The sequence below is a fragment of the Equus quagga genome, chromosome 8 (assembly GCF_021613505.1).
Source record: "Equus quagga isolate Etosha38 chromosome 8, UCLA_HA_Equagga_1.0, whole genome shotgun sequence".
Taxonomy (NCBI): Eukaryota; Metazoa; Chordata; class Mammalia; order Perissodactyla; family Equidae; genus Equus; species Equus quagga.
The window spans coordinates 4433795-4505883 of NC_060274.1; positions in this window are offsets into that span (position 1 = coordinate 4433795).

Here is a 72089-nt window from a genome sequence, read left to right on the forward strand (position 1 = left end):
AGTGGTTAAGTTCGGCATACCATGCTTTGCTAGCCCAGGTTTGTGGGTTTGGATCCCTGGCATGGACCTACATCACTTGTCAGCCATGCTGTGGTGGTGACCCACATATAAAGAGGTGGGAGATTGGCACAGATGTTAGCTCAGGGCAAATCTTCCTCAGCAGAAAAAAAATATGAAGTGTTGACATAGAGTAATCAAGACAATAAAATTTAAAGAAACCCAAATGTTAGAGCCATCAGACAGGAACTTTGAAATAATTATGTTTATTATGTTAAAAGACAAAGTGGAAAGTATATAGTTCAACACATATGTATAGATGGGGAATTTCAATTTTATGACATTTTAGAAATGAAGAAACTAGGTAATAATTCAAGAATAAAATTCTAGCTATTAGATCTTTTAAGTGCACTCTGAATTAACTGACCACTCTTGGAAATGCAGAACAACTTTAAAAATGCATTGCTGTATGTATTGGGTTTGGCCTTTCATGACCAATTCAGTATATGATGTGTTTTCTTTTTTGTCTCAGAACGTTTATTTGGATTTACTTTTTCCTCAACACTCTAAGCCTCTAAGACCTGTAAATTGAGTTACCTGCTTTTGCTTTTATCAAATGTCCAGATCACATTCTAAAAATACGGGTAAGGAGTCCCATTTGGTAGGGCATGACCAGTCCCAGATCAGATTAACGTTGAATTGTCCGGACTATATACTGCTGTTTCATTTCAGGACGTAAATTATCACTAATGTCAGAAAGCCCATTGAAACCACCCTGGAAACAATTCAGAGAAGAGAGAGTTTCACAGTTTTTGCTTTTGGAGATTGAAATTAACCCTTTCTCTATCATCATAAGTGGACCAAATTTTCACTTCCTTGGGCTGGGGTATAATAGCAGGTTCCTTCTCTCATGAAGCCGCTCATGAAAGCAATAAAATTCTATATGCCCATGATTCTTATGTCTCTCTTAAAACATCAACAGATTCTATATTTCACATTGAAAAGGTAATAAAACATGAGGACCAGGTTTGTTTTACTGATGAGAGGAGATACTTTATAATATTAACAGTAGAGAATAGCACTGATTATGGAGAACAGAGTCTGGAAATCATCTCACCAAAACATACAGTTGTCTCTAGAGTTAAAACTTTGCAATCTGCCCTCAGGAGGTGAGCATAACTCCTCACTCCATTATTGCAGGCCATTCATGGTGATTTCCTTCTAAACAGTGGGTGGAGTAGAAAAAGGGGAAAAAAAGAGCAACACTCCAGTGGAGAAACCCAACAAACACTATATTACCTGGGTGATCAAGGTCAACAAAAGGGCTAAGTCACATTGAGAGTTTGTACCCTTGATATGATGTGATGAGGATGGCCTTGATCTCTGTGATCCTCCCCCTCCAAACCCATAACACCAGTGTAACGCTGAGAAACACTTCAGAGGAGTCTCAACTCTGGGACCTTCCACAAAATATTTGAGCAGTACTCCTCAAGACTGTCAAGAACATCAAAAACAAGGGAAATCAGAGAAACTGCCATAACCAAGAGAGCCTAAAGAGGCACAATGACTAAATGTAATATGGTATTCTGGATGAGATCCTGGCGGGGCAAGGAAATTAAATAAAACTAAGGAAATCTGAATAAGTATGGATTTTAATAAGAATACATCCATATTGGTTCATTAATTGTGACAAACGTGGGACATTAATGTAAGATGCTAATAATAGGAGAAACTGGGTGTGGGTTATATGGAAAATCTCTGTATATTTTCATAATTTTCTGTAAAGCTAAAACTGTTCTAAAATATAAATTTTATTTGTAAAAACCTTGGAGGGTGCAGTCGTGAAGTGCATCACTCTTTCATTCTATTTCACTAAATGTTTGTTCTGTTTGAGCATTCAGTGACATCATTCATTAAATGGAGAATTTTATTCTTGTATGTTTTTAATCTCACTTGATGTTCTCTGCATTGTCTTACTTTTACCTGCAGACGCTCATGTTTCCCATCAGTTATTGGCAGAGACTGTGCTCTCATCATTCTCACCAATGCCGTATTTTCAGCACAATATTTAGCATGAGGCATGAGTACCATTAAGTGCTTTTATTAGTTAATTTGACCTATTTAGAATCATGGCTAGAGCCAAATGAGTCTTAAAGAAGATGGAGTAAAATTCCTTGTCACAGCAAGTCAGTGACAGATCCAGGAATAGAACCTCTGCTGGCTGTGATTCTAATTTATTGAACTTTTCATTACAGTCTAACTCAGTAAGCAATAACCCTGCTGGGTCACACAGAGTAGTATACAGATTATAAGGAATTCAATTACTTGAGATAACATCAGTTTGTTTCCCTATTGATATTACCTTTATCCGCTAGTTTCCAAAATGGGGTTCAGACTTCAAAACGAACCAGGAGCCACCAATGGAATATTGTTCTTGCTTTACTGAACACCATTTTTATAAGCAAATTCTTTCACATAAAGATTCTTGCAGATTGAGAAATCATGTCATTGTCTGAAACAGCTTTGCGCTTGTTTTACTTTTTAATATGGAATACCTCTTACCAAGCTTAAAATAACTTTCGTGGTTATAGATTCAGTGTAAAGTTGAACATTTGTTGATAATAATTGACGTGCAGAAATTATTTAGAGCAGAAAACCACTGGCTTGTTCTTCCAAGCAAGAATCTCTTGCTTCCTGTTTTGGGATAAATTCCTCTGTCTTGGCCTTCAGGGTGCCATTTGGTGCACTGGGGCATTATTTTAACATATGGTGCCCAAATTCCTTGAAGGAATAAACTCAATATAAAAAAGGAACAATTTCCTCTTTAGGCAATGATCCAAATAAGGTCAGAAATTTTCTATTATTATTAGCTATAAACAGTGATCAAATGAGGAGTTGTTAAACAGTATGGTACCAAACATCACAAAATGAGTTTTGCTCTTTGTTGAATCTGTAGGGTAGCTATAGCTTTTACACAACCCAAAATTTTAAATTATTATTTTCTTCCATTTCTAGACAAAATTTATAAGAAAAATATTTTGGTGACATCTTAGTGGACTTGTATTTGATATTTGCAAGTAAATGTATTTGCAAATATGCAACTCCAGTGGGAGCAAACGCCAATGACGTTCGCTAGGAGGAGAGTCTTTGTTGAGTGTTACTAGCGAGAACATTGCTCTCACTCATACAACAATAAAAATAGCTGGACATCTTCAAATTAAGAACTTTTCTTGAATTCATTAGAGATCTGAAATCACAGAGAAAACAACTAACTTCAAACCTGGCAAGAGACAAGTGCCCACAAGGAGAAACAGACCTCAAGTATTTGCTTACCTGGGAAAGATGTCACTGAAATAAGTTGGTCAAACATTTTTCATGAATTGCCAAAGCTGAGTGTGGGCTAGCCTGAGAATGTGAAGACCCTGCAGATCACAGACATGGAGAGTTTGCACACTTTTGCAGGTTTCTCCTCAGAAATCTCACCAAATACTCACAGGGGGCATCATGGAGAATCCTGAGAAAGTTCTCACCTGGTACTGATGGGGAAAGGGCATGGCAGCCACCACAGAAATTCCACCCAGACCCTCCCCACTTTATCTTAAGGAGCAAAAGCTTTTATCTGCAGTGGGAAAGGCCATGAAACTGTGGACTGAGAGCTCAGGGGGAAATCCCACAGATGCTGGGGGAAAGAGAAGAGGGAAACAATAAGCGCTACACCTGGTGATGGGCGCTGTTCTTCGTAGGTCCACCATTAAACCTGGAGGCCATTGTACTTGTAAAGACCACATCCTCACAGCCAGAATTGCAGCAGCTGCCTAAGAGTGAGGCTTAATTAGAGCATCAGAAAATGCCCTTTTCACATCCCCCCCACACCATGCTAACAAGTGTGGAGGACAAATCCATTCACATACAGTTGGGAGAGATGTAGCAAGTCTCCTTGGGGAGCAGTGTAAAGGGACAGCTCAGCGCTGAGCAGGGAGACCCAAACCGTGCAGACAGCAAACTTTCATCTCAAGCCAATTCTTAACTACATTTGCACAGACTCCTACCCTAAAAGCCACGCGTGAGGAAAGGTGAGCTCATGTTCAAGCACACGCGCAAAATAAAGCCTCAGGGGCTGTTGTCCTTAACAACATATCTAGTGTGCAACCAAAAATTATGAGGTGTAACAAAAGGCAAGAAAATACCCAATCTGAAGAGACAAAGCGATCATTGGGATTATCAGAACCAGCCCCAGATGTAAGATAAATGGAAATACCAAATGTCAAATTTAAAATAACTATTATTAAAGTGTTATAGCCTATGATGGAAAAGATAGACAATATGTAAGATCAGACAGATAATTTCAGCAGAGAATGGAAACTATAAGAAATAAAAGCATGGAAATGCTATAAGTGAGAAAAAAAACAGATGAAGAATGCTTTTGTCAGACTCAAAAGCAGATTCTACAAATCTGAATAAAAAACAACGAATTTAAAGATAGGTCAATAGAAATTACATAATGTAAAACATATGGAGAAAAAAAGAATAAAAGAACAGAGTAGCGAGTCTCAGATCTGTGAGAAATTTTCAAGTGGTCTAATATACGTGTAACTGGAATCCCAGAAGAGTGAGCAGGCCTGAATGAATATTTGAAGAAATCACAGGCAGGAACTTTCTGAAATTATTTACAGATACCAAATCCAAGAAGACCAGCTGGAAAAATATCCCACAAACAACAAAACAGAACAAAAACAAAAAACTTAGCAACAAAAAGAGCTAGAGCAGCTATATTAATTTAAAATAAAATTGCCTACAGAATGACGAATATTTTCAGGGATAATGACAGATATTGCATAATGATAAAGAGGTCAACTGTCCAAGAAACCATGACAATTAAAGAACAAATCCTTGAACTACCCTGAGGGCAAATGGTGAAGTTTGCCTGCTCTGCTTTGGCGGCCCAGGGTTTGCCAGGTCGGAACCTGGGCGTGGACCTACACACCACTCATTAAGCCATGCTGTGGCAGCATCCCATATAGAAGAACTAGAACAACTTACAGCTAAGATATACAACTACATAATGGGACTTTGGAAAGAAAAAAAAGAATACAAAGAGGAAGATTGGTGACAGATGTTAGCTCAAGGCCAATCTTACTCACCAAAAAAAAAAAAAAAACTTATATTGGTACTTTGGACATTTTTATGTATTGCTTGTGTAGAATACATGTTTTGAGTGTACATTTTGATACTCTAGCATTTTCTCAGCTTTGTGTGTTCCTCAATGTTTCTATCACTATTGCCATCATGTTGCTGTTATCTACATCAGATTGTTATGAAAATATTGTCACTTTTATTAATTAGTAAGCTACAAATTTTATTTAGTAACTTATTCATGCTTAGTTTCCATATATTCCACAACATCTTCCATTTCTTCTATGGGTATTTCCTCCATGAGTGTTTTTATAGAGGATATTTTTATTTCATGCTAACATTTAAATGATATTTAACTGGATATAAATTTCTAGTTTCCTGCATATGATATGTTTCTTTCATCTCTTTGAAAGTATCATTTAATTATCTTCCTTCAACTACTGTTTCTGTTGGGAAGCCCAATAAGTCTTCTTTTCTTGGTGATGCATTTTCTCTTGAAACCCTTGAAATTCTCCTGTTGTCTTTGATGTTCTTAAATTTCATTCTAATATGTCAAGTGTGGATTTTTAAGATCTATGTATCCTTTATAGCACTCTATACCCTCCTGTAATCTGTGGGCTTTCATCTCTCTTTCATCAGGATTTGGTACACTTCCTCATTTATCATTTATGTTCGTTTTCTTTCTTATTTATTTTTGTGTGTATTTATTTATTTTTTGAGGAAGATTAGCCCTGAGCTAACATCTGCTGCCAACCCTCCTCTTTTTGCTGAGGAAGACTGGCCTGAGCTAACATCTGTGCCCATCTTTCTCTACTTTATATGTGAGATGCCTACCACAGCATGGCTTGCCAAGTGGTGCCATACCTGAACCCAGAATCTGAACCAGCGAACCCCGGGCTGCCGAAGTGGAATGTGTGAACTTAACTGCTGCGCCACTGGGCTGGCACCTGCATTAGTTTTATATTGCTGCTGTAACACATAACCATAAATGTAGTGGCTTAAAACACACACACACATTTATGCTCTTGCAGTTCTGGAGGTCAGACTCTAAAATCAAGGTGTTGGCAGGGCTGTGTTTCTTCTGGAGGCTTCAGGGCTGGTCCAGCTTCTGGAGACTGTCTTCATTCCTTGGCTTGTGGCCCCTTACTCACAGAACTCCAAACTCCAGGTTCCATCATCACATCTGCTCTTCTCTACCCAAATCTCCACTGCCTCCCTCTTATAAGGACACGTGATTACATTCAGGGTACACCTGAATAATGCAGGGTAATGAGCCCATCTCCAGATCCCTAGTTGAATCACATCTGTAAGTCCTTTTTGCCACGTAGGGTCACATTCTCAGGTTCTGGGGACTATCGCAAGGACATCTTTTGGGGGCCTGTTGTTAGGCTCAACATCTTTGCTTCAAATAGTTGCTCCTCTCCATTTGGTTTTTATTTGCTTATCTTTTCTCTACTTCTATAACACCTTTTGCTAACACTTCTCTTTTTATCCAATGCTTTAACCCCAAAGCATTGCCATTCAAGAACTGCTAGGCTTCTCCAGCATCCTATTCTCCCAGACTCAGGAAAATTTCTTATTTTCTCCTCCTCCTGCTTTCTAAGGAGTTCCTGACCCCTTCTCTTGAGGATATAGTGAATCAGCTTTTTAAGGGATCTGGGCTTTTACAAAAAACCCCAACGAAATAAAGAAAAGAAGGAAGGAAGGAGGGGAAGAAGGAAGAAAGCCTTGGTCCTAAGCACTTGTTTTTCTTGCCTGCTATAAACATTCTCTGAGACAAAAGAGCATATTGTCTGACCATCTGCTTGGAATGGGAGGGAGGGAAAAATAGGGAGAAAAGACACAAACAACCCAGTGTCTTGGAAGTAGCAGCTCTGCGTTTAAATCTAGGTTCTGCCCTGAGTGACTGGTTTGGGCCTTTATGTGTAAAACAAACCTGTGAAAAAATGATCAATGAACTTGAAAGGCTCTTGCAAATATAAGCTATTGTTGTGTTTATACAGTTGGGAACAAAACAACCATTCAGTTCCTCACTCATTTCTGTTGTCTTTTATTTTTTTTCTGATTGTTTTGACTTGTGAGATAGACAACTGTGACTGACTAAGTAGGAAATATATTATTTTCTCTTTTAAAATGGAGGGGAGCACACAGCTCCAAAGCCATTTTTTAATTTTCATGAAATAGCAGTGGATTGACCTCTCCTCGATTATTTTGCTGCAAAGCTATGTGAAACTAACCTCAAGGAGGCAATTGATTTTTTCATAGTTCCTTATGAAACCCGTTAGGCAGGTTTCACTGTGGAGTCCATTACTGCAAGGAGAGCCATTGGTCCTTTTTATGACCGGCAATATAAAAGGTTCATTAGCTCCCAGCACCTACACAATACAGAGAGCCGCGGCTGAGGGGCCAGGGTGGGGGCTGGGCAGCGGCTTTTTTCTTTCAGCTGATTAGCACCTTTTAATGGACAGTATATCTGCCCCTTCACTTGTCTGCTGTGGAATATTTTCCCAAGGAACAAACACACACACAGAGGGCGTTGGGGACCCGCTCTTTCCCTCCTTGGTGTGGTTATTAAAAGTCCACAGTGGGAAGGCAAGAAATGTTTAGAGAGTTGTGGAGAAGGCCAGCTAGGTTTGGATTTTCACAGCCACTGCCTTCCCTCCTCCGCGGCATGGACCTATAACATGAACTGGTCAGGGAATTTTCGCTCATTGATTTAGTGTAAATATTTTCCAGCTTAAGCGCACATGTTTCTTATATTTTAAACTAGATTTTCCTAAATAAAAGATAACTGGGGAGACATTTAAATTTGGAAGCATTAGTAGAAAGAAAAACTTAAAAATCGAAAGACCATTTTTCTTCTTTCTCAAAATTTTGAGGAAGTGCAACTAAAATTCACGGGTGACATGGGAGTTCTGGTCTTCCTAAATAGGTGAGTTCACAAAATGCTTGGATGGGTTTCAGATGACATAATCTCCTAGGGAGTCTGATCCCTTAACTTCTGTCTTACAAATGAACATTTCGTTCACTTTTAAGCTTTACTCATTTCTTGATTATATAAGTAATGCATCTTATTTGGAAAATTAAGATATGCAGAAAAATAAGAAACTATAAAATTCTCTAATCTGTACTGTATAGAATTTCAAATATTCCTGTGCATATATTTGCCTATATATAATATTTTTTTTTCATGGGACAGTGTTCCTGATTATTGAATCTAATCATCATTCCTAATGGACACGTATCAAAAAATTGTTTGGATTCACTATGAAATCTTCACTAAATGTCCCGTTACCTCCAGCTTTACTTTTTCCTTCTCCTCCTCCTCTGTCTTCCTTTTTCTTTTGCTGTTTAAATGTAAGAACAGTAAACGTCCATAAAAAAGGCACTCTGGTGTAGTATTCAGGCACACAGTTTCTGTGGACTCTGGGTGTGCATCTCCGCTTCATTCTGTAGAAAGCTATGAGAACTTGCACATGTTTCAAAACTGCTCTGAGCCTTTAGCTTCTTCGCATGCAATGGGGATAATAGTCATAGGGTTTTGAGACAATGAACTTTAAATACTGTTTGTGAAGCATTCAGCACTGTTTGTGGAATGCAGTCAATATCTAGTAAATGGTAGCCATTACGCATCAATTCAATACATAATTGTGCATTTGTCTAACTCTTTCTTTGGGATAAATCCTTAGAAATAGAACTGCTGCTTTCCAAGAAAGATTCCTACCTTTGAAAGCCATTTGATGCACACTACGAAATTGTCCTCCAGAAAACCTGTGCCAATTTGCATCTTAAACAATGTGCTTAGGTGCAAATTTTTACTTATTCTCACAAATATTAGATGTTTTCACTGATAAAAAATTTGAGTAAAAGATTGCCTCATTATTAATTTCCACTCCTGTAGTTACTAATGAGATTGCACTTTTTGCAACACCTATGCATTTACTCAGCACGTGTATCTCTTCTTTTATTTATTTATTTATTTATTTATTTATTTATTCTCAGTGAGGAAGATTGGTCCTGATCTAACATCTGTGGCCAATCTTCCTCTTTTTGCTTGAGGAAGATTGTCCCTGACTAACATCTGTGACAATCTTTCTCTATTTTATATGGGGACACCACCACAGCATAGTTTGATGAGCGATGCCTGGATCCATGCGGGGGATCTGAACCTGCAAACCCTGGGCCACTGAAGTGGAGCAAGCAAACTTAATCACTAGACCACCAGGCTGGCCCTTGTATTTCTTCTTTAGTGGCTTGTTTATTCATGCCTCAGTTTATCTTTCTGTTGATATCACCTTCCATAACTAGTCCGAATTTTACCATTTTTTGTAACATAAATTGCAGATTTCTTTTCCAGATTTTTATTTACTTTTCATCCTTGCTCATGTTTGCTTTTACACTGCTATGAGATTTTTAAATTATTATGTTATCAAATCTACTAGTCTTTTTCTCTAAGATTTCTGCCTTTCGGGGTCAAAGTTGGAAAGTATTTCTCCATCCTCTAGCAGAAACGAGAATGCACACAGATTTGCTGATTTGTTGTTGGATATTTATTTAGAATTGCCAAGGAGCATCTGCTTCTGTGAGAAGATTCCCAAAATATTATAATACCAGATATCCATGCAAAATATCGTGCTTGTAACTTTACCCTGAGACTAACTGCCTCCACTATGGAGCACAGTAACTCAAACATTTCCTGGGATCTGGTAGCATCCATTCCATAGTAGATTTTATATAGATGTTAGTAGAGTAAAAAGCAGCAGACATTTATATAACCCCAAGATTATGTAAATATTAATCTACGTTTTTCCAAAATGTTGGTTTTAGTATAAAATTTAATTGTTAATCATGTAAATATTATATTGATGAAGTTAACAGGAAAATTTATAATCTTACACTTTTTTAGTTGGCTAATTGGCTCAAAAACCATTTTTCAAATAGCATCCATTTATCATGGATTTCAGATGACATCTATTCTCACTTTTGTTCAATATTAAATTCTACTTTTGGACTTGGATTCAGGGTTATTAATTAGGTATTATTTTTAATTAGGTGATCTTTAAATGAAGGAAAATACAATCTTTTCCTTAGGTCAATACTTTCTAACTTAAGCTCTTCAACACATTCCAACATTTTCCTTTTTCCTACAAAATGGGTTAAAGGATATCTTAAATGGTAAAATGTTTCACCTTTTAAAATTTTAAATTTTATGATATTAGAGTTTGTCCACAAGACATTTTTTTGGGGGAAAAAGAGTTTATTATATGAAGCTATGGATTTATGAGACTCCATGACTCCAGGAAAAAAAAATTGTATTTCAACCAAAGTAGCTCACCAAGTAATATTAAAACACTAGCACAAATAGCCAAAAGGCACATTAAATGATGATTGTGTTAATGACAGTGCGTTCATCTCTCTCTCTCTTTATATGGAACTGATACAATTATAGCAGGGGACACTGTAACTGCATATTCACAGTTATTTCCAGCTACCTTTCCTCAGTCTCTATAGTGTTATCGTTGTCATGCCTGGGGCCACCATGCATGATCTATATTTATGAGATGAGTCTTACCTCCATTTCAAGGGTTAATTTTAACATTATGTGGAAGACATTTTTTGTATCTAACCCAACAGCTTGCAATTTACTTTAACTGGCTCTACATCTATTTATCCAATTCTGAGAATTTTGCTAAAATCCAAATCACTGACATTACCAAATGCTAGTGAAGATGAACAGGAACTCGCATTCATCGCTGGTGGGAATGCAAACTTGTACAGCCGCATTACAAGCCAGTTTGACATTTCTACATCGCCACATGAAGTTGTATCATACAACCCAACTTTCACACTCCCAGTTATTTAACCAACAGATTTGTAAATTTATCTCCACACTAAAACCTGCTCATGAATGTTTATATCAGCTTTATTCACAATCGCCCAAAACAGGAAGCAGCCAAGATGCCCTTCAATAGATGAGTCCATAAACAAACTGTGGTGCATCCACACCACAGAATATTATTAAGTAATAAAACTGAATAAGCTATCAAGCCATAAATAGACATGGATGAACCTTAAATGTATATTTCTAGGTGGAAAAAGCGTCTGACAAGTCTACACACTATGTGATTCCAATTATACGAAATTTTCAAAAGGACAAAACAATAACAATGGTAAAACAATCAATGGTTGCCAGGGACTAGGCAGGGAAAGGAGGCAGGACAGTGGAAGGGTGTTAAAATGATGAAGCACAGGGGACTTCTGCATGATGCTACAGTGGTGAACACATGTCACTACAAAATCCCGAACGTTACAGCAAAATGAGGGAACTTTATGTATGCAAATTTTTAAAGAAGCATTTAGGAGGTGAATGGAATGCAGAATGTGACAAAATGATTTAACTGTATCATAAATGTACCAAATAACACCTCTGAAGGGGTGAGTGAAAGGGTGCCCACCTAAGTAGGTTTAGAAACAAGTGGAGTCCATAAGACTAAAGTCAAAAGCAACTGCACGTGAGCACTGTGGTCCAGTTGATAAAGTCATTCCCACAGGTTAACAGCTCTGACACTGTTGTACAGGTGTCCTGAAGTGGACAATAGGTAACTGGATGGCAGATAGTGGGAGCCAAGCTTCTCGCTCTTAGGGTAGGAGGTTAGAGAGAAACAAGGTGTGCAGGCTAGAAAGAGCAGTGCAGTTATGTAATAGAATTGGAGATGTCAGTATGAACTCAATTGTAGCTTAGTATGGATACAGATGGTTACACGTAAAAATATTTATAGATATGTGCATATGCACAGGTTGGTATACACAGGTGTATTTCAATGATTTCTCAGCTGAGATGGCCTAAAATAAGACACTCCAGTATAAATACATACTCCTAGCACCCAGATCTTAGTTTTTTTAAAAAAATTTATTTTAATTGAGTTCATAATAGTTTACATCAATGTGAGATTTCAGTCGTACATTATTTCTTGACTGTCACCACATAAGTGCTCCCCTTCACCCCCTGTGTCCACTGGCTACCTCTCTTCCCCTGGTAACCACTGAACTGTTTGCCTTTTTCATGTGCTATTATATTCCACATATGTGTGAAACCATCTGTTGTTTGTCTTTCTCAGTCTGGCTTATTTCACTTAGCATAATTCCCTCCAGTTTCTTCCATGTTGTTGCAAATAGGATGAATTTGTCGTTTTTTATGACTGAGTAGTATTCCATTGTATATATATATACCACATCTTCTTTGTCCAATCATTAGTCAATGTGCACTTTGATTGTTTCCCTGTATTGGCTATTGCGAATAGTGCTGCAACAAACATAGGGGCACATATATTACTTTGGATTGTTGATTTCAAGTTGTTTGGATAGATACCCAGTAGTGGGATAGCTGGGTCATATGGTATTTCTATTTTTAGTTCTTTGAGGAATCTGCATACTATTTTCCATAGGGGCTGCACCAGTTTGTATTCCCACCAGCCAAGTATAAGGGTTCCCTTTCCTCCACACCCTCTCCCACATTTGTTATGTTTAGTCTTAGTGATTATAGTCATTTTAACAGGCATAAGCTGGTATCTTAGTGTAATTTTGATTTGCATTTCTCTGATGATTAGTGATGTTGAACATCTTTTCATGTGCTTATCGGCCTTCTTATATTCTTATATTGCATTTCCTAATTGAGTCGGATATTTCTCCGAGACTTTCTTCATTTCTTTTTAGTCTTAGTTCTCTCTCCTCCTCTGTTTGGAGCATTTCAACACGTCTATCTTTGATTGTGCTGATACACTGCTCTAAGATGTCCACTCGAGCATTCAGGGAATCTGTATTTTGTTTTATCTCTTCCGTTGTGTCTTTCATCTCTAATATTTCTGATTGATTCTTCTTTATAGTTTCAATCTCTTTTGTGAAGCAGCTCTTAAACTCATTGAATTGTTTCTCTATGCTCTCCTTTACCTCATTGAGTTTTTTGATGATAACTATTTTGAATTCATTGTCATTTAGATTACATATATCTGTGTCCTCAGGACTGAACTCTGGGTGATTGTTGTTTTCTCTCTGGTCTGAGATTTGATGTAGCGTGTGATATTGTTAGAGGAGGTGGGTCAGGTCTTTCCCACTCTATTATTTGGTTGCTGTTACCACCTATTGCCACTGGGTGGGGGTCGAGAGTCCCATATTCTCAGCCCTGTGCTTTGAGTGGAGATCCCAGGCAGCAGAGCAGGTGTGGGGCGCTGGGAAGAGGGGGACTTTCTCCTGCGTGCTCTTGGGGTTTTCTTGCTCTTGCTATCTGGTCTCCTGGGGTGTTGGCTTGATGAGGTCAACCCCTGCAAAAGCTTTCACCCCGCTAGAGGGCTTCCTTCTAGGCTGCAAGAGCCCTAGGAAGTCCTTGGTGATCCCGCAAATGCGCGACCCCTCCCCTGTTCCTTCCCTCATGGAACCTCCTGTGTTTGTGGATCACAATCTTTAGGGGAGGGAGCGAAGTTCTGTCTTACCCCATTCCAGTTCCTCCAAGGGGGGCTACAGCCTCTCCAGCCTCCGTTGTATGGCTGTGTGTCTCTCCAACATTTTCTGTGTTGGGTTAGGATGTCTTTCGTTGGAGTATGGATGCTCCTATTCATTGTATGTTGGAGGGAGAGAGTCCCGGGAGCGTTCACTATGCCGTGATGCTCCAGATCTTAGTTTTTAATATCATTCTCCAAGGAAAGGAACCAGGACTCCTTGGAGAAATGGTTGATTCTAGAACTGGGGCAGAAATAATACAAGATGAGCATGGAACATCTTGCAGTGCCGGGATTAAGGATGTGTTCAGAAAAATCCATCAAAACTAGCGTGATGGCAGTCTGTCAAAGGAACACAGAAGCCAACTGGAAGAGCTCCCAAGCCAAGGTTAGAAGTGAGCAAAAAAAAAAAAAGAAAGAAGTAGAATTGGATTATAATCCAAATTCAAGATAAACATTCATGATCTATACTAGTATGAATAAATTATTGGATAAATAAGTAAATGTGGAATAATAGACTGATCTGTCATACAGAAGTCCAAATAATTTATGTAGATAAGCTGCACTCAAAGTGTAACTGAATATACTCTAAATTTAAACTATTGACCAGCTAGCACACTAGAGAAGAATTTGATTCACGCTTCTCAGTTAATAACAATCTTATATGATGATATAAATTAAATTCCTTCCTTTCTTGGGTGCCTCATTCCCACTGTTCCAGCCTTGGGAAATAAAGACCAACATTTCACCAACCTTAACCTCCCTCCTTTCTTGTCTTCTAGGGGCATTTTTTATTGTGTCCTCTTGCTTCTCTAATTAGTCCTGTTCTATTGCTTATCTTACTCAGACTGCCCTATAAACCAATTGTACAGCACATGTATGTTGAACCATTGCAATGTCTCAGACACAGCTCTCAGTGTGTAGGATTAAAGAGACGAACTCGTTATGACCATCCCCTCAAACTCAATATTCTCTTTCATCTGAATTCTGCAATAACCTCGTCACTCTGCCTCTCCTTCCATTTTGCCCCTCCAGAATCCACCCTTAAACAGAAGCCAGATTGAATTTTATTTCTTTATTTATTTTATCGAGGTCATATTAGCTTATAACATTGTATAAATTTCAAGTGTACATTATCACATATCAGTTTCTGTATAGATTGCATCATGTTCATGACCAATAGTCTAGTTTTTATCTGCCACCATACATATGTGCCCCTTTACCCCTTTCGCTCTCCCCACACCTCTTCCCCTCTGGTAACCACTGATGCGTTCTCCTTATCCATGTGTTTGTCTTTTTAAATAATTTATCTTATTAGGCAACTCTGGCTCAGAAACTTATGCTTAAAATCAACCTTTTTAAATAACTGCAGGAATCTGCAAAATGTGATTGCCTTTAATCCTTCCAAACTCAAATATGATTCTTTTTGACCTTCTAGCTCCCTTTGCTCCTCATAATCATGGCTTCTGAATCTGCTCCAGAAAAGTGATCCCTTTATGCTTCAGGAATTTGTGTTGCCCCTAAAACATTCTCCTCCCTGCTCTTTACATAACTGTCTTGCTTCTTTCGGGTCTTCATATAAATTTCACCTCTTTGGCTTGACTTCCTGCATAGTCCTTATCCTCATTATTCTCTATCTCTGAAATTAATTTATTTTAGCAAAATACTTTTAATAATACTTATTTTTATCTGTTTGCTTGCTTAATATCTGATTTATCTAGTAAAAAATTTCTTGAGGATTCGGGTTATCTTCTTATTTTTAATAGTTTTATAGTCAGCCTTTCGAAGAATGCCTACACAGAGTAGATTCTCAGTAAATATTTATAAATATAAAATGATCTTTGGACCTCTTATTGCTTGCCATTACTATAATTTTAAATAATAGCACTCAATCATTTTTAGAGATTTAGAGTTCGAGACTTACAACGTTGATGTAGAGTTTGAGACCTCATGAATTGTGTGAGCTCCTTATATATTTAATAGGGTCACTTTAGAGATGGGTACATTCACTTGTTTGGAGCTAACACCTGAAAAAAAGGGCAACTTTAAAAGTTGTAGCATGCAAAGGATTTTTTTCCATTGATTTATTTAAGTCTGAGCATTTGATTTCCTTGCAGAATGATGTCAAAAATGACAACACTTTGATTGAGATGTTGGATTGCTTGTGTAATTGAAGGCGTTAAAACATTCTTTAAAAAGTTAAAATTTTTGTTGTTTTCTTTTATAATGTGAAGATCTTCCATTTTCTCCATCTCAAAAGTGGATTACTGTTCAGATGAAATGGTTTTGTACAGCAATGGATAGTATTACCTGGAATCAATGTGTTTCATTACAGAATTGTAGCACCTTGTATGTGAAATGAAGATTTGAATGTACACACGTATAAACCATTTATGGACAAATTTCTTCTCTGTGGGAAAATACCACATATCCTTTCCTTCACGGTTGCTGATTCATGTATCTCTCAGTATGGCACCATTGCAATAGTTAAAATGTGCATTCACAGATGTGCCCAATAAGAGAGGCTGTGATCCACAGGCTCTTTATAAAGTTAGTAACAGAAGCAATGGGGAGTAGCTACTATGTAGCATACGAAGCAGCAGGTTTTGATTTTCTGCTAAACTGCTGTCTTCTTTTCTAGGATTTTCTCTTCCTTTTCCTCCTGTGATTCAATTACTCTTTTCATCTGTGTTGCACACAATATGATTGCATCTTTAGGAGATGGAATGGGTTGTGTGGTGCCATTTTGAGCCCACACTGGATTTACCTTGCTGGCTTATTTGAAAATTGCGGCTGCGTGACATTTATGTTCCTTCTATGGAATTGTGAGTCCTCCAAGCTCAGGTTCCTGGGGCTGTAGATCGCTGCTACTGGGTGTGCTTGCATATCGAAAAGACAAATGCTTGTGAAGTGAAAAACTCTTTGTTCAGGAATGCTTTCCCCAGTACGTTTCTGATTAACAAAATCTTGTGGAATGTTCATGGAAGTTCATGCTCCTTTCCAAAGCTCTCTGGCAAATCAACAAAGCTACTTAACAGTTTGCTTTTGAGACTTGAAAGGAATGAGTGATTCTCTTACTTCTTCCTCTCCAATATCTCTAATGTCAATTCTGTTTTTTGGGGGAACACGGGGAGTAAGTTTTAGTTTCTCCTGCTTACTCTTCTTTCTCTGAATCCACAAATGCACACACATACATACACACACAGAAGTTCAGGCACATAAACATGCACACATGTACACATTATTTCTGAGGCTATATGATATATGAATGTGTATATGTGATTTTTGGGGTAGAGAAAAGGGGCCACAGCCTTCGCATAACATAAAGTCTGGATATAGGCTGTCCAAGGCTGCTGGGAGGTCCATGGTATAACCTATGTACCAGATGGCTACATTACTGCTTCTCCATTCTTAGTACTTGTTTCCATCCTCTCGGTCATCTTGTGGTTCACAAGATAAATGTTAGAACTCTCAACAGATGGAGTCATGCAGAAGGGGGAAAAAGAGGATAAAATAGTGCCTGTCAGTTCAGTAAGGCAACCTAAAGAGCTTTCCCAGAGACCTCCCTCTACAGCTAAAACATATTTTATTGGCAATTCTGATACAAAAGATCTGGGAAATAATATTTTAGTTGATAAAATTGCTATTGTTATCAATACGGAGATTCTGTTAGTGAAGAAAAAGGGAAAAATGAGTATTGGGTAGCAACGAGGAGTTTGTCCACTACCCATACATGCCTGTTGAATTTTGTACCATATGTGTATCACTTATTTTAAAACAATAATTAAAAAAAATACTGAGGCTGGCCCCTTGGCCAAGTGGTTAAGTTTGCACACTCAGCTTTGGCGGCGTGGAGTTCGCCAGTTCAGATCCTGCGTGCGGACATACACATCGCTCACCAAGCCATGCTGTTGCGGTATCCCACATACAACAGGTAGAATGACCTACAACTAGGATCTACAAATATGTGCTAGGGCTTTGGGAAGAAAAGAAGAAAAAGCTACTGTCACTGATAGTAGAATAAATGAAAATAGAAAATGATGATAGAATAAATAAAAGAATCAATGCAATAATCAAACTCAAACCCAGCATATTTGACTGAGCTGCAGCCACAAGGTTGGGGAAGGATAGGATTTTTTGGTTTGATGGGAATACCAGGTCTAGGAAGCCAGGTACTTCTGTCTGAGGCTGTTGGAAAATTTTCTGCTGTTTTTGGGCATGTAATGCATAAGGGGCCTCTTATCTGAAAACACATGGTCTATAATGTATTAACACTTCTCATACTGCGTGGTACATGCCTCTTTTCTTAGACAAGGAGCTGTTTACCAGGTGTACATGTTGTCACTCCTATGTTTGCTAGGACCACTGTCTAAGTCTTATAAAGGACCTTAAAAAAATTTCATTAATGAAGAAAACTGATACAAAGGATTCCTTAACTTTAAGATATGTTGATTTAATAAATGCTACACTACTTTTAGCCTAAAATTTGTTGTCTAGATTTGACATAAGAAATGTCATAACATTCGCACTGATATTTTTTAGCTATGGCATTTAAAATCTTATGAATATGTTGAAAGAGAAAGAAATCCACAGAAGAAAAAAAAATGGTACTTAATGCTATACCTATGAACAATTAAAAATAGTTAAATAAAAGCCATACAGGTGTAAAGTAAGAAAGGTAGAAGTGTCAAACAACAAAAGTCCCATTTCCTATTGTAGTCTCTCTCTCCAAGGACAGTTGTTGACTTTCATGTATTTTCTTCCTTCAACATTATACCAGCATATCTATCTATCTACCATCGCTGATCTATTTCTATCATCTGCCTGTCTCTATCATCTATATATCCTTTTAAATTTACACAAAAGATTTACTTTTTTAATTTACTATATTTGGAAGACTTTTCTATTTCAGCACAAGCAGAGGCATTTTATTCTTTTTAAACATATACATACACACACAATGTGTTAGCATGATATATATGGGTAAAAAATAAAAGCAACACAAAAATGTGAAATAATACACAAATTTGAGCATGGGCTTCACTAATTTTCCCTGTGTGGCTCCAATTTCAGTGGCCCAGGTCACATATTATTGAGTAGTCTCTTTCTGAGGAACACTTGATGGTTTTTAATTGTGTTGCTATTATAAACTGTGATATCAATAAATTGATATTTATATACTACACCAAACGTTTAGAATTTTATCAATAGGAAACATTTACAATGGAATTCCTGCACCAAAACGTACAGGTAATTGATACTTTGGTTGATATTGACAAATTGTGCTCTCTAAAGTTTGGCCTAATTTACTCTCTCACCCACCCATTTATAGGAGAGTTCACCTGGCAATTTTACACATCCAGATTATCCCTGGGCAAGTTAAAAAATAAACTAGTCATATTTACTTGAGTTTTCACTGACTGTATACATTTAAAGGTGAATAAACAGTTACCACATTAAATCTACTTATTTGAGATTTTTTCCGTTTATTTCAATGCCATCTTTTGGATTTTAATAAATCTAACTGGTTATAGCTGGTATATAGAAAAATAATAATTGTAATATAATTTTAGAACTTGACCTTTTTTAGTTTCTCTAATTTTTATAATAGGTTTCTGTGTATGTGTATATATATATATACCACGCCAGAGTTTATATATAATTATTATTTTAAGATATTAAGCTTACATATTAATATACTTTATTCATATTGTATTGATTTTAGATATACAATGCAAATTTTGCTTTCTTCCATCTGTTATGTATATATTTTAAATTTTCTATCTGTTGCTAATTTTATTGGTTAGTGCAACCAGAACTAAGTTAAATAACATGGTAATTATGGATACTCTTGGATTGATTCAAATATCATTGGGAAGTCTTCCATTGTTTTGATGTTAAAGATATCGGTAAATGTAAATGTGTTTAAGTGTATGCATGTGTGCGTGTGTGTGTGTGTGCGTATGCGTGTGTGTGTGTATTAGAAAGAGAGGGAAAGATATTATGGAACCATTGATCTATTTTAATTTGTTTGTTTTTTCTTGTAGTCATTGATGTGTGATGTGTTCAAGAATTTTTTAAAATACCTTTACAGCATTTGTTATTATCGTATTGCATTTCTTTTTCAACCTAATAATAAAAATATCCTATTAATCCATTTCATAAAAATAAAGCATCATTGAATTTCAGGAATCTAGCTCACTTGGTCACAGTGAATTAATTTTAAAATTATTCTCAATTTCATATTTTATTCATGTTTTTTCTTAAGTAGTCCTAAATGAGATTGATTCTGGTATTCTATTGATGTGCAATTTTCTGGGATAGATGGTAGATGGCTTCTTTACTTAAAAAACTGTCAAAAGTTTTCTGTTTTCCTATGGCATGAAATAGTCAAATTAGTATTGAAGTGATTTATTGTTGAAAGTTTGAAATAATTTTTGATACAAAACAATTTGGATCTTGCTCTTTGAAGAAGATGTGAAACTGAACACTTTTTCACTGGCTTCTATTATTTTGCTTTGTTTTGTATTGGGCTTCTACTTTCTCTAGGAGCAATTTTGATAAAATATTTCCCCATAAGTTGATTGTTTCATGGAGATTTTTAATTATTTTTTAAAGACATGCACCTAATTTAAGATTTGCTTTGTAGCTATAATTATATTCCCTTTTACTGTTATCTTTTTGTATTTGTACTTTCTCCTGTTTTAAAACAAATAATTATTCCCAGCAGGCAGGTTGTCCATTTATTGCATTTCTTTTGCTCTCTTTTTTTTGGTGGTTTTCTCAATTATTCTTATTTTCTTGCTTTAATGTTGTTGCTCTTTAAAAAAAAACTTCTTGCTACATGGTAAACACAGTTAAAAAATTCTTTGCTATTTATTTGTATAATTATTTAAGACTATGAATTTTCCTGTGAATATTGTTTTAGCTGTACTCAATAAACTTCTTCTATAAATATTTTTATTATCAAGTAATAATGATTTGTGTATCTTCTTTAGTCTAAGTGTTGCTTATTAGAGTTTTAAAACTTCCAGATAACTATTTTTATTTTTCCTCTATTTTTACTGTCATTTTACAATTTTATTCTGTATGGTCGTAAAACACTATTTATATTCTTTTTACAGTTTGGAATTTACTTGGCTTCTCTTTATGATTATACATGCTTACCATTTTGATTAAAAGTTTTGTAAAACTTGAAATATATTTCAATCAAGGAATCTTTCATTAAATATCTATTAATAATAAATTATATAATTATATATAATATAATTATAATAATAAATTATATAATAAATAATAATAAATTTATATCTATTAATCATAAAGTATGTTATTTTGATTCCTTACAAATTTTCTTAGTTTTGTGTCCTTGTTTTCCTTGGGAAAACAGAATTGTAACTTGGCACAATTCCCGAAATGTGTGGTTTGTAAGTTAGATTGCTGCTATCTGCTACATAAATATTTATGCATAAAACTTCACTGACTACTGTGCCCTTTGTTATTATACAATGCTTCACTTGATCTCATTTCACACGTTCTGTCTGTGGAAAACCCACTCAGCTTTCTTTTTCTGAACAGTTTTCCTGGGGATTTTCTGCCCTCTTTTTGATGAGAAGAAGATTCAACATTTTTTCTTTACAAAAAAGTACAATATTTCATTTCTTAACTCAGTCTTTGAGTCGACTTTATTTAAATAAATGAGTTTATTCTATAGTTATTTAACAATATAGAATAGATATTTGAACTTAATTCTGAAATCTTGAATTTATTGCGTTTTTCATTACCTTACATTTAATTAGATTATATATTTAATAAGTCTCAACACTCTCCATGAAAGGTAACTGGTTTTGCACATTAGGTCCTGCAACATTAGAAACATTAAAATGCTAGCATTTGAAAAACTGATTCCATGTTTGCCTGTAGTAGGACCTGTGTTATGCATCTAGTAGGCTTGGAAATTTGAGAGGCCATAATTAAACTCCCTAAAATACATGTAGTAACTGGCCTTATTAAATAAGCATTGCCTGTGTTTGTTTTTCTTATTAGATCCTTATCCATTGAATTTAATATTTGGGAAGAAAAAGAAGTCAGTTGAAGTGCTTGACAATTCTTTCTACATCAAAGCATGTTACTAGGTCTGTATTAAAAGTGGAAAATCACATTCTGAAATCAATGTCCACGATCATTAATGTTATATGCTACTGCTCATGCTGTACAAGCCAAAGAAAAAGTTATGAATGATGGCCAAAAAGTAGTACTGAGAGTAGCAACAGAAATGAAAAAACAAGCAGTCTGTTTTCCCATAAGTAATTGGTGGTGCTTTTGGCAACTGAAAGAAATTTCTTGTTATTAGCACTAATTAATTTGTCAGCTAGTTTACTTTATGGACTTGCTGGATGTTCTTTTTTCTCATAAATATTTTATTACTTTGGTTAAGTAATTAAAGTTTTCTAAATAGCTTGTGTTTTGCTGCGTAGCTTATCTATGAATTTCAATGAACTTGGTGTGAGTCTGTCAGGGAAGCTATTTCTGAAAACCACATGCTGATCTCGGGAGATGGCTTAGATGTTGTCTCCAAACCCTGTTACCTCCATCACCCCAGCACCTGCCGGTGGAGCCTGAAGCCAGGCTGCATGCTGGTGCAGCTGGACCAAGCTGCCTTCCGACTGCTTCCGGAGTGCTAGTGATCTGACAGAATGACCCTGGAAACTGTCGCTTGCTACAGACAGAGCCTTTAGTAAGGTCTGGGCATGGAAACAGAATGTGGGTGATCGCTTCTGTTGCCAGGGAGCTGCATGGTGCATCATTCCGTGTCACAGGGATATGAGCGCGTGACACATGCCCCATCAAAGTTCACTCTTGATTAAGCTGATGTTCTCTGATTTGTATTTGGTAACTGCATTTGAGAGAATTAAAAGGCGTTCTATAGGTAAATAGCATTGCTGGAACAGAATATGTGGAGGAAAAAGACCTCATTTTACTGAAAAGACATGTTTAAGATGGTGAAAATGCTAGGTCTGACCGTGAGGAGGAAAACCTTCTTACAGTAGATTGTGGTGTCCTGTAACTGGAAAAACAAACAGGGAAGAAGCTCCTACCATAAACTAAAGTCTTTGTCCCTCAGTAACTGATACCAAACCTGAAGTGAGTTCACTCACCCGTTGCACAGCAAGCCAATCTCTGATACCAGGTATAGTGGAAGAAAGTAGGAATTTTGTTATTGCACAGTGCTGAGCAAGGAGAGAGGGCAGCTAACTGTGAAATCACAAACTCCCTGAAAAGCTACTTGGGGTTTTAGGTAGGGGAGGGGGAGCATATGTCCTTGCTGGTTGGAGCTTTCCCACCAGCCTGTATCTCTTTGTGGGGAGCAGATAATGAATCCAGGTGCTTGTCCTTGGAGGTGTCTGTCTCCATGGAGGATAGTGAATTCTGGAGCCAGGAAGCCAGGGAGTAAGCAGGGAATGAGTGCTTTGGTTTTAACCTCATATATGCTGGGTTTAATGTAGGGAAAATGATATCAGGGCTGGTATCTTAACCAAAGAAGCTTCTTCACATTGTTCCCCACCCACAGCCTCTCTCCCTGTCAATGAACAGAAAAACATTGTCTCCCATAATTTAACAGTCTTTTTTGTCTCTTCTCTGTTGAGAAAATGGCGGCCTCCTTTGTCTTTGGGATTCTATTCAAACTTCATTCATAATTACCCTTCTTTCTCCTCCACTACTTGGTCCTCTACTATCAAGACATCCCACTGACTCTTAGGATAAGTTTGCTTTGCTCTCATTTTGAAGTTTTATTTGTATTTGTGTGTTTGTTTGTTTTGACTTTTGTTTATCCCATTCAGAGTGGCTTCATGTTCTTCCAAAATACCTCTCGATAACTTACAACATTTATAGTGCCATTATACGTGCTTCATCATCCTCTTAACTCCAGGTTCCAGCCAAAATCTATTCAAGGTCATATCATTTGTAATCAAGTTGGTGGAGTGGTATTTTGTTGTTATTGTTTTCAATTTGAGATTAGAATTAAAACTCTACATCTTGTTTTAGTAACGCCAGCTTTATTGAATAGCATACACTTGAATTTTAAGTAGCAAGGGTATCTGAACTGTTAACTTTTCACGTGTGTCTTTCGTTGAATGTTTGGTTTCAAGAAAGAATGTTTAAAGCTTTTTAGACTTTAGTTCTTGATTCAACTGTACCCTTCTTCAGGGAAAACTGTAAGCAACCTGGTGGGAGCAGATTCCCTGGTGGTATTTCCCACCACTTGCAGGTGGCTGCTTTACAATGTTAATGACTTGAATGTAGGACTCCCGTGTTCTTGGATATATTACATGGGCAGCATTTTCTAGAGCATTCTACAGCAACAACTAGTAAAGACAGTACATTTCCCCAGTGTTTGTCTGCTAATATCACTTCTGTATTATTGTTAAAGGTTTTTTATGATGTATGAAACATGTTTTTTGTAAATAAATGAGTACAATTATATAAGGGTTGTGGTATTGCCTGTTTTTGTTTGTAAATAGTTAAGTATGCACATGAGGCAACACTTCTGATTTATTGCAGTGTTTGGTCTTAGTTTTTACTTTTATTCTTAAAGCATTAGGATTTGCTTTCAATTTTATGGACTTTAGCTCTGAGTGAGATTTGCAGAGGTGTACAGATAGTTTATCTTTATGTATTGCAATTAGTCATGTGATTCTGCATTGATGTCATATTGTATTATGTAAATGATAAAAGCTTTGTACAGACAGGAAAAAAAACAGTGAACATGGATTGTCCCTCCCATTACTGAGTCATGTCATGCTGGTTTCTTCCCTTCCTCTGGATTTATTTCCTTGTCTATAAAATAGCGGCATCTCAGTAGATGTTTTCTCAGCTTTGGGTAATAGTTATCTGTATCCTTTATTTTTGTGACTAGAGGTCCATTTCATTATTTTTAGATTTGTTAGATTAGACATCTAACAAGTATGAAATTGTAAAATACTAAAATATACTTAACACTGCAATGACATTAAACGTATTTTAGAATTTGTTTCAAAATTTGAATAAAGGGGCCACCATAGGCAATAGGAATCCAATAACTGAAGTTGATAAATTTATGGAAGATTATCCCCAGTGAAAATTCACAAGTTGAACATGTGTATTAATAGAACTAACCTATTTATATAGACACACTTATATCTTTATTAATATATGTGAATATTTGAAGTGAAAGAATGTTCCACATTTGGAATGAGATTCTTTTAAACGTCATTGTTTTTAATCATGGCCAATTGGAAAACTCATTTCTGTGAATAATTGTAAACCTTACATATGTGTTTATCCTGAGATTATTTTTATTTTCTCTCTCATTATCCCTTTGTTAAATTTCTGGCAGTAACTTTTTAATTGAATTATAAGAAAGATAGTGGCACTCTTCTAGAGTTAATATTTAGCCATGAAGTTTCAAACAGCTGGGCAGTGAGTAGCTATTTATTTGTTTTCTAGTTATTCTTCATAAATATTCAACAAATAAAATAATAAAGAGCAATTTTGTTTGCCAGCTATGGAACTATTCTACAGCAACATTTTTCTTTGGTGTTTATCTAATTTATTTCTTGTAAAAATCTGACTTCTGACCTTTATTGGCAATCTATTTTTCAGAATCATTTAGTAAAACCTGAAATTCCCTTAAAAGCCCAGTTTTCTAATCCAGAAAGAACTAATGAATTCCCAGGTGAACTGATATCCTGTTGCCTCAGCTTTTTTTTTTTTAAAGAAACAGTTTTTTAAGTGAAATGAGATATTATATATTCAAATAATTGTTACCCTCCACACACAAAATTGCTATTTAAAGATGCTATCTGTAACCACTAACCTTGTTGCCGTCATTCAGAGCATATTTATAACTCCTTCAAAATTATCTTCCCAGCCTGGAACATAGCTGTCTGAATGTTACAAGTGGTATTAAACTTTTGTCTCGTATGTGTGTGTGTGTGTGTGTGTTCATGTGTGTTAACAATCTATTATTAGAGAAAAAAGTGGTTGGTGGTCAACTTGTATCCTACTGTTTGGGATCAGTTATGAGAAGTGTTTATAAAATAGTGAAATTCATTTCATCTGTGTCTTATAAACTGTTCCTGAAGGCACTTCCCTCAGAAACATGATAAAACCACTTTGAACAATGGCAGCTTCATTGTAACAAGTGCATAACCTTTTGTAGTGAATAGTTTAATTGGAGTTGTAAATGATAGAACATCAATTAGGGTTGGCTTAAGTGAAAACATGACCTATTAGATCAAATGGCCGAAGAGGCTGGCTCCAGGCATGGCTTGATCCAGGGATTCAAATGTTACCTGCTCTTGTTTCTACTTCCAGCCTACCTTCAACTCTGATTTCATTTAAGGCCCACAACCAAAAATTCAAGTCTGACTGAGAAGAGTTTGCCTCTACTTGATTGCTTCAGAAAAATCCTGGGATTCACTCTTACAGGAAGATTGATCCAAGGGAATGAAATGGCAGTATTTGACAGATTTATCCATCTGTCATGTATCTATGATATGCATCTATCAGTAAGTCAGTTGGGCAAGGGGAGTTTAATGTGCCATTGGCCAGACTTGTGCCACATTCTCCATCCCTAGACTGGTATTGGAGCCCCAGCCCAATACCTACAGCAGAGGAACGGGACACTTACTTGGTCCCTCCAAGCAAAATTACAATTAACTTAGTAAAGGAAGAGGGATGTTGGCTTGGGTAGCACAACCAAATAGCCTACAAACCAATGCATTTGAAGCCCAGGTGTTTTGGCTTTTATTGCTAAAGAATCTCTGTAGCCGCCCCTGACACAGGAAGGGTTAATAATCACTGGAAAAAGCTTGCCAACAAACTGTGACCCGGAGGTGAGAAGGCCGGTTAGCCAATGACGGGTAAGACCCCCTGGGGGGGCAACCTAAGCCAGGTGGTGGCCGCCCGGGGGCACAGATGGAGAAACGATATCGATATCGGGAGCAGGAGGGACCGTTGCCTAAGAGACCTTGCCTGTTCCAAGATAAAAATATAGGAGCACAGCAATAACATGATAATATCAAAACAGAGGCCAAGGGAGGGCTCCTTGAGAAATCACTAAGAATTCTTGGCATTCGCTAATTACTTCATCCAGAACACCTGTTTATGTTTAACAGCTGTAAGCTATGTATCTATTGAAACGCTGGTTATAATAAACTCAGAGTGGCCATCAGCCCTCTCCGCATCTATCCTGATGTGTACATTGGATTGCGACACGGACAATCTCTTCCCATTACTCTATAGTAGCCTATAATATGAAAATTTGCATAGGAAGTTCTGTAAGAAAAAGTTAGTTTTAAAACTTGTTTTATTAGAATTATTAAAGAAATATGTGGATTCACATTCATATTAAAATCTATTATTTCTCTCCAGTTATCACGTACAGTAGAAAAACTGTAGCTAAAGAGCTGGCCGCCTCCTCCTCATTATTATTATTATTATTATTATTTACTTATTTTTGGGAAAACTATACTTACCGACTGTGGCATAGCTCAATGTTTAGAGATTTTCCTAGTAGGATTTAAAAATTAAATTGTCTGATTTTTTTCATTATTGTTAACTCAGTTAAAGTCTGTAGGATATGCATATATGTCCATGCATTTGTCTTAGAGGTTTCACTGTTTGGGGTTTTACTTTCTTTTATAATCAACTTGTTCTTGTTTTTTTATCTGATAAGATCTAGGATAATACCTGGAGAATTTATCATTATATAAGTGACAACTTAACATCCATTTTGTTTTTCCACATTGTACATTTGGATTATTTCCCAAAGCATCCTTTATCTTAAGGAAGCCACTAGACTTACTCACTAAATCTTTCCTTGCATTATAAAGTAATACAGTGCCATTTATTTTCTAATTTCTTATTTTAGTAAACTATTCAACCCATTATCTCATGAAGGTTATGAGAGGATATGTAAGAGAAAAGAGCAGTAGATCTAAAAGAGGAAAATCTGGCCTTTACCAATGAAGCAAGAGTAAGATTTTGGGGAACCAGTTGGTCAAACTTTGCAATATCAGTCCTTGTTTTATATAGTAAGTGGAATTACATTGAATGCTCAGACACGAATTATTTTTCTATAGATTTGTAATATTAATGTATAAAAAAGCTTTTAAATCTAATAAACGTCATCTTCTTGATATAAAATACATTATTTCATCTTCCTCTAATAGACTTTGAAAAAATCTAGACTGCTGAATATAAAATAAAAAGCATACTTTTTACTTTGTTTTTGTTATTGCATTCGTTTTTTTAGTCTTTCATGCTGTTTGCATACTTTATTTTAAATCCTATTTAAATGTTTTTAGAAAGGATGAAAATTGAGAAAACAGAAGTTATTATCATTGTATACAATTCATTTTAACTACTTTAACAGTTGAATATGAAAAACACATCCATTAGCTAACTGCTAATGTATAAAATCAGAAAATTTTCTACGTCTATAATGGAAAGCTTTAAGGATATTTTTTCTCAGGTAGGGAGAGAGGAAATGTTTATATAATAAAATGCCATAATTAATGCCTTTCACTACCTACTTTAAAAAATAACCAATCACCGGGGCTGGCCCTGGGGCCCAGTGGTTAAGTTCCTGTGCTTTGCTGCAGGCGGCGCAGTGTTTCGTCGATTTGAATCCTGGGCTCGGACATGGCTCCGCTCATCGAGCCGCGCTGAGGCGGCGTCCCACATGCCACAACTGGAAGGACCCACAACTAAGAAGATACAACTATGTACCAGGGGGCTTTGGGGAGAAAAAGGAAAAAAAAAATCTTAAAAAAAAATAACCAATCACCAATTGTGGGAGGGATAGTAAATTCTCGCCCAAAATCCATGTGCTCCTGTTTCTTTTCCAGGTTCTTCTGTGGAACCTTATGAGTAGCTCTGGCCAAAGGACTATGAGCTGTCCAAGATGGTGAAGACCAGAGTGCCCTCTAACTCTCTTACTCCATAGTTCTCTTCCTTGCCCACAGAGATCTCAGAAGACACATGTGCCATATGACACAGCCACAGATGGAGGACAGCTGGTCTACCTGATTTGGACTTTGCATGAGTTTCACTCATGCAATTATATTTTGTTAAACTACTGATGCATTGAGATTTGAGCACCTGGGCGGGTAAAATTAATCCAGATTCATACATTAAATTTTACTTAAAATATTTGTCTTAGCTTCAGTTTTAAATGTACTATGTAATTCTTGTAAAAAAAAAAATAAATAAACATGTAAGGAGGCAAACTCCTTATGTCATCCAAAGTTAGTTCTATTATTCTTTTGGTGCTACAACAGCATTTCCCATTTATATCCCCAGAGATTCCCAGGATATGCCAGTTTTTTCTCCAGGTAGCCACACCAGCTCTATTATTATTTCCAAGTCTTTGTCAGTATTCAAAGTGTAAATGTTCCCTGACATTGCTTTATTTGCACTAATAGTGATCAAAATTTTGTCTTGGGTTCATGAGTGCATACTTACTCTTCTAAAAATAGGTAACAATTACTGTTCTAACAGTCAAGATTTAATTTTATAAACCATTCACTGCATAAATCTTAGCTACAACCTATGCTATATTTCAGATGCTTCAATGTGTCAGGCAATATGGCTGAATACTGCAATTTAAAAATTTTTAATTTTTGAAAACCGAAATATGATACATGGATCTGAATCTGCTGGGTATCTTTTTTACAATCTTCGAAAGTTCTGCAGAGACTTTCCAAGTATTTTTGTAAGAGGCCCAAATGAAATATAGGAAATTCAGATAAAAAAATTAAAATCAGAAAGTGACACCAAAATAGATTTTAATAAAACAAAACAAAAACTAATATGAAGAACAACATATATTTTTAAAAGAAGCTAGGGAGAAGCAATTTTGTAAAGCAGAATGAAGACCTCCAAAAATCCACACTTCCCTAAAAGCAGAAAGAACACTTGTAAAAATCAACTTGGTCAATCTTCACTTGGTAGAATTGAAAGTTCAAGGTCTTCATTCCATTAGAACAACATGATATTGGAATGTGTTGATAGATTTCTAAAGGAATTCTAGGATCTGGAATCATTGATATTTGCAGATGAGCAATTTTTCAAAGAAGCAGTTCTTCTTTCATAACTTATAAGAAGAGCCCCCCTTACAGAACCTGTTCTTGACAAATTTTCACTTCTGCTATATGAGTCACAGCTCTGTGTTCTAATCTGAACGTGGTTTGCCTGTCTTAAGTCTTTCAGGAAATGAGTCTACATTTACCTAATCAGCTCAAGGAATTTGCAAACCGGAATATAAGTTGTGAAATGTGGGAAACCAATATTTATTAAACATTATTACGTGTCACATACTGCCTTTGGTACTTTACATAAGTATTCCAACTCATCCTTAGCAGAAGTCCTTAGGCAAGTAAAATTCTTCATTTTACAGAGAGAAAAAAAATTGAGGCTTTAAAAAAAGTGAAGTGACTCATTCAAGGGCACACTATTGGCAAGTGGTTGACCCTATAACTGAAATCGTTTCTACTATAACACACTTTTCTACTATAATATACTTTGTCCTCTTCACTCTCAAGCTGAAAAGGGAAAGATTGAAGTAATAGCCTCTCAAAGTGGACTGGAAAATTGCCCAAAAGTATTCTGATATATCTCATTGATAAACACGAGTCAATTCTATTAAATTTGGAATAGTACACTATCTCAAGTTATCAACCCCTGTCCTATATCTACACAGAGTCACTGAACACATAGGAAAGACACTGAGATATTTTGTACATGCTTTCTCTATACTTACTCTGCCTACAGGTTAATTGTTACAAAGCACTGTGAGGATCATTCCATTATCACTGAAGTCACAGAACCAATGTCAACAAAGGTCCAGAGAGATGTTCTCCTGTGGCATGGAACATTAATCTACTGGAAGGCTGTTTCTCCTAGGGCTACTTGGCAAAAGACAGAATCATTGGAAACATTTGCTCTTCGATAATTTGACTTTGAATTTTTATTACACACCTGGAGTTTCATTAATAATATACGGGATGATAAGTAACAATCCCTCTCTATTTTTATAGTGGAGCCACCTATTATTCTCATCCTCAGTAGGACCCAAAGGCAATTCTGTTGGAAGATACACAATGGTGGTTGAAATAGCTGTTAGAGAAGAAGACAAGCATATTACGTCTGCCAAAGGTGACTGTAGTTCAGTCTTCTTTGTGGCCTTGGTTCATTCCTGTAGTTTGCATTCCACAGTAATTTTTGCAATAGTATTTTTCACATCAATAAAGCACTCTTTCATTGAAGATTTTATCATCCTTTGATAATTTTACTGTTAAGCAATAAAATCTGATTTTTAATAATTAAGGTTAATGGATTTGTCAGAAATGAAATTTTGAATTGAGTATTCTGTTCCATGAGGCTGATCGCTGGGTACCCGTTTACCAAAGTCAGAATGTAACGGGGCAGCCCTTTGAAACAGGTGATAGAAACAGAGCTTTGCTTCTTAGTTTTAACGTTGGAGGAGAACTTCACCCAGAATACATACCAACCTAAACATAGCACAGGCAGACAGCCCACTGTCTGCAAAGAACAGCTGAGGCTGCGTGGCTTCATTCCCCAGGGATGGCAAGCTGATACCTCAGTTACTCCTTCTTTTCTGTTGTAATTCAGTAACTGAAAATCAATTCATCCATGAGGAAATGGAATTGATGGAACGTTACCTTTTAGATCCAAATGATCTTCCTGTATTCATCCTTTAAAGATAATCCCTATCATCATTGCATATCCTTGCCAAGTATGTTCAAAGTGAGAGATAGTACCGGATAATCTGGGCAATTTGTGGTTGGATTATCATATGTTTGACAGAGAGTGCAGCAGCACAAAACAGTTTCACTGGGCTTGATTGTGTTATATGGAGTTAGACAACTTCATTTTTCATTAGTTTCCGTAGGAAAGCCAGAATTTGGGTGGTTGAAAAGGAAAGAGTCTATAAGCTCATCCGCCTCTCTTTCTTCCGAGTGTCAGGTGACCTTTCAAGAAATTAGGAAATAGACTATCTCCTTTCTTCACTCTATAGAAACTTTGTCTCAGGAAAGACTTGTATATTAATTAATGGAGAGGTATGAATGACTGATAATTGTATTACATCTCCTAGAATTGTTTTCCTTTAGATAGGTGATGTAAGTTTAAAAAAAGGATGTCCTAAAGACTTTTAGAGAAAACCTGTCCAGTCAAGGACATAGTTTAGCAAATAAATAGCTGCCTGTCTTGCCCACTTAAAAGAAAGTTACATTCCTAACATACACTCATTCTGGTGTTGGTCTTTGCAGAGTAATCTCTTGAAATGCTTTCGAATTCTTCATTGGATTTGTGATTTCCTTTTCACCTTGGTTTAACTCTAGGAAAATACAGACATCTTCTATTAATTTATATGCATTCCATCATATATTTTCTCTCTGGTGCCTCATGCCTCATGAGGATTTCTACATAATAGAATGCAGATACAATCACATTTTGGATAAGTGATATTTATGCTACCTTTTGTCTTTAAAAATACTTAATAGCTATTCTAGTTCTACAAAAATGATAATTCTAGGTTGTGAGTCACTAATTTTGGTCATTTGGTAAGAAAAATCATATCAAATGATTATCAAATAAAAACACAAATGTTTGGTTCTTGCTCTTATTGTATTAGTTTTTTATATATTGCTAATTTAATGATTGACGTTGACTTACCAGTATTGATTTAACAAGCCTCAGATTTAAATTATGTGATTGCAAAGGCAGCCTCCAAATAAGAGACTTATTTCCTTTGCCATGTGATAGAGATTAAATATTATGATATTGGAGACATAGAGAAAGCTGTACACATTTACCTTTACCTGTTTCCTTGTGTCACTTAAATGACCTCAAAAGATCTTTGATCATTTTGAACTTGAAACAATGATTGGCCCTTTGCCCTCGTGACTCCTCTTAAAATGTACTTCCTTTTTCTTGGCTTGACAAGATTCTCAATTGTCCTTCTGGTCTTGATTAAAATATCATTCTCTCCCCAGTAGAGTCATTTTTCATAATATTTTTCTGTTTTTAATTTCTTTATACCAATATGTTCTTATCTGAATTTATCTTGTTATTATTCTTTTCTTGTCTATTGTCTAACACCATTAAAATGCAAATTCTATGAGAATGAAGTTCTCCGGTGTCTTATTCACTGCTGTGTTCACAGAGTCTAGATGAGTATGGGCACATAGTTGGCGCTCAATACTATATGGATGGATGGACGAGTAGCTGGGTTCCTATTAGCTTAACCTGCATGAATTTTTTCTTTTTTTTTGGTGAGGAAGATTATTAATGAGCTAACATCTGTGCCAATCTTCCTCTATTTTGCATGTGGGATGCCACCACAGCAAGTGTGCAGGTCAGTGTGGAATCTGAACCTGTGAATCCCAGCCAGTGAAGTGGAGCATGCGAACTTAACCACTATGCCAACAGGCCAACCCCATTAACCTGCATGAATTTTTTTTTTTGAGGAAGATTAGCCCTGAGCTAACATCGGCCACCCATTCTCCTCTTTTTGCTGAGGAAGACTGACCCTGAGCTAACATCCGTGCCCATCTTCCTGTAGTTTATATGTGGGATGCTGCCACAGCATGGCTTGCCAAGTGGTACCATGTCCGCACCCGAGATCAGAACTGGTGAACCCTCGGCTGTTGAAGCTGAACGTGTGAATTTCACTGCTGTACCACTAGGCTGGCCCCTCCATGAATTTTGAAAAATTAATAGACTTTATTTTTTAGAAAAGTTTCAGGTTTACAGAAAATTGAGCAGAAAGTACAGAGAGTTCCCATATACTCCCTCTGCCCATGCCCTCGGGTTTCCTATTATTAACATCCTGCATTGGTGAGGCACATTTGTTACACTTGATGAGTTAATATTGATACATTGTCATTAACTAAAGTCCATAGTTTACATTAGGGGTCACTCTTTGTGTTGCACAGGTCTATGGGTTTTACCAAATGAATAATGTCATGTATCCACCATTACAGTATCATACAGAATAGTTTCACTACCCTAAAATGTCCCTGAGCTCCACCTGTTCATCCTACCCTGCCCTCTGTCAACTCCTGGCAACCACTGATCTTTCTACTGTCTCCATAGTTTTACCTTCCAGGATGTCGTATAGTTGGAATCATATAGTTATATAGCATTTTCAGACTGATTTCTTTCACTTAGCAATGTGAATTTAAGCTTCCTCTGTGTCCTTCTTCTGACTTGATCTCTCATTTCTTTTTGTCACTGAATAACACCCCATTGTATGTTTGTACCAGTTTGATTAACTACTCCATTAACCTACTGAAAGGCATCTTGGTTGCTTCCAAGTTCTGGCCATTATGAATAAAGCTTCTATAAATAGTCATGTGCAGGTTTTTGTGTGACCATAAGTTTTCATTTGGATACCTAGGAGAGTGATTGCTGAATTATAGGATAAGACTAAGTTTGGCTTTGTAAGAAATTGCCAGACTGTCTTCCAAGAGACTGTTCCATTTTGCATTCCCACCAGCAACGAATGAAAGTGCTTGTTGCTCCACACCCTTGCTGGCATTTGGGTCAGTGTTCTGGATTTCAGCTGTTCTAATGCGTGTGTCGTGGTATCGCATTGTTGTTTTAATTTGCAATTACATAATGGCATTAGATATTGAGCATTTGTCATAGACTTATTTGCTATCTGTATATCTTTTTTTTGGTGAAGTGTCTGGTCAAATCTTTTGCCCACTTTTTAATTGGGTTATTTGTTTTCTTACTGTTGAGTTTCAAGAGTTCTTCGTGTATTTTGGATTCAGATTCTTTATTAGATGTGTGTTTTGTTAATATTTTTTTCTAATCTATGGCTTTCCTTTTCACTCTCTTAGCAGTATCTTTTGCAGAACAGAAATTTTTAATTTTAACGAGGTCCAACTTATCAATATTTCTTTTATACATTGTGCTTTTGGTATTGTGCTTAAAAGCTCATTGTCAAACCCAAGATCATCTATATTTTTCTCCTATGTTATATTATAGGAGTTTTATAGTTTTACATTTAGATCTGTGATCCATTTTGAGTTAATTTTTGTGAAAAGTGTAAAGTCAGTATCTAGATTCACTTCTTCCCATGTGGATGCCCAGTTGGCTCAGCGCAATTTGCTCTCCATTGAATTGCCATTGTTCCTTTGTCAAAGATCAGTTGATTATATTTGTGTGGGACTATTTTTGGGCTCTCTATTCTGTTCCATTGATCTCTTTGTCTATTATTTTACCAGCACCACTCTATCTTGATTATTGAGACATGAAATTTAGTAAGACGTGAAGCCAGATAGTGTCAGTTCTCTGATTGTTTTCTCCTTCAGTATTTGTGTTGCCGGTTCTGTCTTTTGTTCTCAGTATGAACATCAGAGTCAGTTTGTTGATATTCACAAAGTAACTTGCTGGGATTTGATCGAGATTCTATTGACTATTGATCAAATTGGGAAGAACTGACAGCTTAACAATATTGTCTTCCTATTCATGAACATGAAATATCTTTCCATTTATTTAGATCTTATGTATTTGGATATTATGTGTTTATTTCTATCTTTCTAAGATGGGAGCTTAGAAAATTTAGTTGATATTGTTCTTTTTCCAGTATATGCATTCAATGCTATAAATTTCCCTCTAAGCACTCCTTTTGCTGCACTTCACAAATTTTGATCAGTTGAACTTTTAGTTTCATTTAGTTCAAAATATTTTTAAATTACCTTTGAGACTTCTTTTTTGACTCATGTGTTTTTTAGAAGTGTGTTGTTAATCTCCAAATATGTTATATTTTCCAAGCATCTTTCTATTATTGATTTCTTGTTTAACTGCATTGTTGTCTGAAAGCATACTTCGTCTGATGTCTACGCTTTTAAATTTGTTAAAGTATCTTTTATTACCCCAAAAGTGTCCTATTTTGGTGAATGTTCTCTGTGTGCTTGAGAAGAATATATGTTCCACTGTTGTTGGACGAAGTAATCTATAAATGTCAACTAGATCCCGTTGATTGGTGGTGCTGTTCAGTTTAATTATATCCTTACTGATTTTCTGCCTATTGGATCTGTCCATTACTAATACGGGAGTGTTGAAATCTCCAACTGTAATAATGGATTAATTTATTTCTCTTTGCAACCTTTTCAGTTTTTGACTCACTTATTTTGATGCTCTGTTGTTAGGAGCATACACATTAAGGATTGTTATGTCTTCTTGGAGAACTGATTCCTTCATCGTTATGTGATGCTCCTCTTTGTCTCTGATAACTTTTCTTTCTCTGAAGTTTGCTTTGTCTGAAATTAATATAACTTTTCCAGATTCCTTTTAAGTGTTTCATGGTATAGACTTCTCCATCCCTTTGCTTTTAATCTATCTGGATCTTTATATTTAAGTGAGTTCCTTGTAGACAATATATAGTTGGTTCCAGTTTTTTGTATCCACTCTGAAAGTCTGTGTGTTTTAATTGATGGATTTATACCATTCACATTTAAAAGTGATTATTGATATTTGATATATATGGATTAACACCTACCATAATTGCAATTGCTTTTATTCTTTGTTTCTTTTTTGTGGCTTCCACTTTTCTGCTTTCTCTGGTTTTAATTGAATATTTTATATGATTCCATTTTCTGTATTCTCTTAGCATGCTGATTACACATTTTAAAAATTTTTTCTTAATAGTCACCCTAGTGTTTGCAATATACATTTAGAACTAATCTGAGTCACTTTCAAATAATACTAGTTGCTTCATGGTTAGAGCAAATACTCTATAATAGAGCAATCCCAATTTTTCCCTCCCACTTCTTAGAACATCGCTGGTATTCATTTCACTTATCCATAAACTATAATCACTGAATACATTGTTGCTATTATTATTTTGAACAAATCATTATCTGTTCAATTAATTAAGAAGAAAAATGTAAAAGATATTATCTTATCTTCATTTATTCCTTATCTAATGCTCTTCCTATCTTTTCATAGATCTGAGTGTAACCTACATCATTTTCTTTCTCTCTAAAAAGACTACTTTTAATTTTTCTTGCAAGGCAGGTCTACAGAAAACATATTTACTCAATTTTTGTTTTTCTGAGGAAGTTCTTATTTCTTCCTCACTTTTAAATTATGAATTAATTGGATACAGAGGGTTGGTGTTTCTCTTTCAACATTTTAATTATTCCACTCAACTCTGTTCTTCCTTGCATGGGTTCTGAAGAGAAGTCCAACATAATCCTTATCCTTGTTCCTCTGTAGGTAAAGTGTTTTTTCCTCTAGCTTCTTTCAAGATTTTCTCTTTGCCTTACTTCTGTAGTTTGAGTATGATATGACTAGGTGTCGATTTCTGGCATTCATCTTGCTTGGTATTTTCTGAGATTCCTAGATCTGTGGTTTGGTGTCTGTCATTAATTTTCCCAAATTCTTCACCATTTTTACGTTATTTTTTTCTTCCTTTCCTTTCTTTCCTTCTTCTTCTAGCACTCCAATTATGTGTGTCTTACGCCTTTTGCAATTCGCCCACAGTTTTCGGATATTTTGTTCTATATTTTTCTTTCTTTTATCTCTTTGCATCTCTGTTTGGGAAGTTTCTATCGACATATCTTCAAGGTGATTGATTCTTTCTTTGACCATGTTCAGTCTATTGATGAGAGCATCAAAGGTATTCTTCATTTCTGTTGCCATGCTTTTGATTTCTAGCATTTTCTTTTGATTTTTACCTAGAGTTTCCATCTCCTTGCTTACATCACCCATATGTTATTGCGTATTCTTAACTTTTTGATTAGGGGCTTTAGCATATCAATCATAGTTATTTTGAATTCCTTGTCTGATAATTCCAAAATCTTTGCCATATCTGAGTCTAGTTTTGATTCTTTGTTTGTTTCTTTAGACTGTGTTTTTGCTTTTTAGCATGGCTTGTGTTTTTTTCTTGTTGAAAGCCAGACTTGATCTATTAAATAAAAAGAACCAAGGAAGACAATCCTCTGGTGTGATTTTTTATGTTTATCTGGCAGTTAGGCTGTGTGTAGTTTATGTTTATCTGGGAGTTAGGCTGTGTTTTCTGTTGCTGTAGCTGTGGTGTCTGTCCAATGCTAACATTTCCTTTAGTGTCCTTGTTTTTGTCTCCCTGCTTGCTTTGGGTGTCCCTAGAAACTCCTGAAATGAGGTTTGAGGCTTGCAGCTCTTCTAGCTGCAATCTCCTGTTACTGTGGTGGAGCCCTCTTGATGTGGACATAAAGGGTAGGAGAAGAAAGCATTCAGTAGTCCTGAGATTAAGTCCTAGTCTCTTGGTGAGCTTGAGTTGGGGATTTCCCTTCCCCTAGATCAGTTAGGTTTTGACACAGTCCCAGCAGGTTAGGCTATGGTGAAATCATCTCCCTTGGAGGCAGATCTTGTGTAGGACAGCAGAGAGCTCTGGGCTTATTTCAAAATGGTCACTTTTCCCCACCCTCTGTGAGAAGCCCTAGGGACTTTTTCTCAGATCTTCACTCTGAGAACATGGGAAGCTCCTGGAGGTAACATTTAGGAATGTGTGGGGTCCCCCAGACTCAAGTTTTTGACTCTCAGGTTTGTTTACACTGAGCCCCCAGCATTTCATCAGTTGCCGTTTTAAGTGTTCTTCTTCTGAACTTTTTAAGTGGCTTCAGCTGCAGGCTTCTGGTCTGGGGCTTCTGCTCAGGAAAGCTGTGATTCTGTGTATTGCCTGTGTGTCTCTCCAGCTTTCCAGGTAGAAGTTTTCCCTATGATCTCAATTATCTGAAGGATATAAAGAAAGTCATTAATTTCCTTTTTTCCCAGCTTCTTTCTTGTTATGGGAATGGCAGTGATGACTTCCTAGTCTAAACATGTCAGGCCAGAAACTGCTCAAACACGTCTCATGGTTTTTGATGAGAATTATTAAGAACCATAAATAATTGTCTTCTTTTCATTTTATTATTGTGGATAGAGTGGTGGGATCAGGGTGAGCGTAGAGCTAGTATCTATGTCTGGAACTGAAACTATTCCTCACATTTCCCTTTGACATGTTTAACTTGTGCTGAAAATCATGGAATGCACATCTGGATATAGTGCTGTTTAATTTTTAATTACATGTGAATTAACTGAATTAATTTATGAATTAAAATTAGATCATACATATTTATATATGTGTTTTATAAACATATGTTATATTAATATATTAATATATGTTTTATATATTTGTGTGTATATTTTAAATAATATTTATATATAGTTATTTCATGTAAATTTATACATACAGAATATTTACCACATTCTATAAAAGGAAAAGGAAGAGCTATGAGTCCAGAAGCCAATTAAATATATGGAGTTGAGCAAAACAAGTCTTGAGCCCAATTTAAGCCCTTTCAGCCTAACATCTCCATTAGCTAATGACGGTTTCATAGAAGTGGCCTAATGTGATGGATAAGAGCACACGTTTTGGATTCAGACAACCTGGGAGCAAGTTTCACATCTACCGCTTGTCCTTTGGGCAATCGCTTTGAGCCTCAGTTCCTCATTTGTTCAATAGTAATAGCACTTACTGTGCATGATGCGTTATTGTGAATAAATGCATATGGGTGGCCTGGAGCCTACTATGTTCTGAATATGTGTTGTTATTATTGATGTTTTCATCTCAATGACATCAGCCTTTACCATCTATATTATTTTTTACTACTCCTTTGTATTTTCTGTCATTTTTTGTTCAGCCTTAGAGGAATTGAAGATGACAGCTGAGCACATAATCTGGGTATGCTGCTCAGCAGCTCCCGGCTCCACCTTGCCTCTGTTTCCTGACAACTCTAAGATCAATGTCTCCAGCCCAGAACTTTCTTCCAGGCTCTGCAGTCATATCCCCAACTTTCTATTCTTCTCTGTCCTGGAGAGTAGAGAAATCAAATTCAATAGCCCATATTTCCTCATAAATCATTTTTAGCCTAATTAAATAAGCAAAGATTTACAATATAGTGAAAGTTGATAAAGTACAATGAGTTAGTACTTTTTATATACCGCTTATGAGAGTTCAAATTCATTTATTAAAGTACTTTGATTATATGTATCAAAATCATTTACACATTCTCAGCATTTATGCCACTATTTCTATTCCAGGGAACATAGCTTAGGAAAAAAAAACAGATATGTGGACAAATATTGATGTAAAATTCCATTTATTATACCTCTATTTATAACAGAAAATAATTGAAAAGAAATCTGTAGGTCCAATTATTGGGTAATGGTTATATATATTTTCATAATAGAGGAGATGCCAGCTATGTAATATTAAGTAAAAAAAAATAGTGAACGCAATCCAACTATATTAATGTCTCGTACTCAACATGTATGTATGCACACTCAACATACTCAAGGGGGAAAAAACTAAGATGATAAAACCGAAATTGTTAACTACGTTATGCCCGGAAATGAGGATATTGTCAATTGTCATTTTCTTCTTTATGCATTTCTCTAATTCCACATTTTATAATTCTGATACATTAAATGTCATTAAAATGCTATAGAAAAGAGGCAGTCTCACAGTTTGGAAGCACTTTGTGTTTTATAAAGACCATCTGCTTTCTTATACTTTTGTTCAGACTTGAACAGCTGGAGATTCAAGCAGTATACCCAGTGATTGGTTTGCGGTATATTTTTAGGGTCAGTATTTTAATGCATATTTACCATCCCCCATATATCAGACAAAATAGAACACATTATATTTCTCACTTCTGGTGAGGAAAGTGAAAAATCTTCTGAGAAAAATGAAAGGGAACAGAAGACAGTACATGCTGAGCTCCTTGAATGGCCATCCCAATATTCTTGGTGGCTTCTTCAGGGTTCTTAAAACACGTTTTAGATTGTGCATGGAGATGGCCATCCTGCCTCTCCGTGTAGCTTGTCTTACAAAAGCCAGAAGGAGCAGAGCAGGATGGTCCGGTAGGGAGCAGGATATAAGTGATGCTGCCAGGAGCCCATGAAAGGAGAGAAATGGCAGAGAGGACCAAGACCAGCATTTTATTTGCATTGTTCTCACTGGATCACCACATTCTCCCAGAAAGCTAGATATGTCACTGTTTTACTTTTACCAATGAGGAAAAGAGACCCTGAGAAGCTGAGTAACTTTCTCCACATTACATGGCTAGTAGATGGCAAGGATGTGAATCTCAGAAGTGTAACTAAGATCCCACGCTCTTGTCACTGTTCCTTGCAGCTTTGTTGGGGATAAAGTAAGGAATATTATCTCCATTTCATTCTACTCTCATAGGAATGAGTGTGGTCAGCACCCAGGAGATGAGGGCAGGTCACATGAGGTTGAGGTGTTCTAAGAGGAAGAGAATTCACAATGCCTATGCCTCAGTCGTCTCTTCCTCTAGTACCACAAATCATGAGCTTCTTGCAACTGTGACCTTCTGCTAACTGGTCAGCTCCCTACCCTGCAGTAAATTTTAGATACTGTTGCCAGAATGTAGTCTTGAGCATGATTTTACCTTGCACAAAAGCCATCAGTGGCTGAGAGACAAAAATCCTAACCCAGCTTGACATTCAGATATTTCCAAATCTGTCCTCAAGCAAACTTTACAGCTCTATTTCTCACATATTCTCCTGTGTGCTGCCTCAAAACCAATCAAGCAACATTAATGCCATCTTCCTCTTCCCAAACCTCACCTGTTCTCCCACAGGGGAACTTCCCACACCTCACATGTTCTCCAGGGACTTACCCAAGTTCTTGCCTTTGCCTGGAACACCCTTGCTTGCATCCTTACATCTTTCAGGAATTAGTAGCAGTGCTGTCTCTCCCCAGAAGGGAAACACTTCTTCCATCTCTTATACTTTTAAAACATTTAATTTAAGGGGAGTGACATCAGCATCACAGCAGCTTGAGATCTTCCTTTAGTCTCTCCCTCCTAGGATACAGTGAAAAGGACATTCATAAACCAATAGAGGACAATCACACAACACAATAGATCTCTGAGAGATCCACACAGTCATATGTCTGAAGATGGGGGTGCTGGACCCCTGGGAGGCAGTGGAAGGAGGTAAGGAGATCTCCTCTCCCTCCTGAGTGGCAGCGATCTAGGGTTTAGGATCTTGTGTGGTGGCCAGGACCCAACACTGAGAAGAGAAGGGGAGAAAATCAGCCCTCCATGGGAACGCTTGCACTCATGGAGTCACCTCCCAGCCTGTGGGAACACTCCACACTGAGGCAGCTAAGCAATTGTGGGGGAATCAACACCAAGCTGAGCAGCCCAATCCAGCAGACAGTGGGGGTGGAGTGGGGGTATGTGGGATCATGCATGTGAAAGAACATGCTCCTGCCCCCACTCCCACCTGGTGTACCAGCTTGGCTGGTGGCCAGAGTGGGGCATCCCTGCCAGAGCGTCTGCACATACATGTGTAAAGCAGCAGCGGCCCATGGGCAAACTCACTGGCCCTGTCAGCAAAGCTTTTAATGGACAGGCACATCTGCCAGGGGTTACAGAGGGCTCAGAAAACACAGCTCCTGTCCCCTCCATCAGTAGCAGCAGGTGGAATCGGTGACCAGATACTACCACTATGTGTCAACAATAGTCCACACTATCAAATAGCATGAAGAGGTATATTAACACCCCAGGCCAGAAGGAAAATGACAAGCACCCAGAAATCAATCCTGAGGTCACAGAAATTTACAATCTAAATGACAGAGAATTCAAAATAGTTATCATAAAGAAACTCAACCACTTAGAAGAAAACTCAGAAAGACAGCTTAATGATCTCAGGGATAAAATTAATCAACAGAGGGGATTATTTACAAAAGAGATTAAAACTATATGAAAAAAACCAGTGAGAAATGTTGGAGATGAAAAACACAGAGAAAGATATAAGGAAAAATCTGGAGTCCTTAAAAAATAGGGCTGATATTATGGAGGAAAGAACCAGTAATTTAGAGGACAGAATTATAGAAATCCTGCAGAGAGATGAGGAGAGAGAACTAAGACTAAAAAGACATGAAGAATTTCTCCAAAAAATATCCAACTCAATTAGGAAATGCAACATAAAGATTATAGGTATTCAAGAGGGAGAAGGGAGTGAGAAAGGAACAGAGAGCTTGGTCAAAGAAATAATAGGGGAGAACTTCCCAAACCTGGGCAAGGAGCTGGAATTATATGTAAATAAGCTAATAGAACTCCTAATTACATCAATGTAATAAGACCTTCTCCAAGGCAAGTATTAGCAAACCTGGCAAAAGTCAATGACAAAGAAAAAATATTAAGGACAGCAGGGTAGAAGAAAATAACCTACAAAGGAACCTCTATCAGGCCTTCAGCAGACTTCTCAGCAGAAAACTTACAGGCTAAGAGAGAGTGGAATGCTATATTCAAAATTCTGAAAGACAAAAACTTTCAGCCAAGAATACTCTATCTAGTGAACATATCCTTCAGATATGATGGAGAAATAAAAACTTTCCCAGATAAACAAAATCTGAGGGGGTTCATCACCACAAGAGGCTACCCCTCTCCCAAGAAATGATCAAGAAGGCCCTCAGATGTGAAAAAAAAGAGAAAGGGTTTACAAAGCCTTGAGCAAGGAGATAAATAGATAGACAAAATCAGAAAATTGCAGCTCTCTATTAGAATATGTTAGCAAACACTACTATAAATTAAAGATAAAGCATCAAAAATAACTATAATCACTTCATTTTAATCATAAACTCACAACACAAAACGGAATAAGTTGGGATAACAATAAATTAAATGGGTAAGAGGAAAGAGATGGAAACTGCTTAGACCATGGAAATAAGAGGCTATCAGAAAATGGACTATCTCATCTATGAGATCTTTTATATAAACCTCACAGTAATTAAAAAAACAGAACAGAGCCACAAATGACAAATAAAGAGAAAACTGAGAAAACCGTCATAGAGAAACACCAAACTGAAATCGCAGTTAGAAATACATGGGATGACAAACAAGGGAAACACAGAACAACTGGAAAACAAGTGATAAAACGGCAGTATTAAACCCTCATATATCAATAATCGCTCTAAATGTAAATGGATTGGATTCTCCAGTCAAAAGACACAGAGTGGCTGGATGGATTGAAAAACAAGATGCAACAACATGCTGCCTTCACATCTTCACATCTCACCTCTAAAGACAAACACAGGCTCAGAGTGAAGGGATGGAAGACAATACTCCAAGCTAACAGCAAACAAAAAAAGCAGGTATTGCCATACTTATATCAAAGGAAACTTCAAGATAAAAAAGGCAATGAGAGACAAAGAGGGGGAGTATATAATGATAAAAGGGACACTACACCAGGGAGACATAACACTTACGAATATATGTGTATCTAACAAAGGAGCACCAAAGTCCATAAAGCAACTGTTAACAAACTTAAAGGAGAAACTGACAGCAACATGATGATAGTGGGGGAACCTCAACACCGCACTTTCATCAATGGATAGATCAACCAGACAGAAAGTCAACAAAGAAATAGTGGAATTAAACGAAAAACTAGACCAAATGGACTTTATATATATATCAATCCAAAATCAGCAGAATACACATTCTTCTCAAGTGAACATGGAACATTCTCAGAGATAGACCAAATGTTGGGTAATAAGGCAAGACAAAAAATTTAAGAAGGTTGAAATCATATCAAGCATCTTTTCCAACCGTAATGCTATGAAATTAGAAATCAGCTGTAAGAAAAAAGCTTGGAAAGTTACAAATATGTGACAAATATGTGGAAACTAAGCAACATGCTACTGAGTAACCAACATATCAATGAAGAAACTAAAGGAGAAATGAAAAAATACCTGGAGATAAACGAAAATGAAAATACACCATACCAACTCCTATAAGATGCAGCAAAAGCAGTGCTAAGGATTCAATTAATAGCAAATGCAGGCCCACTTTAACAAACAAGAAAAATCTCAAATAAGTATTCTTAAACTACACCTAAGAGAACTAAAAAAAGAAAAAAAAATTCAGCACAAGGAGAGAAATAACAAAAGCCAGAGCAGAAATAAATGAAATATAAACCAAAGATAGAGTAGAAAGGATCAATGAAACTAAGAGAAGGTTCTTTGAGAAGATAAACAAAATTGACACACCCTTAGCCAGACTCACGAAGAAGAAAGAGAGAAGGCTCAAATAAATAAAATTAGAAGTGAAAGAGGGGAAATTACAATGAATAGCACAGAAATACAAAGGATTATAAGAGAATACTATGAAAAACTATATTCCAACAAATTGGACAATCTAGAATAAATGGGTAAATTCTTAGACTCATACGACCTCCCAAAACTAAATCAAGAATAGAGAATCTGAATAGATCAATCAAAAGTAAATAGATTAAAATAGAAATAAAAAATCTCCACAAAACAAAAGTCCAGGACCAGGTGGCTTCTGTGGAGAAGTCTACCAAACATTCAAAGAAGATTTAATAGCTACCATTCTCAAACTTTTCCAAAAAAATTGAAGAAGAACGGAACACTTCCTAACTCATTCTATGAGACCAACATTACCCTGATCCCAAAGCCAGATAAGGACAACACAAAGAAGGAAAATTGCAGGCCAATATCTCTGATGAACATAGATGCAAAAATCCTCAACAAAATATTGGCAAACCAAATACACCAGTACATTAAGAGGATCATACATCATGTTCAAGTAGGATTTATACCAGGTATGCAGGGATGGTCCATGATGCACAAATCAATCAATGTGACACACCACATTCACAAAATGAGGAATAAAACCCACATGATCATCTTAATAGATGCAAAGAAAGCGTTTGACAAGCTCCAACAGCCATTTGATAAAAACTCTCAATAAAATGGGTTTAGAAGTAATAATATAATAAAGGCGATATATGACAGACCCACAGCCAACATCCTACTCAATGGGGAAAAACTGAAAGCCATCCCTTTGAGAACAGGAACAAGACAAGGGTGTCCACTCTCACCACTCTTATTCAACATAGTACTGGAGTTTTTAGCCATTGCAATTAGGCAAAAAAAAAAAAAAAACTAGATAAATAAATAAAAGATATCCAGATTTGCAAGGAAGAAGTAAAACTCTTGCTGTTTGCAGATGACATGACTCTATATATAGAAAACCACTAAAGAATCCACCAGAAAACTATTAAAAATAATCAACAGCTACAGCAAAGTTGCAAAGTACAAAATCACCTTACAAAAATCAGTTGCATTTCTATGCTCTAATAATAAAATAACAGAAAGAGAACTCAAGTCTACAATCCCATTTACAATCACAACAAAAAGAACAAAATATCTAGGAATAAAATTTAACTAAGGAAGTGAAAGACCTATCCAATGAAAACTATAAGAAATTATTGAAAGAAATCTATGATGGCATAAAGGGATGGAATGATATTCCACACATATGGATTGGAAGAATAAACGTAATTAAAATGTCCATACTACCTAAAGCAATCTACAGATTCAATGCAATCCCAATCAGAATCCCAATGACATTCTCCATGGAAATAGACCAAAGAATCCTAAAATTCATATGAGGTAACAACAGACCCTGGAGAGCTAAAGCAATCCTGAGAAAAAGAATTTGCTGGCAGCATCACAATCCTTGACTTCAAGATATACTACAAAGCTACAGTAATCAAAACAGCATGGTACTGCTACAAAAACAGGCACACAGATGATTGGAACAGAATTGAAGGCCCACAAATAAAAGCTCACATCTACGGACAGCTAATCTTAGACAAAGTAGCTAAGAACATATAATGGAGAAAGAAAAATCTCTTCAATAATTGTTGGGAAAATTGCACAGCCACATGTAAAAGAATGAAAGTAGACCTCTATCTTTTGCCATACACAAAAATTAATGCAAAATAGATTAAAGACTTGAAGGTAAGATCTGAAACCATAAAACTGCTAGAAGGAGATATAGACTGTATGCTCTTTGACATTGGTCTTAGAAGCATCTTTTAGAATACCATGTCTCCTTGAGCAAAGGAAACAAAAGAAAAAATAAACAAATGGGACTTCATAACACTAATGAGCTTCTGCAAGGCAAAGGAAATAATAATGAACAAAATGAAAAAATAACCCACCAATTAGAAGAAAATATTTGCAAACCATATATTCTACAAAAGGTTAATCTCCAAAATACGTAAAGAACCCAGACAACTCAACAACAAAAAACCAAACAACCCAATCAAAAAATGGGCAGAAGATGTGAACAGACATTTTTCCAAAGAAGATATACAGATGGCCGACAAGCACGTGATAAGATGCTCAACATCACTAATCATCAGGGAAATCCAAATCAAAACTACAATGAGATATCACCTAAACCAGTTATAATGGCTATAATTACCAAGACAACAAATAAATGTTGGAGAGGATGTGGAGAAAAGGGAACCCTCATACACTTCTGGTGGGAACGCAAACTGGTGCAGCCACTATGGAAAACGGTATGGAGATTTCTCAAAAAATTAAAAAATAGAAATATCATACCACCCAGCTATCTCACTACTGGGTATTTATCCAAAGAACTTGAGATCAACAATTCAAAGAGACTTATGCACCCCTATGTTCATTGCAGCATTATTCACAATAGCCAAGACGTGGAAGCAACCCAAGTGCCCATCAACTGATGAATAGATAATGAATAGGTAAAGATAAATATATAATGGAATACTACTCAGCCATAAAAAAGACAAAATTGTCCCACCTGCAACAACATGGATAGACCTTGACGATATGATGTTAAGCGAAATAGGACAGACAGAGAAAGACAAACAATGTATGTTTTCACTCATACGTTGAAGATAAACAACATATGGAGAAAGAGAACAGATTAGTGGTTGCCAGAGGGGAAAGGGGTTGCTAAGTGGGCATAAGGGGTGAAGGGGCACATATATGTGGTAACTAACAAATAATAATGTAGAACTGAAATTTCACAATGTTGTAAACTATCATGACCTCAATAAAATAAAAAAAAATATTAATTTAAGTGCTTTTGATGGCAACAGTCCCCTTCTTTACTGCAGTGTGGTGGGGTCAACATGACAAAGCACAGTCAGCTTCTGAGTCCTCAGTCTGCAGGTGCACCTTGTCGCTAGTCCTGTGTGAACCTAGACAGAGCACTTAAAGTGTCTCGGATTCCCCATCCAGAAAATGGGTAAATTAATACCAAACTCACTGGGTTATTGTTAGGAATAAAAATGACATGTTGTACCCAGCACATGGCTGATGCTGCACTAAGGGAAGTTAAATGAGTTATAGCTATAACGTTGATCAGCTGCATTATGAAATGCTTTCTGTGCACTAGCTCATCTCATCTTTCTAACTCCCCTTTGAGGGGGCGTTATCATCATCTCCCCGCCATAAATGAAGCGACTGGGGCATAGAGAGATGAAATGACTCACCCAGGGACAGAAGACATGAGAGACAGGTCAGCGCCTGCTCCCTTATGCCTGGTGGTGGAGCCGGCGCTTTTAACCATGCCCAGTGATGCGCATTCTGCAGCCCTGCCTTCTCTAAGCCATCTTTACTTGATGGCTCCCCAGGAGATGGAGATTCATTTCATCCCTGATGGATGCATTAGGCAGCAACGTTGGGGTGTAAAGAAAGAAAACCGAGCCTATTATCTTCTGGAATTTGGAGCCAGCATTGTGGATCTCTTCCGCAGCCAAAATAGTCCATATCTGAATAGTACAGATGGGAGCAGGGCCATTCACAGCCCCTCTTAGCCTGTTTGAAAGCAAACGAATGCCATGCAGCAGTGTAAACCTGCACCTTTATCACAGCGTCCATTCCACAAATTTGCAGCCGTGTTAATTGCTTAATTATTCTATCAGGTAAGGATGGCTTGGTGACTAAGTCCTGCACCTTTCATTTTCCTCTTTAACTCTTCCGCTGGAAGAAAGCTCAATGCATTCGTCATATCCATAATTCATTCTATGTAGCACTGTCTCCTTGGGCTGCTTTGGTCAACTGGATCTCCTCCACGTTCTTTTGTCCTTGCTAATGACCAGGAGGGTCCATGAGTCTTGTTAGCTCAGCCCCAGGGGGTATTTAGTAATCAGGTCTTAACACTTTTCTCCAGCACAAGATGTATCACTGACATAACTTATTGTTATGACATTAATTTTAGAAATATGTGATTTTTTCTTTGCTATATTTTATTTAATTTGTTTCATTCGGATGACAGGGAAAGAATGTATTTATTCTGTTCTAATATAAGTATTCATTGGCCAAAAAACCAGGGAATTACAAACCAAGATAAAGAAACAAAATAAAGAAGCGCGCCTGCTAGATGTATTATTGGAGATATGCATAGCAACACTGGAAACGAGGAAGATTTGATCTCTAGGTGTTTATAAACTTTTAAAACCTTATTTCCCAGAGGAGCCCTTACTGCTCGCTTCTCTTTTGCACGGAGAAAAGCAGCGTTGTATCTGTGAACCCGTCAGCGTTCCTTCTCTCAGGGCACCCCATTGGGTGGTATCACATTAAAACATCTCTGTGTTCCATTGAAAGACCTCAAATATATTCTTTTCTCCTCCTCCCGCAGCTGTGAATGCAGCTCAGGAAGCAGTGGGAATTGCTGCTTCCCCCCATCGTAATCAGTCTACCGCGTTTCAACTGTCCGGAGGTTTTCCGTTCTCTTTATAAATATGTTCTTTCCATTTCTCATGTAGTGAGATCAAGCAACACACCCCAAAAGGGGCTGTGACCACAGTTCCCTGGTGCTCAGCATCCTGGTATTCAACCATCCCGCCTGAGTCAGTGAAATCGCTTAAGGCAGTGTTAATTAATTTCTCCCCACTTATCCCGCACTCCCCTCTCAGGGTATCTGGTCTCAGAATCGACTTCCTGCTCTTGTACTTTTTCACAGTCCAAATTAGCTTAATGCACACCGGAAATCTCATTTCGAGCTAGAGGTAGCACTCAGTCTCAGAGAGAAATCAAATACCGAGTCAATCTGAAAAAAAAAAAAAAAGAAATACTTGGTCAAAATTATTTTCAGTGCCTTTGAGATTGAAACTGGAGAGTGGGGAAGGGGCAGCCCTTTACTGGATGGTGGCATGTGGACAGGCTCGCGCATAAAGCTTCCGAATGCATTCGTTGGATTTCAACCAAATAACGTTAGTGTTAAAATGCAAAGTGTGCATTTGTTTACACATGCAGCAGAGAATAAATCGTCAAATAACAATTTCAATAAATACCTAAATTTATCACCAGTTGTATCCCCTGGTTCTGCCTTGCTCTCACATGTACATTGCTTAAATTTATCAATTAGTTTAAACAAAGCATCAGCATCCGTTCAACCCCTAACATACCATTTGTGTTCAGAATATATTTCCCAGCGTTTCTGCCGGTCTTTGGCATGTCTCCTGTTGGAAATGAATCAGAATACCCAAAGAGGGCTAATTGACAGGTCTGTAAGGCTGAAGGTAAACTGTGACCTGAAATGAGAACTGTTCTCTTAATGAGACAACAGTTGAAGATCCAGCGGGGTTGCTCAGGCTCAGTTCTCCTCAGAGCCAGCAGGTGGAAGCAGAGCCTTGGAATCGGCCGGCCCTGGGTAGTGTGTGGTAAGTGCCCTCCTTCATTTCCATTCATCTTCACTTGTCCCATCCTTCATAAGTGCTTTCTGTAGACTAACCCTGAAATTGCATCATTTAATCCATAATCATATATTGCCAACATCTCTCCCTTTTACTGCTTATCAATGGCATTAATTCAGAGGAAACAGGGACCACTGATAGCTCTGGGCAACCCTCTGCAAGACGGAGATATTCATAAAAGTCAGACACACCGCAGGGACAGCCAACTTGCCTGAGATAAAGAATTTGGGTTTAAGGGAAAAGGGGAAGCACGTGGAAAAAATAATAGACACTTTATGTTTCTTCCCTTCCTTTGCTCTTCTTTAGCACGCTTTTACTTGGCATTCAAAACACAGATTTTTGGTCTAAGATGCATTCGCTTAGATGTCCAGATTTTCCCTCTATTTAATAAAATCCCATCTGATGTTATGTTGTTAAATACCCTTTCCCCAGGATATATAATCAGAAATTGATGGGTAAGACTGAATTTCGCATCTTAAAAAGGCTGGCCCTGTCATTCCTCACCTCCTGTCAGTGGGATCTTAGTAGTGTGTTGATTGCAAAATAGAGGCATTTCTGGGAAATGATAGGATCTTATAAAAGCGAAGGTTATCAGCATACCACAAGTTTAATTAACTTGGGGTTAAACTGATGAGACATAAGCATAAAAAAAAGACATTTTGTTTTTTTTTCTCAAAGCTCACTGAATTTCCGGGAGAGTAAAGATTGTCATGATCTCCCAGGACTCTAGATGGTAGTACAGAATCAGCCTGTGCTCTCTGCACTGCCGTTTATCACAATCCCTTTTTTCCCTCACTTCTTTTAGGGCATTTGGGGTGCTTGCGTCAGAAAATATATTGAAAAGAGCATATATAAAGAAAAAAGGCAATGTTGTAAATCAAATCAATGAGGAATCTACAGCATCTGAGAAGGATGAGCTAGATGTGCATGTGTGTGGTTAGTTTTAGCCCCCATATTTAGAATAATTTTCAACTGAGTATAACAGCGAAAATGTTCTAGAAGGACTTAATGGTGTTATGCTGAAGCAATAATGAATTCTGCTAAATTGAAATGAGATTTTCATGAAACTTACCTGCAAATAAAGGGACGTATAAGTTGTCATGAAGTAGATGCCGTGCCTCTTTTGCTGCGAGTTAACCGGATGTGTAGGTATGCAGTGCAGGTGTGCGTCTGCGTGCGCATTTTAATTTCCTTCCGGGGCAGAAGCACCTCTTTGCATGGGGCAGTGCCTGTGGGTTCAGACACAGGTGCACACATATAAGCTGACACACGTCTGGACCCAATGCCGTGTGTACTATTTTAAAAGCATGCTATTGCCTTTCCAGAGAACAAAGCAGTCAAAAACATCTTTCCTCCTGTTGTGGGATAGCGAGGTGAGGAAAAGACGGCAGGTACAAAACTAGAAGGAGAGAAAGGCATGACTATTTACAGAAAATGTCATGTGACTATTTGCAGAGACATTCAGTCAGGAAAAGGTTCTTCGCCATAAATTACACAGCCTTAGCTCTTGGGATAGGGTCTTCCTCCTCTGCTCCTGTGTCTGCTGACTCGTAAGCCGTTGCCATTCACCTCTTCAAGGCATCCTCAGCAGGTCTTTGAGATGTGTGCTGTGAATTCCTTTTCCATGCCCTTGGTTTCTTTATTTCCAATCCCCCTCCTTCCCACCCAGCCTCCACCACTAACACATTTTACCTTCATTATTTCCAACACTTTCTTTCTTTCCCTTTCCTATCATGGAATTGTCTTCCTCTTTTCAAAACACACACACACGTGCATGCACAAACTGTCATTGAAATCTGGCACGCTGTGTGCCAGATCCTGTCATGTAAACACTACACCACATGGTCTAACTTGAATCCATACATCATCCTTTCTGAGAAGATATCACCCCCACTCCAGCAATGAAGATATCGAGATTCCGAGAGGCAATGCAACTTACCCAAGAGCTCCAAGCCACAAGTAATAGAAATTAAAATCTAGCCCCACCTGCTTCAAAATCCTATGCTGTTAACAACTCTGTTGAAAGGCCGTATGACGTTGTCTGAAAATCTACTTTATTAAAGGAGACCATCAACCAAAAAAACCCTAATAGACTAAAAACTCTTTCTTGGATCCTTCATCCATTTCTGCCTGCCTCAGCAATATCATTAATTTATTTATCAAAGTCTTGTTGAGTGCCTACTGTAAGCCAGTTACTGTTTTCTGGAAGTTACAGCCTTGGGTAGTTAGCCACATGAACCGATTGTCATAATACACAGTATTCATTGAGAGAGGGCTTGTTAAAGGACCCTAAGAACGTTCTTTGAAGACTAGTCTCCTCTTATTTGCCCCGTACGTTTCGTGACTCAGCTGAACACAATCTGGCTTCTCTCTCCATCATTTCTCTGGAACTTACTTTTCAGAGATCAATTATTCCCTAATTGTGGGTTACAGAGAAAAGGGGAGGGTGTGGTCAAATCCAGAGTCGAAAGCTGGCCACGTTTGAAGGCAAGGTACTCACACATTAAGTGGGGCCAGATGAATTTCTGGGGAAAGGCATAGGTTCCAGACATCCACTCAAGTGCTGAGGGCTGCATGCCCACTCCTGACTTTGAAGGCTGTGATATCCAAATCCCGTTAACCGTGCTCTGAAATATTCAGGACCTTAACTGTGGTTGCCAGGGCCCTAAACCAATGGTGCCATGCTGGCTCTGGTGGGTGGTTATTTTATCAAGATGCTCAAGGAGCAATCAGCAATGCATTAATAGTTCCATTAATCATGCTTGGGTCCCAATTATTTTCCTATCTTGCAAGTTTATTGTCCACTCTGCCTACAGTTGCATGGAAGATAACATTTGAGAAGATTCCTTCTCCTGATATTTGAGGCAGAAGTCATTTGTACCACACCCAGGTCAGTACCTCTGAACTAAAGTAGAGTTCAGAGAAATGTCAGGAGTCCTCACATTCCAGGCCTCTCCCTGAATCACGGAGCCAATTTGCAGGCTGGTGAAATGGACATCCAGTGTGTTGCCTGTGGATATATCGGGAGATGAAGGAGATGTTCTTATCTACATATCCTTCAACTTGCAATAATCCAAGTTGTTTTTTCAGTAATGATAGGGAATATGGTTACGATTTAATAAACAAGAGTATATGAATAAATTGTGAATAAATACAGGATATCTTGCTCTTGTTTATAAAAAAAATATAGTATTGTTAACGATGAGCTAGTGTTTGTCCCACTTGCTGGACAGAATTAGGCTTCATTTTCCTCATCTAAACACATACAGTGCCATTACTTTATGATTTCCTTAGTGTGGCCCAGAAGACACGGTCTGTGAGCCTCGAGGACACCAGAAGGAAGCGTGGGCTTCAACTGGAGGCGGGGATCCCGTGAGCAGGACTATCGAAGCAGAAACCAGAGCAAAGTTGCAAAGGTGGTGTGTGTGGGGATCAGATGACAAAAGCAGGTGTCGAATTGAAGTGGAGAAGAGTGGCTGTTGGGCAAATCCTTCAAACCTCAGGTCAAAAGCTGGCTCTTCTCTGAAACCTTCTCTGATTTACACATTGCTTTATACTAGGGGGTGTGTGTGTGCGTGTGCATGCACGTGTGGAGGGGCCGGGTTTGCTATAGAAACAGCACACCCAAAGTCTCAGTTCCCTACAATAACGTGATTTATTTTGTGCTCACGTTATAAATGTGGTAGCTGGGGATCAGCCACAAACGTGAAAGCGTTGTTCAGTGCTGCTCTGCCCGTTCACTGATCCTGAGACCTGGTGTGAATCTGATGGGAATTAGTGCTCCTGGAAGCTTTTGTTCCGAAGTGGTATCTGCCATGTCCACTCATGTCCCACTTATTGGCCAAGGCATGACTCATGGCAGTCCCAAAGCTGATGAAGAGAGGGATATGGCAAGTGAAGGCAACACACGGGGATAGATGGTCATTTTATAGGGAAGGAGCAAATAATTAAGAACGATAATATAACCTACCCCACCGTGTGTGATTGTTCTACTGTACTGTCTCTCACATGAGCCCTGCTTGTGCTGGATGTCCCTCTGAGATCAGCCACCACAACTTTTTTAAAGCAAGCCTTGCACACAGTAAGCATTCAATGAATGCTTATTTAGTTGAATTGAACTGAACCATATTTAATTAAAGAAAACATATGATGAGAGAAGCCACTTGTCGTGGTCAAAGAGCTTTGGAGCAGATGACCCGAAGATCCAGCTCAGTTCCTCCACCTGGTAGCTGTGTGTTTTGGGGATGCAGCATAATATACGTGCATCATATTGCTTTTCTGGGAAATAAGTAGCAAGGCCTGGCTTTGAGAGCTGCTGTAAGGATTAAAAGCAATGACTAAAGCTGTGTCCTCAGGAAGCTCTGCGTGCATGTTGCTGCTATCACGTTCCATCCACCTGGAAGAATGTTTGTGGATGGGACGCACAGTGTGGCTTCTTTGAAAATCCAGGTCTTCACCTCTGTGCCTACATCACTGCCATTGGCTCTAAAGTTATGAACCATGGAGTCTGGCATTTGGAATGTCACAGATCAGAACGTCACATACAAGATTATATAGCAACAACATACATGCAAAATATGTATGTATGCATGTATCAGAGCCCTTACAGAGATGACCTTCACAAGTGAAGGGAAATCTGTTATTCTTTTCATCATGCAAGGTAATAGTAGAATGTTAAAGGAGCAATGATGGAAACACAAGGCGTTTGGGAAAAGATCGGTGGGACATTCTATAAAAAGCAAACACCTGGTAGTTTCCATGTGGTAAGAGATCACCACAAAGAAAATGAAGCCATTCTCCATGAACGCCATTTTCCCCCTGTAAACCTAGTTTTCTTCCATGGAACTGTGCTGATTCCAAACCTGGGCAGGATATTTTAACAGATTGCTTTGTACTGATTTATATTAGCAGATGTCAAAAGATCTGTGTTTGGTTTCAGGGAAGGTTTCCTTTATTATTTTAAAAATTTTATTGTGAAACATACATTCAAAACAGTGGACAGAGTGGTATAATTTCTGCCTTCAGTAATTAAATGGTGTCAGTATGGCTCAAGTCACCCCACCCCCAAATATACACCTTCCCAATCATATTCTCCAATCTCCTTTCCTTGAGGAAAATAACTTTTTGAATTTGATGTTTATCATATCTAAATACTGCTTTTATAGTTTTATTTAAAAACGCGTGTATCATCAAACATTGTATGATATAGTCTTGTATATTTTAAAACGTTATGCAATTGACATAAAATTTTTTTAATCACTCTTTGTGAGATAAATCCATCATGCTATATATAGCTATTGTTCTTATAATTTTCTTTATAGTATACTATTCTATTTTGTGAAAATACCACAAAATATGTACTCGTTCTTTTGTCAGTGGGTATTTTTGTCATTTCCTTGGGAAAAATTACAACCAGTGAACATTCATTGTACATGTCCATTTGTGAATATGTAAAAGTAATTCGCTGGAGTATCAAGATTAAGGAGTAGATTTGTTCTATACGCTATTTGAATCTTCAACTTAAGTAAATATTGCCAAGTTATTCTCCAAAGTAATAGTATAAAATTGTATAATCATCAATGGTGCAAATAATTCTGTTACTCCACATTTTGGCAACACAATTTGTGAGAAATGAATTATCGTTTTTTAAAAAAAGTAGCATTCTTTGGTAGCTTTCAATGTTGAAATTTTCTTTATGTGTTTATATTTGGATTGGTTTTCTTTCCTGTGAACTGCCTACCACCCATTTTTTTTATTGTGTTTATCTTTTCTTATTGACCTGTTAGACTGCTGTTTACAATGTAGAATCTAGTTTGTTTTGTCAGTTATATGCATTATAAATATCTTCTCCAAAAGTGAGTGCAATCTTTGCGTTTTTTTATGGTGTATTTGGATTCAAAACTATTTTTTAGTATTCATTAAATTGAATTTATCAGTTTCTACTGTGTAATATTTAACAATTTCCCAAATTATAAAGATGCTTTCTATAATTCCTTCCAATATTTTAAAGTATTTTTTTTTTCATTTTAAGTTATTTAATCTACCTGGAAATGACTTTTGTGTAGGGCGTACAAATCACCTTAATTTTTCCCACTGTATAATAGCCAATTGTCTTAGCATCATTATTGACACATCTTTCGCACATCAATTTGTCATTCCACTTCTGTCTGTATGAATTTTCCACATTTATGAAGACCTCTTATTCCTGCCCCAGCTATCTTTTCTTTTCCACTGTGTTTTTGTCACTTTTTGCATTCATACCTCCATCTTAGATGTTATAACTTTGTAGAATCTTGATATCTGGTAGGACAAAACCTCTCACGCTTTTCTTCTTCAGAATATTGACCATTCTTAACTCTTTCTTGTTCTATGTCAATTTCAGATTCAGCTTGAGAAGATCTTTAATATATTTGCAGATGCTTTTAATTTTCTATGTAGAAAGTATAAAATATGGGAATACGATAGTCCCTGCAACTCGTGTTTCTTTTTCTTGCTTTGGTGTGCTAAGTAGGACTTTAGTGCAGTGGGGATGAAAATAGGTGCTAGTGTGCACGATTGTCCTTTCGCTGGTTGTAAAGGACTTGTTTCAGACGTGTCACGGTCTGGCATCTTTTTTGCCAGAGGTTATGTTTGTTCTTTCGTTCGTTTGTATTTTCGTAGTTGCCTTTTCCAAGGTTAAGAGAGATGGCTCTACTCTTGCTTCTCCAGGATAATTTATTATGAGTGCCTGTTGAATTTTATCCAATGCTATTCAGCTACAATTACATTAATTGCTTTTCCAACTTGAACTAAACAGTGAGTTTCTGACTTTTCTCATTTGAGCATGATGCATTCTCTTTTTACTATTCATACATACATACATAAATTACTATTTATGTATTCCTAAATTAGATTATGTAACATTGTATTTAGGAATCTTGCATTTATGACCCTGAATCTAGTTATGATGTAATTTCCTATTTCTTATTTCCACACTAGACTTAGTATTATAGTTTTACTAACCTCGCAAATTGGAAAATATCTTATTTTTTACTCTCTGGAACAGCTTGTATACATTGGAATTAATTTTGTCTTGAATATTTTGTAAATTCTATTAAACTATGGATTTGGTGTTTTATTTGTGAGAATAATTTAAATTATTAATTGAATTTGATTAAGGGACATAGGACTATCTGGGTTTTTATATCTTCTTGAATCATTTTGGAAAGCTGTATTACTATATAAATTTTCTCCTTTCAAATAAGTTTTCAAATTCATTGGTGCAAAATTGTTAACATCTTTCACTATGGCCTTAATGTCTACAACATCTATGGAGTTGACCTCTTTTTAATTCTAAATGTTGTTTCTCTCTCTCTCTTTTCTTTCCTCCCTCCTTCCCTCCTTTTCTCTCTTGATCTTTGTCTTTTAAAAATCCTAACCAGTCAGTTGTATAGTATCTTGGAAACACATTGGTTCAAAAGATCATTTTTAACTTTGCTGATCATTTCTACACAGTACTTATTTTTCTCTTATTGATTTCTGTTTTTATCCTTATTATTTTATTCTTTTTACTTTTTATAAATTTATATTATTGGTTCCTTCTCATCCTGACTTCTTAAGTACATTATTTTTCAGTTATGAATGCAGCTAAAACAGTGACGGGAGGTAACTTTATAGCCTTAAATATGTATGTGTGTATATATGTTTATTTATTTTAACTTAATGTACATCTTTGATCTGTAAGCTATAAAAAACTGTTTATTACTTCACAGGTATTTGAGGTTTTTTCTCTGGTAAACTTTTTAGATTTTGATCTAATTTAAAATTAGATTCAATGAGAGGACGGAATTTTTAGTATGTCATTCCTTTGAAATCGGTTGTCATTTGGCTTACAGATGTTTACATGGTTAGTTTTCTGAAATTCTCAGTGTGGCTTTTAAAAAACTATGGTTCCTGCTATTCTTAGTTAGAGGTTCTTCATTGTTTTAATCTTATTTTTTACCCTTATCTATCTGTTTTAGAGAGAGATGCTAAATTCTCTTATGTAATGGAGAACTTACCAGTTTCTTCTTGTAGTTCTGTTCATTTTTGTATTGTATATTTTGAGGCATGTTAATGAGTACATTCATGTTTAGATTTTTTTTGTTCTTCTTGGAGAATTAAGTATTTTTATTGTTACATAGTTATCCTTTCTTGTAGAGTTGGATATTACTCCTTAAAGTGTTTATTAATTTACATAAAGTTCTTGTCTGATGTGTACTGTTTCATCCTTTTATTTTCATAGTGTCTGTTTCCTTACATTTTGGATCTATATCTCATAAATAGCATAAAATTATACAATTTAAAATTTGATCACAAAATCTCTATCTCCTAACTGGAGTACTTAGTCCCTTTTTTTTGTAATTAGTCATTTATTTGGATTCATTGTACTATTTGGTTTTGTGTTTTCTATTTACCCTCTTCAACTTCTCTGTGATTCTTTCCTTTTGTGTGGGCAGAGTTTGTGGGAGCTCCCTGCAGTTAACCAGGATGTGTTTAGAACCATAGTGTGGAATCCCAGGTCCCTGTCTTCGTAGCCCTATGACTTTGAGTAATGCATGTGTCTTCGCTACGGCTAAGTTTCCTCATCTGCTCATGTGAGTGTGATAATGCATTGCATAGGGTGGTTGTGAGCACTAAATAAAACACGTTTTGGAAATTGGCTTATATAAGTCCAGTCACATGGCGAGTGTCCTTTAATATAACTCTTCTCTCCCAGTCCATCCATGGTGAGTTGGGAGCCAGGGCTCCAGAGCAGACAATAAACACATGCATTGTGCTTATTTTGGCTGAACAAAAATTTTTTTCTGCATAGGTCACGCTCTTCCCAATAATAATAAGAAAAAACATTAAGAGAGCATTTAGCTTGCAAGCCTTTTGCATTTAATTTTTGCAACAACCCTGAAAGACCTTTTTATTTTCACCTCTATTTTTTTTCAAAGATCTCTTCCACCAAACCCTTAGGATTTTGTGTTTTGTTTTGTCTGGAAGCCCACACCCTCATGAAGATTTAGCACCTTCTTGTAGTCTGATTGTCCACATCCAAAATCTCAGCTTGTCTGTGAGCTGGAAAGTAGGGCTTCCTGTCCGTGTGAAGCTCCTAGAAGCTGCTAATATAATTCACATGCACTTGCCTAGCAAGCAGGTGATTATCTGCCAAGAGTGTTTTCATTTGGATCTGCCATGGCATCACAATGCCTCCCTGGGAGGTGAAGAGTCAATGGCAGTGTGTTAAGATGGCTGTTTCTCTTCTCCAGGCTTATGGTTAACACCTTTTATCAGCCAATGAACGGCTAAGTGCGGAAAGTACGGCATTTCTGTTTTCAGACTTCAGACCAACTAGAGCCCCTGACGTGTGTGGAAATGGAAAAGGCTATCGTTTGACACCTCTAGGACTCATTGATCACCTTCCTCCTGACATCAGAGCCAACCTGTCTTTCAGCTCTTGGCTAAAGGCATGAACTAGCATGTGAAGATTTGTATAAGTAATATAATTTGCTTGTAGTTGTTCCTCTGAGCAGTAATTTCCCCAATCAGACCTCCTTTCTGGGATTAAAAAATGAAATAAATATGAAACTCATTTGTCTGATGCCAGCAAAGAAAGTATAAAACTGGTAACTAGTCTGCAGATATGAGAAAGAAATCTCAACAGCCCAATAAATGCTGTGGTTCATTATTTGTTATTCATCACATGAAAAAAAACAAATGAAAAGACTTGACCTTTTCCCAGGCAGTAGCACTATTCTGACAATAGTCAATAGTAACAGCTAATAGTTGTGCAATTTAAGATCTGCTGGATAATGATACATTTGTAAACACATTTTTTTTTTCCTAGAGCAATGTGAGTAGCAATCTACTGGCAGCAGATATAAAAATAAAATACATCTTTCTGCTACTTTTTATCCCTCTCCTATAATTAGAAATCATGGGCGGTTCATCCAGGGAGAGTCAAGGCTCAGAGTTGGTTAGGAGGGAGCAGAAAGAGGGGGTGGGATGAGGATCCAGTGCCTTGTGTCTTCTGTGCCCAAGCCTTTTATCGACTAAAACTCTGTGATTCCAAAACGTTATGTTGGCTCTTCGGTGGAGAGCAGTGTCTATGTTTGCAATCAAGGGGATGTAAAAATCTGTGCATTTTGGGAGAAAGTGGCATAGGTGATGGTGGTACAGTTGGAAATCTAGTCTGTAGCCAGATTCACTTTCAAGCCAAAGATATTACATCTCAGGATGTAATAACTACTCATTACTTGTCCTACTTTTAATCAGTTCTTCAGTGTCCCTTTGTAAATATACACATGCATTGAAAATCCTCTCATAAGAAATAAAATACCAATTTTTGTCATTCTCAAGGTGTGAGTTTTCTAAGCTCACTAATTTCTCCATGGATAGAAACTGGCAGTCCTTATTCTGGTACCTGCACATCTGGTACTTCATCAGGAAGCTTGCCAAAACCATCAGAAATGTTTAACACAGGGTTTAGGCCAAATACGTGCCATCAATTCAGATAGCAAAAAACAGAAAAATAAAAGGAAAGGAAAGGTGCTAAATTGCATCAGACATTTAATTATCCTGCTTCAGTATATCTCCACACACACAGGCGCACACACACACACACACTCCTTCAATAGGAGTTTAAAATCAAATCACACTTTTCTTTGCACCTCGGCTCCACGCCTCCCCACACTCACAAACAAGGAAGCATGGTACAAACACTGGCAGGATGCAGGCTGTAGATAAAGATGAATCCACTCTGGCTCTTCACTGAAAGGATCACCGTCCAATGGGAGAAACAAAGTAAATAGAAAAGTGTCATCGTTTCTCTAATAGACATCTCTGGGATCTATGAGATTTTACCTCCAGGATGAAGAAAAGTGTTACAGATAAGGCCTCTATTCAGCTGAGCCTTGTCTAAATTCTGCCAAAGTCGATGCAATAGTCTGAGAAGAGACAAGGGCTTGGGAAAGCAGCCTGGGCAGGTGAGGAGACCAGAAACTGTCTACTGCTTGAACTTACACCAGGCATTGGAAAACTGCACCGGACGTGGCAGGAGCGGGAGGCAGCGGGCACATCATGGTGTCTTCACACACCTGGGAGAAGAAATTGATCTTTATTCCATGGCAAAAAGAGAGCCACTGAAAGGCTTTGGGCTTGTTTGGCTTTTTGCCTTTTTGGCTTTTGTGGAGTAACCTCCAGTTCCCGATGATGGTGACGTGTTTCACAATACATGCTGTGTTGGTTACCTCTCTTTCCTGCCTCCATTTCTACTACTCTGCTAATGTGATTGGGACTATCTCCAAAACAAAGCACTTACGCTGAAATATTTTTCTTAGTTTCTGCTTCAGGGAACCTAATCTATGAAAGTAAAAAGTCAGTGAGAGAACTTCTAAGAGATTTTAAAGCAAAAGAATCTTGGGAACACAGCTGATGTTTGGAGTCGTAGAATAAGATAAAGTGAAGGAACCAGGATGGAATCCAGGTTGGAACTCTGTGTAATAGTGTTGCCATACACTGAGAACAGGCCATAGGTAGAGAGTAGGTTGGAAAGAAAAACTAAGGATTTAATTTTAGGATATGTGGAATTTAAGAAGACCTGGAGACACTCAAAATTGTTATTCATAACCAGCCGTATAAAACCAAGGCTTAAAGGGAGCTGTGAGCTAAAGATTGGTATTTCTGAGCCCATGGTTAGAAGTTGAAGCTATGGAGGAGGAAGACACTGCCAGGGTCATGGAGAAGAGCCAAGGGGCACACTAATGTTTAATACGAGAAAGAAGGGGGTCCCCATAAACAAGAAAGAGGATAAATGCCACTGAAGTTGAATAACTTGGACCTAACGATGTTGTAGAAACCAAATGAAAAGGAAACTACAGGAGGAAGGGAGAAACCAAAGGTTTGAAACACACACAGATGTCAGTTGGGATGAGGAGGAAAGAACTGTGGCCCCGTGGTGGACATGGGAGAATTGTCACAGAGCGATGTTATTGTAGTGAGGGGGAAGAGGTGAAGATTAAGTGGATCGAGTAGAGGCCGTGTTAATGCAGTGATGTTCAAATATTTAACAACCATGAGGACACAGGCTCAGACAAATCCTAATAGGTGTCGGCAGTGACACTGGAGCAGGGTTCTAGAGACAAGTTGCTGATGCAGTTTTCCAATTGCTGGATTGTGAAGCAATCTGGATTCAGAAATCAGGGTGGCAGGACATGTGGGGGCTTGGGGCAACAATTATTTATCATGAGAATTACTCCAAATCCTACTGGCTGACCATCAGTCCTGTATCTTCTCGCTCTTATATGTAAACTGTACATATATATGATTCGAAATATAATCTGGACCACAAGGTGGCGGAACTGTCTGGTGCACGTGGCTATTTCATTGTAGGGGTGTGGTTGCTGATATGGCAGTGAGAAGAGGCAGGGGTGGAAGGTTTGTAGAGTAAAGATGGGCTGTTGTGGGGTCTAAGGAGAAGGAACATTTACAGCCAAGGGAAAGGAAGCCCAGAATGTATAATTAAACGTGGCAGACAGGCGTAATGATATGAATGAGTCAAGTCCTGATATGCAATCAGAACAGTCCTGGGAATCAGAATATCTATGTACTATGTGTTGTGTGTTATCTGACAAGAAGGACTCTGAGAATCGGCTTCTTTCCAGGGATAGAGGAGATGTTGGACACCCTCCCCACTCCTGGCCTACACCTTACATCACAGAGAAATGTATGGATGCAAACCTGTGGTCACGTGTCCATTTCTCTGGTTAAACCTGCTTCTCCTTCATGAAGTGAGTGAACGCAGTCTCCTTGAGTCATCATAGTTAGCTAGGCAGTCATGATCACTTTAGAGAGGGCAGTAGATATAGAAAATCTGGATTGGGAGAGAAAGGGCATGTTCCCAGGTGTTCAGTGGTGTGCAGTTTCCCAGGTGTGCGAGTTCCCAGGTGTGCAATGGCATGTGGGTTCCCAGGTATGCTGGTTCCCAGGTCCGCTCTGGCTTTTCTCTTTCAGTCAGGTAGCATCCTGACTGCCATTCAACTCTCAGGAAGCACAGTGAGTACAGGGCAGGTTGCCTACTCCAAGGTGCTCAGACAAATATTGACAATAATCAAGATCTACCTGAAAAATGTAGATGCTCAAGTTTTGTGGGGGCGTTTTTAAAATTCACTTGTCTTTCTGGAAAATGGATTGAGCAGCTGCCTTGTACTTCTCCAAGAAAGGATATTTGTACTCTTACATAGAAACACTGTCATTTTCCCAGCTCACGGCCACATTTAGCAGCAATATTAATTTCAGTTTCTCACAGTTGCAGCTGTGAACAGCTAAAAAGGGTCATTTTTCTACACTTGAAATATCCAACACATATTAATTTTCCAGTAGATTAACTTAATGATCAAAACTGGAAAGGAAAGGAAAACACTTTTTGGGAGGAAAGAAGAAAGACGAAAGACAGCAATTTCCTCATCCTGAATCCACGCAGTTTTCCTCCCTGCAGACCTTCTGTGGTCCTCACTGGATATCCGCGTTCAGATTCTGTACTGTAATATCTGCCTGCAATGATTAAGGATGGTGCTTCACAGCTGTCTAACCCAGTGAGCAGGTGGCCAGCTTGCAGAACACAGCTCTTGTTCTTGACAAGGAGAGAAACAGGTTTCACAACAGATCTAGAAGGTTGTACAGAGTTTATCTCTAAGCATATCCCATATATACTCTAGGTAGATGGAGAATGTCCCTAAAGATACTTTCTACCACTTATATCACTTTAGTCTTCAAATCTCTAAAGCCCTCATCTTCTTCATTCTCATACCAAGGTCTGGGCCACTCAAATGATTTGAAACACTTTTGCTGAGCTCTCTCCTTTTAGGAACTCTCCTTAAATTTTCCGGGATGCTGTAACATCAGCACTTTCCCAGTCACCATGTTGAGAATGAACAAAAATTATGTAACCGTATTGATCAAATTCACCACCAAATATTCTTATTTAGTCTTAACTGAAGCATCTAGTCAACTGGCAAACCTGTTATTCGTTTGGGAAATTCAACCAAATGGTTGAAAATATTTATTGAGTATCTATGTCATCTTGGCTACTACAGGTTAAAATAAACAGTAAAAAATAGGAACAAGGGAGGTGACATAAGTAGAGTGTGCATAGAAAGAGTCAATGGTATGAATAGGACCCTAGATGACAATATTTAAAGGGCAGGCAGAAAAAGCAGTGATTTGGAAGTCCAGAAGATGCTTTCGAGAAGGAGGACAGTAGCCTGCTGTCCTTTAAAAATTCATCCGTGCCCCTGCGTTCTGTTTGAGCTACTGCTATCTTCCTTTTTTTTAAGGTTCCTTTTGACTAATAACATGACTGGCACATGGTTGATATCATGCCAAGTTAGCTGTACCCATGAAAAGACCATAACAAGTAAATGCCTTTTCTGCCTGCAGAATATCTGCATTTAGTTTACTAATCCTTGTTAAGTTTTATTTATTTAGTTAGTTTATTAATCCTTGTTAAGGTGACAGAGAGGATAGAGATAAAAAGACTTCGTACCATAATAGGAAATTAGGAGTAATCACTGGGTTCACTTATAGGTTTCCTTCTTGTACAGACATTTTATTTATTTGCTTTTCTTCTTGGGTTTCTAGATAGTTACTTTTTCTCTTGCCTCTCTTCTCCCAAATGCTGGCTTTACATTAGAAAATTATTTTCTTCAATAACATTGTCTCATTTATTACCATACTTTACATTCCACTCAACTTTTTGCAACTGAGGTGTGCATATTCTCTTCAGTTTATAACTATACTCCACAAAAAAATAAAACTCAAGCACTGAATTTCCATTCTTTATGATTGCAGTGTTCCAGCATTCGCATCCTAAATTCTTTCATAGTTCTTTCGTTCATTTGTTTGTCAGCTTTGACAAAAAAAATCCTTCTGAGAATTTGACTGAGGTTGCATTGATTCTATTGCTCATTTTGGAAAGAATTGACATTTTAACAATCTTGAATCTTCCAAGCCACAGACGTGGAATATTTTATTTAGGTCTTCTTTAATTTCACTCAGCCAGGTTTCATAGATTTCTGTATTCAGGCCTTTCATATTGTTTTGTCAGATTCATTGGTGGTATTTTATATGTTCATGCTATTATACATGGTATTTCATTTATTGCAATTTACATTTGTTATTTTCTAGTCTGTAGAAATATAATTGATTTTTTGTTAAGTTTCTATTCTACAATGTAGTAAACTCACTTATTAGATCTAGCACTTTCTTTGTAGATTCTGTTAGCTTGCCTGTCTGGATGCACTTATCATATATGAATAAAGATTGTTCTACTTCTTCTTTTCTAATGTGAATAGACTTTATTTATTTACTTTTCTTGCCTGATTGCACTAGCCAGACATCAGTACAACGTGAAATATAAATTGTCAGTCTTTTACCACTATGACGTTAGCTCAGAGTTTTGATTAGCGTCCTTCATCAGGTTGAGGAAGTTCCCTCCTATTCTTTCTTTCCTGAGAGTACCTATTAGCAGAGGATGCTGAATTTTCATCACGTACTTTTACTGCACCTATTAAGATAATCACGTGGTTTTTCTTTTTTAGTTTTTTAATATATTGAATGACGTGCTTAGGTTTCTGAATACTAAATCAACGCTGCATTCTTGTGATGAACCATACTTAGGATATATTTTCCTTTTTCTATATTGGTGGATTAATTTGCTCAAACAATTGTTAAGAATTTTTGCTTTTATGTTCTGAGGGATATCACACTGCAGTTTTCTTATCTTGTAATGTCTTTTCCTGTTTTTGGTATCAGGATTGGCTTCCCGCCCCACAGGAGGAGTTGGCAGGAATTTCTTCCTCTTTCATTTTCTTGAATAGTTCATGTGGAATATATTCTGTTATTAGGTACATAAATATTTAGGACTGTTATGTCTTTTTGAATAATTGTTGTACAATGACCTTCCTTCTTCCTGGTAATGTTCCTTAATCTGAAATCCTTGTCTGGTATTAATATAATGTGTCAGGTCTCTTTTTGAGTGTGGTTAGACTGATATGTCTTCTTCCATCCCTTTTCTTTTAGCCAATTTTTATTTATAGTTGAAGTGCATTTACTGTAAGCAACATATAGTTAGGTTTTGCTTTAGTATCCAATCTGACAATCTCTCCTTTGTAATTGGAATGTTTATACCATTTACCTTTCATGTGACTATTAATATAGTTACATTAAGTTTATCATTTTTCTGTTTTCAATTTATCTTATTTGGTGTTTTTAAATTTTTCTCCTTGCACTCTTTTTTTCAATTATGTTTTTATGATTCCACTTTACCTATTTGTTGGTGTCTTAGCTAAACCGCTTTGATTTCTTATTTTCCTCATCACTATAGTATTTATAATATGCCTGAAAATGTCTTGATTTTCACTTTGTTTTTGAAAACCTTCTTTCTAGATATAGATTTCTAGGTTGACAGATTTTTCTTTCAGTACTTTAAAGATAATGCTCCATTCTCTTTGCACTTGCATTGTTTCCAATGAGAAATTGCCCATAATCTTTAACTTCGTTGCTCTCCACTCAATATCTCCTTTAATATTTCCTTGCTCATTTTAACTCTTTATGATCATTCTTTCCTCAGCATCAGATGCACTGATTAGTACTCTGCTAAATACTTGAGGGGAACCTCTGCAGATCTCTCTCTCTCTCTCTGTCTGTCTCTGATCTTTCTGCATTTCTTTTCTCTCTTTCTCGCTTTCTCTGTTTCTCTAAGTCTCCCATCTCTAATAGTAGGTCCTCTGATCTCTAGCCAGCTTAGTCTCTCAAAGCTTCTGCTCTGTCACTTCATCATGGAATTCACAGGATCCTGCCCGGGTTCCTTTCTCTGTACTGTGCCCTGCAAACTTTTCAAGGCATTAAGCTGTGGTTGTTATAGAGTTCACTTTGTTTTTTTTCCCATATATTAGTGATCACTGTCTTTCATTCTTTCATTGCCCGATGTCCTGTGTCTCGAAAATCATTGTCTCGTGTATTTTGTCTTTTGTTTTTTCTTTTGGTTGTATCAGGTGGGAGGGAAGTCTCTGCAAGTCCATCTTGGTTAGACAGAAAAGTGTCATTATAATTAAATTTTAAAATTCACTTAGAATGTGAAATATCTTGACTCATTTGAAAATTATGGAGGATTTTGTATTCCTTCAATTGTGTTTTTCTTTTTGATCAATATGCATTGATTCTAACAACTGATACAGTTTTTGGACATACATTTTCCTTGAAATCTACTAACTTCAATCAAAATGATAGCTATTGGTGAAGAAAAAAATCATTCATCCTCTATCTGAATTTCTTTTGGGACTATGGGATATGTGTATTGAAACTGAAAAGGAGTGCAGAAGAGTTCATTGAAAGACACTTTCACTTAATTTTTCGCCGAGGTCCAAAACATATATGACTGTTCTGGTTATCTACGCTGCATAATGAACGCTTCCAAAACGGGGGCTTTAAAAAACAACAATCCTTATTATTAACTCTTATGGTTCTGGATCTTGTCTCAGCCCAAATTGATGGTTTTTGCTAGTGTCTGTCATGCAGTGCCAGACTGTGGCTGAACTGAGGTCATTTGGAGGCTCCCTCACATGTCTGGAGGTTGATATTGGCTTCATCTGGGACTTCAGTGGGGAGCAGTCAGTTAGATGCATACACATAAATGCTCTGTGTAGCCTCTCTACTCCTCAGGGAATGGTGAAGGGCCTCCAAGAATGAGCATCTCAAGAGGACCCAGCAGAAAATGTATTACCTAGCCTCAAAAGTCATGTACTGTCACTTTCACAGTAGCCACAAGCCTACGCACATCCAAATTGAGGGAACTCTTGATGGTAGGGGTGCCCAAGTCACATGGCGTGAAAGGACTGTAGTGATCTACAAGCTCTTCTGCAGACTTCATGGAAACTATAATCTACCACAATGATGGTCATTACAATTCTTGAATAAAATAATACATAATTACAAATGCAAAGCCATGAGCAGGCATGTCCGAAAAAATAACTCAGCTCACTCTGGGTTTCATGGGCAATGAACTAACTAGGACTGAAGATTCCTCCTTCCTCCAGTGGGAGTTCCTCATGCAAGCTCAGCCTCTCATGGAAAACTGGGCTTTCTCTACAGCCTCCTATGGAACAGTGGCCTTTCTCTCTAGCCTCCTATGAAAGACTGTACTTTCTCCTTCACCCCTATGGACACTGAGGTTTCTCCCCCAGCCCTTCTGGAACACTAGGCTTTCCCCCCAGCCTCCTATGGAACAATGGTCTTTCTTCTCTAACCCTTATGGAGCACTGGCCTTTCTCTCTAGCCCCCTATGAAAGACTGTACTTTCTCCTCCACCCCTATGGAACACTGGGCTTTTCTCCCCAGCACTGCAGCTTCCCCTTCCCATAGGCTCCATGTTTCCTCATTGCTAAGCAGCTGGCTTTCCTAGATAACTTCTATAAATAGCTGGCACCCCCATCGAGACTGCTGGGGTGTCAGGCAGCCTGTGAAAACCTCCGTGACAAAGTATGTCATTTTGCTTGCCCCATAGAAAGGATGAGTATCATGGGGCTGTGCCTTCCACAAAGTTGCCTGGCCTCAGCTTGCTTCCCTGTGAGATGATGGAGAAGCACAGTGTTGCCTTTTCTTCTCTCAGTTTGCTTTGGCATATTAAATTTTTCTTTTCTCTAATAAAGCCTTTTATTTAATCTATATTATGTGACTTTGTGAACCTTGTCCCATTTCTTGATGCATCATTTGCAGAAACTCAGAATGAAAGTGCCATGGCACACCATACAAAAGAATAAAGGACATGTTTTTATGCTATATATCTCACTGGTAGCATTCAGGGTGATAAAATGATGAATTGCATTTGTTTCTTACTTTTACTCATATTTATTTGTTAGATTATTGATACCTATGCAATTTAGAAGTACATAGTAAAGGCATGCCTGGGGGATTGTCAGCTCCATAAGAGCAGAGACGGTACTTCAGACGCTGCTCTCGTTTAATGTGGTACTTGGCACACAGTAGTGGTCCAATGCACTTAGTTAAATAAATGAATAAATGCACATATAAGAATTTGTTGGTCATTCTTCCTGCCAAGGTACCTATTTGGATGGCCCCTAGAGGACACCTTGCATTTTGCGATGGGTCTTCCATTATCTCAAATTACGTTGCAAGCATTATAATTAGCATGAGTTTTATTTGTGCGAAACTGACAATGTCCTATAGCTAGGACAATATCCTAAAGTTTGTGGGCACAAACTTTACCATAGGGCCTACCATAACAAACTGGGGATGAAAACAATGTTAAAGCATAAAATAATTTCTGTATATGTGACAAGCAAAATATTAATATCTTTAATATTTAAAGCACCTTCACAAATCAATAAGAGAAAGAAATATGTACCAATAGAAACAGTGCTTAAGGTTATTAATAATCATTTCTCTGTAGGAGAAATAGAAAAACTGGTAAACATATGTAAACATTGTTGACATTCACTGCAATATAGATGGCTAGTCAAATTGAGAATGACAAAAATGAATGATAATACGCGTTATAGATGACAATGAAGTGAAAAATGCAATGTTACAAACTTCCAGGTAGATGACAAATGGATGCAAAATTTTTGGAGAACAATTTGGTAATATTTATTAAAATTCTTGACCAACCAACTCTATTTATATAAAGATACTCTAAATGAATAGTTAGAAATATTTTCAGAATTTTAGTTTTATTATTATATTAGAAAATTGAGATAACCTTGGTGTCTATCAAAAGGAAATGTTAGAAATAACAGCACCCTTACTCGTGAAATATTATGTAGTGAGTTAAAATGTTGTAGAGTCATATTTTATAATATGCACATTTGTTATGTAAAAGCATGTTCTGAAGTACTGTGTACTGTATGATCTCTTTCTGAAAAAGATCAAAAGATAATAAATAGAAAAAGTCCTTGACATATTGCAGTAAATTGCAGAGGAAGAGTCTTGTTGGTAGGCTTGTGGTCGATCTTTATTTTCTTACTATTGTTTTTCTGTATGTTCTCATTTATGTGGTGTAAATAAATTAATTTTGTATTGGGAAAACAATCGCAAGTAAGAGCAAATAAACAAAGACTGGAACTGAATAGAGCTGGAGGCTATAATATCTTCTTTGATAGTGGTCTCCTCACCAACTGAAATAGCAGGAAAGCCATCTGGAGCCGTGATTTTGAGAACATATGTACTACAAACCTAAAAGCTTTCTCAAACTCTCTTCAGTTTCAATTGGATAATTTATTGCAGTCTAAGTTAGATAACTAAGTGATTTCTTCCCCAGTTATGGGTTAAACAGTTTGCTTATTTCAATCAGAATATAAATGATTACTAATTAATTAACTCTTCTATTCTACTTATAACTAACATTCATTGAGTTTCTGCTGTTGGATTTGACATCTGGGGCATTTACGATAAACGTGAGTGGATGCTTCCCCTCTGAAAGCATGGCATTTGCATGTCATTGTAAATAATTTTCATGCCTCTTGATTACTCATTAAAAATAATATTTTAAAATAGGATTAAGTTAGCAGGTTAACCTCAAAAATGTCCTAATAATTAGCTGTATTATGGAATTCAATGAACTGTTTCTTACAGTGGATACAATCTTTTTAGGGTAGACCTTCTAAAAGACTATGGGTAAATGAGTATGCATGTATGCGCAATTAAACTATTATAGATATTCCCACCTGATGAAGAGGAATCTTTGCAGGACTCCAACACTACCCTTAATTCTTTCCTTTTACATTCTGCTTTAAATGATCTTCACATTTTCTATGTTTATTTGTAAATGGTGGAACCAGAATAGGTTTTCAAAAATTATAGAGTAAAAAAATAATCAATATTGAAGGAATGAAATTGAAGTTATGATTTTTAAATAGAAGTGGTCACATTATTCATCAACAGGTCTCAGAAAATAGAATACATTGCCTGGGTAATGTGCAGGAGGGAAAAAGCACATAAAGCATTGATAGAAGCACAGGAACTAAATCATTAGCCAAGTGTCTTCCTGTATATGAAATATAGAGTTCCTCTAATATTCCCTGTTATCTTTCTGCATCTCTGAACACCTCCTGTCTGGTTTGTATAGTGAGGTGAAAATGTCCATAATATACCCAGTAGTCTGATGCAGGTATATAAGATCGAAGATTTTCTTTCCTGAGCCAAGAGCTAAAACGAGAGGAATCTTTCCGAGTTTCTTGTTTAACTAAAGCTGCTAAGCAGTGATTATGGCCAAAGGCTGTCTTCCTCTCTTTTTATATTCAAGAGATTTAAGCCACCATCTCTCTAATCATAGCATTGAATACTGTAGTAGACTTTTCAGAAGAAGATAAAAAAAAAACTTCCCTTATCATTTTTATGATAAAAATTCAGCACCCTATAGAATTAGAAATGCTTCTTCAAGCTTCCTGGAGAAGTTTGTTCTATGCAGAAGGTGAGTAATTTGACATGAAATTCTCTTGGTAGACAGAATAATTGAACCCTACTGCTCTCTGCCTTGGAGACAATCATATGGATCTATACTAGGCTTTATCTAAATGATGCAACCTCCAGAAATTGGAACATACTGATGTACACCTGAAATTTTTATAATGTTATAAACTAATGTTACAGCAATGAAAAAAATAAATAAAATGAAGGGAACAAAAAATAAATTAAACATAAATGCAATCCAACAATTTACACTAATGCAAACTTGATGCTAATTTACCATTCGGAAATCCGTTGTTTTGAGTTTATATGATCACAGTTTTTGACCTAGCTTGAAAAAAACCT